Source organism: Panthera tigris, chromosome C1 (genome assembly GCF_018350195.1).
Source record: "Panthera tigris isolate Pti1 chromosome C1, P.tigris_Pti1_mat1.1, whole genome shotgun sequence".
Taxonomy (NCBI): domain Eukaryota; kingdom Metazoa; phylum Chordata; class Mammalia; order Carnivora; family Felidae; genus Panthera; species Panthera tigris.
The window spans coordinates 188,051,775-188,123,863 of record NC_056667.1 but is presented as its reverse complement, the minus strand read 5'-3'; the positions used below and the strand labels follow the sequence as shown (position 1 = coordinate 188,123,863).

The 72,089-nt window shown below is 39.0% G+C and overlaps 1 protein-coding gene across 2 annotated transcripts; it reads right to left on the bottom strand.

Moving 5' to 3' along the window:
• Positions 1-30,576: 30,576 nt before the first annotated feature.
• Positions 30,577-52,301, bottom strand: ICOS (inducible T cell costimulator). 2 transcript variants are annotated; one of them, XM_007089962.3, is made up of 5 exons: positions 52,178-52,301; positions 35,781-36,119; positions 34,604-34,710; positions 33,554-33,638; positions 30,577-31,336 (listed from the first exon to the last, which is right to left on the bottom strand). In XM_007089962.3, exons 1-5 carry the CDS (start codon positions 52,233-52,235, stop codon positions 31,296-31,298), a joined length of 630 nt encoding a protein of 209 aa, XP_007090024.1. In that variant the 5' UTR covers positions 52,236-52,301; the 3' UTR covers positions 30,577-31,295. The 2 variants fall into 2 exon arrangements, with proteins under 2 accessions (XP_007090024.1, XP_042851080.1); XM_042995146.1 differs by lacking the exon at positions 30,577-31,336 and adding an exon at positions 31,365-32,757.
• Positions 52,302-72,089: the final 19,788 nt, after the last annotated feature.

Sequence of the window (72,089 nt, the reverse complement as noted above, 5' to 3'; positions counted from 1 at the left end):
CAAAGGGAGAACAAAACATGTCATAACTAAGGTTACACAAACATAGCCTTTGTTCTACTCTGGTCTTTGCTATCCTTTTTGCGAGTCGCATACCTTCCCAGTCATTTCCACTATGGAAGACTGAGAGGAGGATCAACTTCTGTGTCTTGCTTTACTAATCTTCCAATCCCTCTCTAGCCCCCTGGAATCCCATCCTCCAAAATGGCTATTGTCAAGGTCATTAATAACAGAGCTCAAGACTCTGTGACTTGACCATTCTTTGGTAGCATTTGGAATGGTCAATGCCTCCTTTCTTGAAACTCTTTCTTCCTTTAGTTTCTATTATAGTTGCTCCCTCCTGATTCACCCCTACCATTCTGAACCTTCCTTCCTAGTACCTCATGTTGGAGTTTATCACCTTCTCTTCTTGTTCTATAGTTCTTCATGGGAAATCCTACCACTTTCTTGATTATCTCTGGGTTATTTACACTCAGATTTACGTCCCTGGCCCAGATATTTGACCCAAGCTCCTAATTTCCTACTGGAAACCTTCTGAATTTCCACAAGTTATCCAAATTCATCATATCCAAAACAGAGCTATTATTCCTCCCAAATGTGTTCCATATTTTGGTTTTCCTCTCTGTGCATAACAGTATTATTCATATAAGTGCCTAAGCCAGAAATATGGAAGTTACTAGATCAGTCCATCAATGTTTCCTGTTCCTAAGATAAAATTCAAACTTCTTAGTGTAACATGTAGGATGGCCAGTGAGATCTGGTCACTACTTGCTGCAACACCTTCATCTTTTATAAATCCCCATCAGTCCCCACATCTGCTCTAGATAGACTGCCCTTCTCATCACCCTCTGACAAATACTTACTCATAGTCCAAGACTCAGTTCAAGCATTATCTCCTCTATAAAGCTTTTTCTCACCAATTTCTCCATCTCTGGAACACTCAATCATTCCCTGTGCACCCCTCTATGGCACTTAGCTATGTGTAGTCCTAAAATAAGTTTCTGGCCAAGGCTGTCATTGGGAATGCAAAGAAAGTTCCAAGTCACAGAGAAGAAGCAGTAGTGTTGAGGAGATTAAAATTGTCTCAAATAGGATACACTAAGTAACCAGTTTTAACGTTTATTTATTTTTGAGACAGAGAGAGACAGAGCATGAATGGGGGAGGGTCAGAGAGAGGGAGACACAGAATCTGAAACAGGCTCCAGGCTCTGAGCTGTCAGCACAGAGCCCGACGCGGGGCTTGAACTCACGGACTGCGATATCATGACCTGAGCCGAAGTCGGCCGCTTTTACCAACTGAGCCACCCAGGCGCCCCAAGTAACCAGTTTTAAAACTAGGAGATGTTTCAGAATTTTTCCTTCCCTGATAATTTTTTTTAAGAGAGAGAGAGTGTGGTGGGGGGTGGGAAGAGGAGCAGCGGGAGAGAGAGAGAGAGAGAGAGAGAGAGAGAGAGAGAGAGAGGGAGAGAATCTTAAACAGGCTCTACATTTAACACAGCCCAATGGGCTCGATCCCATGACCGTGGGATCATGACCTAAGCCAAAATCGAGAGTCAAACTCTCATCAGACTGCGCCACCCAGGCATAACCTCCTTCCTTGATACTTCTTTGTGCAAGATGCTTTCCTGAAAGTGAAATGGCTCTATGGCTCTGTTTACATAATTTTGTGGGTTGTGTTTTTCCTTTGGCTGCTGAATTCTGGAGACCTTTATCGTTGAGTGCTGGTAATCACTACTCTGTTAGTAGGGAAGCGAAAGGGGAAGAACGTAGATAGGTAAACCCGCCCTGAAAGTTAATTTTTCCTCTGTCTGATGTCTTTAATCTTTTAAAGCTAGACACAGAAGAAAAACCAAGCTGGATGACAGGAGAGCCAAGAAATCACAGGTAAAAAAAAATCTGGGGGATTTCACAGAATCCAGAGCCTAGTGAAAGATGAAGGCTGGTGTGGTAAGATGGGGGAAAACATTTGTCTCTGTTCATTTTAGAGATAGGATAGAGCTGTTTGCGACTCTTGTGACCATGCTGTCCAGCCAAATATCCATGAATCAATAAAATCTCCAAAGATTCTGCAAGTTACACCAGTCTTTGCTCGGTCTCTTTCAAATTCCCTCCAAGAGTTTTGGCAACAATAACAAATAAGTGTTCACATGTCAGTCCCCATACCCTACCATGTATATATATTTATTTTATATTCTATAATTGAGTGTTTAAATGTCATATGTTTTTATCTAACTTGTCTGAACTCGCATGTAAAAATTTATGAAAGCAGGTCTCTTGCACTTAAAGGTATTTAATTCATGGTTTCTGAGTTAGAAATGTAAATGTAAAATAATTCTGAAATCTAAACTTGAGAAGCAAAAGTCTTAACTACCATGTTTCCCAGATGAGGTCTTTTGTAGCTTTCTTCCACTAAGTGGCAGAATGAGTAATCTATAATACAATCAACAAAAATTGGTGGCTTTTTTGGGATTTTACTGAGGAAAAAGGAGAAGCCCTGAACATGATTATCTCTGTCTGATTGAGTTGAGAGTTTCTGAATGATTAAGAAACTAGAACTTGACTAAGTCAGAAACCATGTGGTCTATAACAGAACACCTTCTAAAGAAAAACAACATAAATTTCCAGATGAAGCAAACAGATGATTTCTGTAACTTCATAACCAGGACAAGCACTCCATTTGTCTTCTGTTCTGGGTAAAGTCCCCGAATTGCAGCCACACCAGGAAAAGGGGGCAAGTGATTTCTTGGAATCAGAAAAATTCTCTACTGAAACTGAGCCCTCTGATATATTTTAATAATGTCTCCATTTCAGATAGGTGAATGGAGGTGAGGGGAGTGAGTTTTGAATTGCCTGCTTTGCTAGTATAAATGGTTTCCACTTACTATATTTTTCTAAGGAAAAGAACACAATTCTCGCTAGTGGAAAGAGTGCTAGACACTCAATTTTATTGAGTGTGTCATGGGCTAGACACAGAGAGGTTCTTTTATATACCTTCTCACTTTTAGAAATAGTAACGATAATGATAGAATTCTATTGGCATAGCCACCACTGACTGAGAACTTCCCTGTGTCCATGAATGCTAAGTATTTTACACAGCTCACCTCATTTTCAAGGTTTTCAAGTTCACCCATGTTGTAGCTTATGTTAGTACGCTATCCCTTTTTGTATTATCTTAAGATAAAACTACTCAAACTTGTGAAAGGTAACTTTTGCGTCCATTGAACATCCTCTCCTATTGTAGTCTTATTAGCTCCTCTGTAGATAATGATTTCCACACAATCTCAGCAGCCCCCAAGTGAAGGCAACCAATATTGTATTTTTGAAGAGACACATAGAATTGTGCATCCCCCGTTGACTTTTTTTTTTTTTTTTTGAGTTCTCAGGCCAGTTGACTTAGGAATATACCACCCATTTATAAATCAAAGACAAAAGGACCCAAAGATCCCAGGCTTATCCCAGCTCATATGGGAATATAGAGCAGATGAGGACAAATTAGATTCTTTAAAGTCTGCTAGCCCTTGTATGTTTATTACCAAGCTAATTATCTGTTTCACTGCTCCAGGATTTGGGCTCTCCATGAATTCCCTCTTCTGATTCTTTTGTGCCTATTATCTGATCTTAATAGTACAAAGATATAGGTTCAGTGACCAGAACGGGATTGGACACACCATTTCTACCTAGCATTTGAATTTTCCCATTCCTCCGTTAGATAATATAATGAGAGAATCACAGTACTGGAAACAACCTTGGTCATCATCTTCTGTATAAGAGGCTTACCAAAGTCATACGGCCCATTGTTGGCAGAGCTGAGGTTAGAGCTCAAGGAGAACAAAATATAACATGGAGGTACTTCAAAAGATCTAGCTGTGAATCTCCACTCTGCCCCCTCTTAGCTGAAGGACCTTACAGAAGTTACTTATCCTCCCCAAGCCATTTCCTCACAGATGTGTAAACACTAAATGAGATAACATGTCAAGTACCAAACTTTGTATGTAGTCTGTTATTAATAAATGTCAATTGCCATCCTTTCCAGGTCAGGGCTCTTTGGTTTTAGGCTTTGAGAGGTCCTTCCCAGGTAGGTAAGCAAAGTTCATAGTTTTCAATGGTCTCTTTCACTTTCAGGGCAAGGAGACTGTTTGGTCATCTGGCTACCTAGGGCAGTGCCCTTTGGTGAGTGTCAGTGAACACAATGCCAGAGCAGAGTAGGGAACTACACCTTTGACAGGTAGAGGGCTTCCTTCAAGTCCAGAAGATGCTTTATTCAAGTCCTGCAGCCATTCATCATCCCCCTCTCTGTTTTGGCTCTCCTACCCTAAGAAGATCTGGTAGATTGCTAGGAAGTATTCTGGATAGAAAGAAAAATTTAATGTTCCAACTTTATAGTTTTCAAGGGTGAGCATGAACCCAGAATGTAGTCTGAACTCCCTGTTAGGCCCTAAAAACATTATACCATCCAATATAAACCATTAGTTATAACTGACTTTTGTTACTTAGTCGTAGTTTTCCCACTACAAAATAGTGTCTTAGTTTTAAGGAGAATCCTCACTCCTCCTCAAAATCTAACTGAAAACTTTCCATGCTACCCAAATGTTCTAACTAAACAAACATATAAGTTCTGTCTTGCAGTAATGCTTGTCCTAAACTTCCTCCTTTATCATGGATTATTGACCCAGTGTATTTTTACATTTTGCTACTTTCCCAGATATGGATCTAACTGATTCTGAAACATATTTTTCTCATCTTGTAACTTTCTACTTCTCACTGGCAGGCCTATTCTAACTCCCCCTAAATCTCTTCAAGCCTTTTCTGGAGCCCACCCCAAAACAATGCACCTTCTCAACACTTGGGAAAAAAACAGGACATATTCCCTGACAATTACTCAACTTTGGGAGAGCCTACTATGTGTAAAAACGAAACATAATTCTGTCACTTTATAAGTGACCTAATGCAAACCACTCAACAATCAAAGCTTTGGTTTCCCCATCTGAAGAAGGGAGACAGTAATAGAATTCATCACACAGGGTGATTTTGGTAATAAGCGATAACGAATATAAAGGGCTTAGTGTAGTGTCGGGCGTATACAAGTAACCAACTAATGTTAGCTAGTGTTGTTATCATTAGACAATAGGGAACATAAAGATACGTAAGACCTATTCCCCACCCTCAAGGAGTTTACAAGCAACTTGGGATAACAAGACGTAACGGTGTGACCACAGCATTAGAGATATCCTAATAAAGTATGCAATGCTACTATTTGTTAGATGAGTGAAGGGCAGAGTAGTGTGGCCTAGAATAAAACCTGGAAAGACTTCAGGTTGATGGAGGAATAATGATCTGGACCTTGATGGATGAAGTGCATTTAGGTGGGTAGTGAGGGCGGAATAGCATTCTAAGTAGGAGAAGCCCTACTAAGCAATATTCAAAATTAGGAACGTGCAGATGGTTAGAAGACCATGAATGACAACTTAAGTGGAGAATCATGCCAGTGTAGGTTGGAGCCAGATTAAGTTAAGCACTGAGTATAACTGTACACTATGGGCATTTGAGGTTTAAGGCACAAAGCTGTGGAAGCTTAATACGGTGGTGGTATATAGGGTGAGTTTGGGAAGGACATACAGCAACAGAAAGTGTACACGTTGCTAAAATCACCTAAGTTTGAAGTGCAGAGATGTGGGTGACTGGAGGTGGGAAGGGAAGCTAGATCTGAAAGACGCTTAGAGGAAAGAGCTGTTTTCTGACTTAATGCGCAAGGGAAGAGTAGAGTGGGGGGTGGGACACATGGAGCACTCTAAGGTTTTAATCGCAGGAGGCAGTAAGACTGGGGCATAGTATCATTAATAAAAGATGAAGGTCATTGACTCAGTCATGTGTTCAAAACTACGTATCCCTCACAGTCTACAGCAGACCCTGGGCCAGGTCATGGGGATCCAAAGATGAACACAGCAGTCCCTGCCTTCCAGGAAGTCACAGTCTTGTCAGAAACGGAACCTAGCCTGGGGAAGAAAGACGAATATTTACTCGCAAGCTGGTAGATCTGAAAAAACTTAAATGTCATCTAGAGTACTCCTCACCTGAAACAAACTATAAAGAAAACTGAAGTCCAAAGAGAGTAAAACTCACACCTCTAGTTACTGTCAGACCTAGCCCAGAATGTGAGGCCAGAATTCTTTTGGTGGTTTTTTTTGTTTTTTGTTTTTTTTTTTTTGAAGGGGAGGTAATTGGTGAAAGGAAGTGGGAAGGTGGAGGAATAATCTAGCAGGTGACCTTCATGCACATGTGATTCTGAAGGACAGCTGGGCTTCAGCTTGGACTTGAGATGGACCTGTGGAAGTGTCAAACTTTGAATGGAATATTTGGGGGTAAAAGGGGTGGTACATGGGATCCTTTTCGCCAGCTCCACTCTCCCAGAAACTTCCTCATAATAAGTCAGGCTCTGGAGAAAGGTGTTTGCAGACTTGTTGTGAGGCTTCCCCAGTGACTTCCTCTAACTTTCTCACCCTGAGCAGCTGTGAGAGCGAGGGGAGGGTTACAGACCATCTGAGGAATAAAGAGCCAGTTTAGATGCACCAGTAAGTAGTTGCAGAGTTTATCTGGAAAAGAGTAATGCAAATAGATGGCTGAGCCCAGAGGAATGAGAGATCTTAGCAGATTTGCCCCTATCACTCAGATGAGCCAGGACTAGGAATCTTTAACCCTCAGCCCAGAGTTAGAAACCTCCCCGCCGGTAAGAGCACAGGGCTCTGCAGGCAGCTTTGAGGCTGCTAAAAGTATGCTTCAAATGTGAAGCCAGGAAATGTAGAGTTTGGCCTTGGCTCTCCCACTCACCAGCAGAATGTGTGGGGACCACTGACTTTATCAGCTGGGCTTCAGCTTACCTTGTATAAAATGGCAACTCCAATGTTGGCCCCTTCCAGTAATTTTTTGAAAGACTTGGGAACCAGAGGGAGGTCTACAAGTCATTTGATTTGATCCTTATAGTTAGTGTGCTGGCATTCAGGCCTACAGAAGCAGGAAGGAATGGTAGGATTTCTTTCCTTTTTCTAGATGAATAATATGCTAGTGTATGTATTTATGTGTATGTGTCATTTATCAGTGGACATTTAAGACGTTTCCACATCTTGGCTATTGAAAATAATGCTGCAACAAACATAGGGGTGCAGAAATTTTTTCAAAATAAAGATATTGTTTCCTCCAGGTAAATACCCAGAAGTGGAATTGCTGGATCATCAGGTAGTTCTAATTTTAATTTTTTGTGGAACCTCCATGCTGTTTTTCATAGTAGCTGCCCCAATTTATATTCCTACCAGTAGTACACAAGGGTTCCCTTTTCTCTACATCCTCTCCAACACTTATTATTTCTTATCTTTTGATAATCACCATTTTAACAAATGTGAGGTGATTTCATTACGGTTTTGATTCTCCTGTTATTTCCCTAATATTGAGTAGCTTGTCATGCACCTGTTGGCCATCTGTATGTCTTCTTGGAAAAAAATATCTGTTCAGACTCTCTGCCCCTCTGAATCAGATTTTCTTCTTTCTTTCTTTCTTTCTTTCTTTCTTTCTTTCTTTCTTTCTTTCTTTCTTTCTTTCTCTCTCTCTCTCTCTCTCTCTCTCTTTCTTTCTTTCTTTCTTTCTTTCTGCTACTGAGTTGTAGGAGTTCTTATTTTGGATATTAACCTCTTACCAGATACATGATTTGCAAATATTTTCTCCCATCCCATAGGCTGCCATTTCATTTTATTGATGGTTTTCTTTGTTGTACAGAATGTTTACAGTTTGAAGTGGTCCCACTTGTTTACTTTTGCTTTTTTGTTGGCTTTGTTTTTGGTGTCAAATACTAAAACTCATTGTCAAGACCAATGTCAAGGAGCTTATCCTCTATGCTTCCTTCAAGGAATTTTATGATTTCCAGTCTTACATTGGAGTCTTTCACCCATTTTGAGATGATTTTTGTGTATGGTGTAAGATAGTGGTCCATCCTTTTGTATATGGCTGTCCAATGTTTCCAATACCCTATACTGAAAAGATCTTTCCCCATTCTATGTTCTTGGCTACTTTGTCATAAATGAATTGACCATATACTGTGAGTTTATTTCTGGGCTAGCTATTCTGTTACACTCATCTATGTGGCGGTTTTTATGTCAATACCATACTGTATTATTATTATTATTATTATTATTATTATCATTAAACTTTTTGTAATAGAGTTTGAAATCAGAAAGAGTGGTCCTCTTTCATTGTTCTTCTTTCTCAAGGTAGCTTTGGTTATCCAAGGTCTTTAGCAGTTCCATATAAATTTTAGGAGTCTTCTATTTTTGTTTTGTTTTGTTTTTTGTTTTTACTTAAATTCCAGTTAGTTAACATACAGTGTAGTATTAATTTCAGGTGCACAATTTAGTGATTCAACATTTACATACAACACCTGGTGCTCATCACAAGTGGCCTCCTTAATCGCCAACACCTATTTAACCCATTCCCCCACTCACCTACCCTTTCATAACCATCATCTTGTTCTTTAAAGCTAAGAGTCTGTTTCTTGATTTTTCTTTCTCTCTCTCTCTCTCTTTCTCACCTATGAATATTTTTTCCTTAAATTCCACACATGAGTGCAATCATGGTATTTGTCTTTGACTGACTGTCCTATTTCTATGAAAAAATGTCTTTGAAAGTTTTACAGGCATTAAATTGTAGATTGCTCTGGGTAGGATGGACATTTTAACAATATTAATTCTTCCAGTCCATGAGCATGGAACATCTTTCCATTTATTTGTGTCTTCTTCAGTTTCTTTCATCAGTGTCTTACAGTTTTCAGTGCACAAGTCTTTCATCTCCTTGGTTAAATACATTCCTTAGCATTTTATTCTTTTTGATGCAATTATAAATGGGATTTTTAATGGGATTATTTCTTAATTTCTCTTTGATTATTAGTGTATAGAAATGCATCCCACTTCTATATATTGATGCTGTATCCTCCAACTTTACTGAATTAACTTATTCTACCAGATTTTTGGTGGAGTCTTTAGGGTTTTCTATATATAATATCATGTCATCTGCAAATAAAGACATTTTCTTTTCTTCCTTTCTGATGTGTATGCCTTTTATTTCTTGCTTAATTACTGGCTAGGACTTCTAGTACTGTGTCGAATAAAAGTGGTGAAAGTAGGCATTCTTATCATGTTCCTGATTTATAGGAAATTTTTCAGCTTTTAACCATTGATGTTTGCTATGAGCAAATGTGTCACATATGGCCTTGTTATGTTGAGGTATATTCCCCCTGTACTCACAAAAAGAGTTTTTATCATGAATGGATGTTGAATCTTGTCAAATTCTTTTTCTACATCTATTGAGATCATGTGATTTTTATTTTTCATTTTGTTAATGCAGTATATCACATTGATTTACTGGTGGATGTTGAACCATCCTTGCATCCCTGGATTAAATCCCACTTGATCATGATGTATGATCTTTTTCATGTGTTGTTGAATTTGGTTTACTAATATTTTGTTGAGGACTTTTGCTTCTGTGCTCATCAGGGACATTGGCCTATAATTTTCTTGTAGTGTCCTTGTCTGGTTTTGGTATCAGACTAATGCTTGCCTCATAAAATGAGTTCAGTAGTGTTCTCTCCTCTTTTTCTGGAAGAGTTGAGAAAGACTATTATTTATTCTTCTTTATATGTTGAGTAGAATTACCAGTGAAACCATTTGGTCCTGGGCTGTTTTATGTTCTGAAGTTTTCCATTACTAATTTAATCTTACTAGTAATCAGTCTGTTCAGATTTTCTATTTTTTCATGGCTCACTCTTGGAAGATTATGTTTCTACAAATTCATCCATTTTTCTAGGTTGTCCAATTTTTTTTCTTTGGTGTACATTTGTTTATAGTAGTCTCATGATCCTCTATTTCTATAGAAATATCGGTTGTAACATCATTTCTGATTTTCTTTGAGTCCTTTTTTTTTCTTGGTGAGTCTAGCTAAAGTTTTGTCTATTTTGTTTTTCAAAGTTCAGCTCTTAGCTTCCTTGATCTTTCCTATTGTCTTTTTAGTTTCTATTTCATTTATTTCACTCTGATCTTTGTTATTTCCTTCCTTTCATTAACTTTGAGCTTAGGTTTTTTTCTAGTTTTTTTGAGGTGTATAGTTAGGTTATTTGTTTGAGATCTTTCTTGTTTCCTTCTGTCAGCATCTATCATTATGAAGTTTCCTCTTGAACTACTTTTGCTATATCCTGTAAGTTTGGGTATGTTATTTCCACTTTCATTTGTCTCGATGTATTTATTTCTTTTGATTTCTTCTTTGACCCATTGGTTGTTCAGTGGCATATTGTTCAAACACGTATTTGTGAATTTTCCCAGTTTTTTTTTTTTTTTGTAGTTGATTGTTTTAGTTTCATACCATTGGTGATCAGAAAAGATGTTTGATATTATTTCAATCTTCTTAAGGTGGTTAAAACTTGTTTTGTGGCATAACACATGATCTCTACTGGAGAATGTTTCATATGCATTTGAGAAGAATGTGCATTCTGCTTTTGGGTGGAATGTTCTGCAAATGTCTAAGTCCATCTGGTCTAACACGTCCTTTTAAGTCTAGGGTTTCCTTACTGATTTTCTGTCTGGATGATCTATACGATGATAAAAGTGAAGTATTGAAGTCCCTTACCTACTATTATCGTATTACTATCTATTTCTACATTTAGGTCTGTTAATATTTGCTTTACGTATTTCAGTGCTTGCATGTTGGGTGAATAAATATTTGTAAATATTTGTCCTCATATTGGATAGCTCCGATTTCTTTGTCCTATCATGCCACCATTTCCCCACACATCTCCCTCACTGTTGAAACCATATTTTTGACACTCAATCATGCATTGCCTTGAGACCTTGTTCACAGGTTGTCAAACAAGGGAATGGAAGACTATCACAAACTGCAAACTGTGAGAAAAGGCAAACTACTGCTAACTCACTTCTCATGTGTGGATGCCTTCTTGTCCCCAAAAGATTCTAAGTTACTTCAAAGGACCATGTAATCATTGTCTGTGAGAATAAGGACATTATCTGCCATCCATGAAAACCTGCCTCTCCTCTCCCTCACTGGCTATACCCAAACATCCCTGAAGTCTTATCACTCTGTTCCTTCAATATTGCTCAAATTGGTCATTTCATTCATACCGTCCCTGCTATTGCTTTAGTCCAGGCCTTCACGTCAGTTATCTCTTAAGTTTTTGCCTCCCTCATTCCAACCCACCTTTTTTACTCTGCCACCACAGAGCCAAGCATGTCCCTCTTCTCCTTTGAAACCATTTGTTTCTTCATTGTCTGTAAGATAAGAGCCAATCTCCTCAGTGTAACCAGTTCTTTTTCTTCCAGAAATTCCTTGCCATTTCTTTCCAGGTATTCTATGATCCCACAAAAACAACCACCCACCATTATCTGAACACCTCTTCTGAACACCTCAAGATTTTCATCTCCCCATGCTTTGGCATATACTGTATATTATGCCTCTTCTCCTTCCTGCCACCTGAACTCCATCTTTCAATGCCCACCTCAAAAATCACCTTCCTTGAATACAGACCTCTATGAATTTTATGTCATGGTGTATGCTATAAATAAATAAAATAAGATATAATGTCACATACAAAGAAACACACTATATAGCAAGTTGAAATAGATTCTAAAACTTAGCAAATGATAGAAAAGTAAGATAAAGATGGGAGTGATATTAGGCCATGAAGTGCTTCTCAAACAATTCTACACATTTTCTAGAGCTTCATAGTATTCATGTAAGTCTCTGAGGCTCCCTAAGTGTTTACATGTCTTACTCCTCCTCTAGACGGAGTTGTTAATAACAAGAAACTCATCTTAATCATTTCTCTGCCACTAGTGTCTCAAATAATGTCTAGCATTTGCTAAAGACTTAATAAACAGTTACTGGATAAATGAGTAAATGAATGTTTCAAGGGATATCATCGTCCTCTTTATACCCCTCTCCCAGTACTGAATAACTTACATGTAATGTATGAAGTGATGGACAGAAATTCAGAGAGAAATATCCAAATACTTGGAAATGTATTCATATTCTTTGGGGAAAACAGATTAATCTTTAGGACTACATTAAATATCAAGAAAGAAAACTTGGAAATAAAACAAATGGACAAAGGAGCCAGTGAAAGAGAATAAAGAGAGTGTTGGATGGAAAGGAATAGTGAGGAGGAGGTAGGGAAAACAGGGAGAGTAGTGAGTCAATGTTATGAACATTCAAGAGACAAAGTTCTTCTTGATATGATCTGTTTTCTATTCCCTATGCCCTTCATATAATAAGTGCTAAATAAAAATATTCATGTCAGAAGTTGGGCAGAAAAACTTTAAAGCTCCAAGTCAGGAGCACAGCAGGGTAAAGAACTTTCTTGTCTTCAGATTTAGTTTGGCCTCCAGGCAAACACCTCTTCATACTATTTGATATATTTATGTTTCTGTCGGCTTTAATTCATTTCTGGCCACCTGTTCCTCCAGACTCAAGAGCTCTCAGAAACAACTTTTTTAAAATCTACTTTTACCCACCCTGATTGTTCACTCTTTGGAGAATACGCATTCCTTCCAGATCCCATTTGATTTCTGCATCTGCCTAGGCCTTCCTGACTTACTCATATCCCAGGATATCACCTGTGAGTCTGTCTATACAGTCCTAGGTAGCCTCACCTTGCTCTTCTAATGTGCTCTTCTAATTCCCTGGACAGTTAGATGGTTCAGAAATTCTCCCCTCTTTCCCTATTTCCAGCCCTGATCTCTTTGGCTCTGACAGAGTCAGAGATTAAAATGCACTTTGTTTCTTAAACTAAGTTTTAGAATTTTCTCAAAAGGAAGCCTATGTTGCTTTGGTTTTTCTTTTTTCTTTTTTTTTCCCAGTGAGGCTTAACTTAAAATCACTAAAAATTCTCAAAAGACTGACAGCTGGTGACAAAAGACAGTGATTACATTGAAATACTCTTTATAAAATCTCTACTATGTTTTGTGAGAAATTTCATCCAAATGTTTCTGATTTTGAAACTGCTCACTTGTAATTGCTATTTAAGTCCAGGAAGCATTTTAACTATCATCTGTAACATTTTAAAAGATTCTTTTTCCATTGAAATCACTTTTTCAAAGCTGGTATCACATATATTCTTACTCTATAAACCTAAGAATTAGGAGGTTGCTAATTCAAACATATTTCCCATGTAGGTTGGCCACAAATAATATTGCTTATTTAATTTGCAAAGTCCTTCCCTTCTATGTATTCTCTTTGGGATAACCCCCTTCTAGCCATCTAACTTTCAAGGTGGGGAGGGTGGGGGGGGAGGGACCCATAAAAGTCACAATATAAAAGTACTAAAAATGGGAAAATGGGAACTTCTGGAATGAAGTAAAATCTGAACAGACTTCCTTTTTCCTAAGCAAGTCAACAAAGGGTAGAAGATGGAAGTAGAAAATATCTTATGATATGGGTGATTTCCTCAGTGACTTTTTGAGAGCCTTAGGACTTTCCAGAAATTAAAGAAGTAAATTGTAAAAAGCCTGACTGTGCAACTTCAAGAAGTATAAAACCTTATAAAGAATATTTTTTAATTGGAATTCATCTTGGATGAATTTGTGGAATTTGTGGTTCTTTTGCATACAAAGAGCTCCTTGGGAGGACAATTTTGTGGCCCTGAACTGAAACAACACAGACTGATACCCCCCAAAATGGTCACCAGGAAAGATTTTAAGAAATCCTGAAATTCAGGGTGCCTTGGTGGCTCACTTCATTAAGCATCCAACTCTTGATTTCAGCTCAAGTCATGATCTCACGGTTCATGACATTGAGTCCCATGTCAGACTCTGCGCTAACAGTGTAGAGCCTGCTTGGGATTCCCTCTCTCTCTGTCTCTCTCTCTCTCTCTCTCTCTCTCTCTCTCTCTCTCTCAAATAAACAAATAAATAAAGACATAAACATTGAAATTCAAGTCCTGGGGATGGAGTTGAAGATTTTTAAATGCTAGAATAGTAAAATTGTAGAGATAGAAGAGATTTGAGAAACTATTTGGTAAATGAGGAAAATGAGCCCTCAACTGTATCTGATTTGCTGAGTGTGCACGAGCAAAAGGCAACATGCTTCAAATAATAGGAAAATGATGTGCAAAGGTTAGCACTAAAGGGGATTGTGTGTAATCCTATTTCTATGGGAGGCAATGGTCTCATCCACAAACACCTCAAGCTTCAGTCCAGGCTTCCCTATGGTACACTCCTGGCTTCCTCTCCCTAAGTACAGAGAAGAAGATGACAGTGAAGGTGGTAATACGAAGACACTTGAAAATTCACACCTAGTGACAACTTGGGGGAAGTGAAGAGATGTAAGGTACAAAAGCCAAAAAGCTCATGATAATTATGAGAATAGAAAATTGACTAATTTTAGAAAAATTATTAGTGAAAATTGTATAACCACTTTATAAACTTTCTTTCAAGTATGTAATTTAAAATGTGTCTTAATCTATTTTTGTCATTTTTAATTCAAGTTTGTCATTTTTAAAGATTCATTTGTTACTTTGATCTACAGCAACACTAAGGAACACTTCTTTAGAAAAGCACATTATACAATGGAAAAGAATACGTAGCAAAAACTTCTGTTTTATTCCTTGTGGGGCGGCAGAGTTTCTAGATTATAGGCACCAGAACCCAGTCTCCTTATCTCTTTGAGTACTCTGTCCTACCTTTGCTATACCTCTATGTCAAAATGGCTACCAAGTGGCCCCATACCCAATTGTGATTCAAGGTGCTTTTCATGAGCACAGCAGGTTTGAGTTTGAGCTAAGCAGAGTGCTTGCACTGGTAATACTTAGTGCCTCTAGGTACCAGAGTTTGCTGTTGATAAAGAAGATAATAAAAGGAGGGGAAAACCCAAATGACTTCAAATAAGCCTAAACTTCAAAAGTTTCAAAACTCAGAGGCTGGTAATTTGAGTTAAGGATCTTTTGTGGGCTGAACTTGACTTAATGCCCCACCCCTGTCTTTATCAGTAATGTATTCAAAAAAAGAGAAATAGAAATGATCTTTTGGATATCAAGTAAAAGAAAAAACTAGGTCCATTTGGCCTAAAGAAGGGAACTGGAGAAGAGTTTTACACACCATCTTCAAGGATATATCATGGTATCACATAACAAGGATATAACAGGTATCCATGGTATCACGAGGGGGGTGGTAGACTTGACCTAGCAGGAATTCCATAATAGTGTGCATTATCTTCATTAGTGGCAGGAAGAAATTGGCTTAAATTTCAAAAAATAAGCACAGTCTCGTGATAGTTACTGAAAAACACCTATATAGGAAGATCCTTCTCTGAATACTTTTAGAGTGGAGGGCAAGAGAATAACGTTTTTCTATGTCATGTCCTATTTGAACACATCAAAGTTAATCTCACATAAAATCACTTTTGTGATATCTCTGGGATTATTTGAAAGAAAAATTACTGTATTTGCCTCTTTCCCAAATTCCTAATCTATTGGATAGAAGGAAGAGAGAGAAACTTGTTCTGGCTATAAGCCTCTTTTGCTGAGCCCGCAAGCAGCATAGGATGGTGGAGGTGGGATGAGAAGCCCTTGAGAGATGAAAATGCTCAGAATCAGGGCCATCCCAAACACAAGGGAAAACATGCCTACCGAGTCAAAGCAGATATCATGGACTCCACTTCCACTAGAGCCCAAATTGATCCATCAGAGGGATAAGAACTTCTAGGAACACCAATTCTAAAAGAAAGATGGTAACTATTGACTCTAACTGTCCTATTCCATGATATCTGAGCCTAAGTTTATAGAACTCCCACCATCTCTCCACACCAAGAAGATCATTCTTCCTTGCAAAATCCCAAGTCAAGACAGAAAATGTGGGACTTTTTGATTGATTCTTTATTATATTAGGCAAAACATATTTTCCAAACTTTTTCTCTTTCCCTGAAGCAACCAGGCTTTCTAAAACTTGGGAATAATAATGACATCTGATGAAAATTTTCAGCTATCAGTTCTCCAGAAGACCTGGAAAAACCTGTTAATCAAACAAAGCTAAGCTTGTTAAACTTACTGAAATAAGGGAAGATATTACCTTGACTATCTCAAAATAGAAAACTGAAAGAAGTTATCTATGGAGTTTTAGGGCTCAGGCTGGATGACTTTAAGGTAAGGGTCCCAAGGCAGGAAACGGGTTGAGGCTGGGCAGAATTTATGACAAAATAACTTGATTTGATGGGTACAGTAGGGCATAGAAGTTAAAGCAAGTCCTGAAGTAAGCTGTTTGCTGGCATTATGGGTTGGGTTTTCTGTGAAGCAGACTTTGGGGCATAGTTTAATATTCAGGATGGTTACTAGGGAGTATCCTTAAAATCAACACCTGTGCAGTAAAGGGAGAAGAAGCCAGATTGGCTAGGGGGAGAAGTCAAGTTTGTGATCTCTAGTCTCCATCAATCCCCATAGGAAGCTCTATGTGTTTAAAATGATGCATCAGAAATGTCCCCCATTGGGCCACATCACTGGTCATGGGCTACCTCTGGAAGAAAGTAATGGGCAAGGCAGCTTTCTGCAGCTGAGGCAAACTCTGAAGGGAATGACAGATAAAGGCTTTCTGCCAACAGCATTCCTCGGCAGCCAGAGCAGAGGGATCTGGACAGGGTGGTCCACAGTCTCCTCATCCATGAACACGTATTCCCTAAACAAGCAGCCTCGGTTATTGCTTGGTCTGGGCACTGTTTAGCATAGGAATAGGAAAATGTGTCTGGTCCCATTATTTAACACAGGAACAAGGAATTAGGACACTGTCCATTTTCAGAAACAAGTTCAGCTTCTTTCCTCCTGATAGGAAATGTATCTTAATGTCCGAGAAGGAGATTACTTATGTTTGGGCCAGATATATTTCCTATCAGTTAGGTTCTCTATGCCACCTATCCTCTCCCACTTTTCTCCATATATGTATCCCACGTATTTATTATTCCCTTATCCTATGCATATTCCACTACCTCTCAACACCAATAACGTCTCTACATAAAAACTTCAAGTTTTCCTAGTTTAATTACTCGATTGATTAGTCAATTAATTTTGATTTATTTAGGCTTGTAGATCTCTATATAATAGCCCATCTTCCTTTCATCATCAAATGTCTTCACTTAAAGTTCTTTTTATTCTAACTTTGCTGTTCTATTGAAACTACCCTTGGAAAGTCTCCAGTAATCTCCCTTGATATTTATATGATTTACCTCTATTTGCAACCTTTCTCTTAAAACTCACTCTTCGTGTCTTGTATTCCAGAGGTTTCTCTTCTGCCTCCAGAGCAATTATTTATTTGTCATGTCCATTGTCTTTCCTTCCTCTCCATTTCTCTCAAAAATGAAGAGGTTTCCCATTTCTATCTTTTCCACTCTACCTATACTTTCCTAGTTGTCGATGTCACTCATAGAAACAGCACCTTCATATGAATAATACATCCGTGTCTTTTTTCAATATCCAATTACCAGCTAGAAACTTAGAAGTGATTTACTTGTCAATACTTCAAGCTCATTGTTTCTATAAGTAGGCTCAACATATACCCCTTCAAGGCTACATCTCTCCTATTTCCTATGTCCCTATGTATATTCCTATGTTATACAGAATGTATTTCTGTATTGATCAGCATGCCATCAGAGTTATATAACCATACCAGTTATTCCAATAGAAAGGATTTAATGCAAGAAATAAGTTAAACAGGCATTGGGAAATTGCAAAGAGAAGGCAAAAGGCAATTCTCAGGTAACACAAAAATAGTAACTGTAGGAAGCATCTACCACTCATAGTGCTGGTGGGACAGAGGGAAGATGTTAGGGTTGTTAGGACCTAGAATCTTGGATCTGGGGAGAGAGCTCTGCAAGGCCGGTACTGATGCCTTAGGAGCTCAGAAGAGGCGCCTCATAATGCCAGACTCAAACTCCTGTGGAGGGGCTGCTGGGAGGCTGGTGCGGAGGCAGCTCTATTATAGTCTGGTTCTAGGAGTATGGGAACAAACTGGAAATTAGAACCAACTGCAGCTGCCAAGGTGAAGAACCATTGTGGCGATGACCTGACAGGAAACAGCAAGCCAAACAGGAAGAGTGTATCCCTTCTCCCTGCTGCAGACTTCATAGGGAGCAGCTGGAAAAATAGAAATGTGCTCCGCAGAGTCCCCAGCCCCAGCATCCCAGGGCAGGGAACAGAGGGTGAGTTTAGAGCTCAAAGGTGATAGTTTGACAACCAGCACTGATGTTATATCCTTGTAAATCAGGGATCAGTAAACCAGGGCTTGTGGGCTGGAGGTTTTAGTAATAAAGTTTTATTGGAACATGGCCTTTCTCATTCATTTATGTATCGGCTGTGCTTTCATGCAGCAGTGGCAGAGTTGAATGGTTGCCATGGAGACTGTGTGGTTCACAAAGCCTACAACATGTTTCTAGCCCTTTAAAGAAAAAGTTTGCCAACCCCTGCTCTGAACTTCCAAAGCTGAACAACTCCACTATTTTGACAACTGCACTCCCTTCACCCTCAACAGAGAGTTACCTGCCAAGTTACACCTCTATAAAACTACCATTCCTTCTTGTCTGTTTCCTCAGCCATAACCTCTCCTCTTGGTCATCTCCTTTCACCTGTCTTCAGTCTACTTACAAACTGCTACCAAATTAATCTTTGGAAAATACATTGCTGGAATATTTCTGCTCTGCTGGAATACCTTCAATGCTTCCCACATTTGCTTAAAAAAAAAAAAAAGAAAAAGAAAAAATTAAACCCATTACCCACGTTTGGGCAGATATATTTCCTAACTATTTCCCACTACTGTCATGCAAACTCAGATCACTGACTTGTCTCTAGCAAACCCTACTCTTTACCATCTTTGCGATTTTGCACTGATGCTTCTAGTTTGAGAGAACCCAAAAAAATAACACCTCTACTCCCCACCTGCCTTGAAAACCAGTTGAGAAATAGACTCTCAGTTGCAGTCAGAAAAACTGGAGATCAAAATGTTAAACATTATTATGAAAGCTGGAGTGGAGTGTGTGGTTAATTTACGTAATAGAAAATTTGTACTGATACTCTCTACTACACTACCTCCAAATCATACCCCAGTTAGGCCTTAAGAAAGCTCACCCAAGGGAAAAACTTGGATCTGCTAAAGAAAACACTGTCTAGGATCTCTGCCTCATACTGAGCCAGGTTGGGGAGAAAATAATATAACTTAGCAACCAGTTTTTGGAATTTTGTAATAAATCAGTTCTGTCAAATGGAGCAACATGGACTAAAAGATGTCTCTTACCATCAGAAGGGGTGGAATAAGAAATAAGATGGGTAAAAGACATGGATGTTAGTTAAAGACCCTCATATAAAAAAAAAAAAAGATTGAGGAAGGAGGAGTTCCCCGCATCATTTTCTTTATTTTTTTTTCTCTTAGTCTTTGAGATTCACCATGAATGATAACAACCAAGGGAGTGACAATCCTCTGAAAGAGAGGAGATCATCCATTCATCAAGGCAATCTTGTTTCCACCTTCATGGAAAAGGTGCTTCCTTAATACCACCTACTGTTCCTATGTTATCCTCCTGTGACTATTAGTGAGAAGCATAAAAATGCTCCCAACAGACAGTGCATTCATTAGATTAACTCCAAATCTACACTGAATCCAAGGCTGAGAATTTGCTCCCTCTTCTATTTCCCATCCCAAATTATACCCAACTACACTGCCCAATATAGCTCACCAGAGGTTAGACAATATGATTAAAATGGCAACACTAACATATTCCACTAATAAATTTACAGCAACCTAAAGGTGCCTGAAATTTGCATATAAACTCTCTCCCATTGTGAAATTCCCAGAAGAAATTGAAGTCCAAAGATTAAATTCTCTTGAAAATTAGAGTCCAAATAATTTAACTTGTGAAAAGATTAACATCCTTAATTCTTTCTCCTCAAGTCCTTATTTTACTTAGGCTCAGCAAAAGGACTTAGGCTCATATCTGGTAGAGTCTGGGTTATTTGAACCACTGCTGCCTCAGTTTTTAATCACTAAAATTAGCATACTTCTTGTGTTCCCTAACATTTAAAGAGCCAAAGACACACATAGATTATCACAGCAGCAGCACTACACTCATGAAATTTAAAATAAGACAAAACCCGGCCCCTAGAAAGCTCATCTCAGGTGAAACTGTCTTCTGAATACAACTTTAGTCTAGATCCACATTAATGTGTCCAAAGATCATGGCAGCAAATCAGTGGTACTGGAGAAATTCTCAGTTTTAGATTTTCCACGATGCCAGTCAGCTGACGTCAGTTATCTAAAATTCGTAACTATAAATTTAAACCCAATTGGGAGATATTTCTCATAAGAGGTTAATTTCTCCCAAGAGGTTAATCTCCTATCTGAGGGGAAAATCTAAGAGCATCCAAGAGCTTTTCTCGGAGAGAGGTGTTGAAGACATCGTAGCCTTCTTAGAAAGTGTAGAAATTTACAGTGGTTACTGTACCTGTCACAAGATCTTACTTCCTTTTCCCCTTCAAGTCTTTTGTTTCTGGGGCTGTGGTGCCATACCTAGCATGGTATCTATTTAGACCATCATTTCCACACCCATTTCCGAGCAAGAATGTTCAGTCCTATGATATAATGGCTGCTACCCCTATCTCTTGAAGTAGAATTGCTTGAGCCTATGAAACCCATTTCCTAGAAAAGATATTACCCTACTCTCCACATTTTGTTTTGACTACCAGAGTCTTAGCCTCAGTAGACCTCTAAACTGAAGCTCCTATGAATGTTTCAGAATATTTTCTTCCTATGAATCTAATGAAAGCTTATTTCTCTGCTTTATGTCCTCAAAGACTACTGTCTTCGTTCAGCTTTTGGATGTTCCAGGCTTTGAGTAGAATTTCATTCTCCATTTTTTTTTTAAATTCAATCCTGGGGTGTGTCTAGAGGAGTTCATTTTTCTTTTCTGTAAATCCTTTCTGCAAGTCTCAGTTGAGATCCTAACAATTAAATCTAATGCCTAAATGGATCATTTCCTTATTTATCACAAGTGTAAAGGTACCATGATTTTTGGACCGGAATACCACCAGTTAATAGATATTTTGGTTGTTTTCAACTTTCACCTATTATGAATAAATGCTGCTATGAACACTTTCATACCGTTTTTTGTGAAGGCATGTATTTTCATTTCTTTGGGGAAGATTCCTACTACTGGAAGGTGGATCATACAGTAAGGGTATGCTTAACTTTATACAAAATTGACAAACTTTTTTAAAGTGGTTTTACCAGTTTGCACTCCCACTAGCCATGAATAAGAGTTCCAGTTGTTCCATATCTATCTCCATACTTTAATTTTAGCCATATCAAGCTGTGGGTAGTATTATCATATTTTTAATTTGCATTAGCCTGGTAAATGTGGTGCTGAACATCTTTTCAATCATTCTTATTATATGTATTCCATATATCCAAACCAGTGGCCGGCCCAGAGCCTGAAGGTTAGTAGTTAGGTAAGTGGATTACACAGGTGGGAGTTGGGGTACCAGAGTAAACTATAGATTCTGGTAAGGTTAGGGCTCTGAAAGTTTAATGACTGACAGGAACCACTTCCCTTACTCAGAATGCTCAGAGACCAAGGTTAGTGCTGGCAAGTTACTTCTTGCTGAAGTGAAGATGAAGTAATTGCATAACTCTCAAGTTTTAGCAAAGATGGTGAGCAGCAGAGATGCCAATAAACTGAAAGGATTTACCGGGGGATGAAAGGGATAGGGTCTGAGTCCCAGAAATTGGGGATCTAGCCCTCATCTTCACTGATCCTTTCATTCAAAACCAATTTTTGGCCAGAGCTTCTCATGTGTGGTTAGAACTTGGATGAGGAAGGAGGTTACACCAGTGTCTCTTGTGTCAGGGACACAGTGGGGCGTTGGGAGAACACTGGCCCCACAGGGCAGACAGGGGGCTTGGAGATGGCGACTAGTCTTGAAGAGGAAGAGGACTGAAAAGGAAACTGGAATTGACCCATCTTTCTTCACAGAGGCTTTCCTCCGTTTGCTGCCCACCCATCTTCCTTCTTTAACCTCTTCAGTCTTGTCTTGGTGGGTGACCGCAAACAGGAGCTAAGAGGGGAGAATGAATGTTTAGGGAAAGGAAAATGGGTATGGAAAGTTGAGTTAGGTGAGATAAAGCAAGTGGAAAATGAGATAAGCAATGTGTCAGAAATAAAATGTACAGTTTCTAGTCTGCTTCTGATACCCACTGAGAATGTGACCATGAGAAATCATTTTACTTCTTTGGACCATCTATGAAGTTGGACTGTGGATCCTTGGAAATTCTATCAGTAGACTGCCTATGGAGATTCTGTGGTTGTTCCGCTGAGCTTTATAAATGCTTTTCCTTTGTGATCAGATTTGAAATCTGAGACCTTGCTTTCACTCATATAAAACTGGTTTTTCTAGACATTTGGAAATGTAGGCAGTTGGATTTCTGTAACATTTGCATGAAATCCAGAATTTAACATCCAGTAATTGTTTCTTTAAGGTAAGAGAGTGGGATTAGGCAGGGAAGAGAGGGATAGAGAAGCACTTTGATTATTTTAAGTCACTCCTTGGGCCCTCACATACCGATAGGATTTATTCTCAAAGCACTGTTTGAGAAATGTTAGACTGGATCCAAGCTTCAACTGGAAGTCTGACAATGGTTCCCAAATTTCTCATGTTTACTCACTTGGGCTTCTTTATATTACAAGAGGAGTGTTTCCCAGAAATAGCCATCTTTCTTGACTGTTGCTAGGAAATATATTCAAACCCCACAGCATTTAGTAGATACTATGGAATGGAGGCAAATAGAGGATCCCAATCCTGGTTTCCATTAGAGGGGAAACTCTGACCCAAAATAATTTCATTAAGTCTAGCCCATTTCCCACAATAATAAAGTGGACAGCCATTAAAAGCTAATTTCAATTTCTTTTAGGACTCTGGAAGGCCCTGCCCAATAAAGCAAAAAAAAAATTTTTATTTTACAGTGATTTGGACCCAGTGACATAAAGGATAAGGTGGGCTCTTGCTCACGTGGGACAATTGAGTCCTTTCTTAACATGGATTCAGACTGTAGTTTGTTCTTCAGGGATGTGCTTACTATAATGGACCAACTAGCAAAAAAAAAAAACCAAAACAAACAAACAAACAAAAAAAACAATGGTTCTCAGCTCCTTTTGGTGGGTGTAATGGAAAGGAAACTAGAATTGACAAAGTTGAGCTTACCATTGGCTAAAGGACTAAAGTCCATACTGGCCAGTCCCCTCTCCATCCCAGCACTTACTCTCTTAAGAGTAGTGAGCATCAGCCATCCATTGGGTTGAAGTCTAAAACTAGTTACAACCACAGGACTCAGAGTTGGAACATGGCCCGCTGTATAAAGAGAGTCTAAAGGAAGTGATCTCTGGTGCTTTGACAAGGAAGGGTATGGAATTTCCAAAAGAGAATGTAGAGGAAGAATGGGGAGTCCTAAGTATAGAGACCCGCGTTGGGAGTGGAAAGAAAGGTTCATGGGGGATTCCCACCCCAAAAAACCCTGGTGGTTAGGGGACTTGAGTCAGCTAAATAAGTCTATGAAAGATATCCTAGTCCTAATCCCTGGAACCAGTGAATTACCTGATATGGCAAAAAGGACTTTGTAGATGGGATTAGTTAAGGATCTTGAGATGGAGAATTACCCATATTATCTACGTGGGACCTAAATGCAATCACAAGTGTTCTTATAAGAGAGAGGCAGAGGGAGATACACAACAGAAATGGCAAGGTCGGTGTGACTACAGAAGCAGAGATTGGAGTGATGACAAGCCAAAAAATGCTGGCAGCCATGAGAAGCTTTGGAAAAGAAAAGGAAAAAAAAAATTATCCCCTTGAGTCTCCAAAAGAACTAGTCCTGCCAACAGGTTGACTTTAGGCTGGTGAAACTGATTTTAGACGTCTGGCCTTCAGAACCGTAAGAGAATAAATTTGTGTTGTTTTAAGCCGCTGAGTTTGTGGTACTTGGTTACAGCAGCCCTAGGAAACCTATACAAGGACAACGTGAATTAGAGCTATTTTATCAGGTGCTTTGAAAGGGACCATGTGGGGAGGGGATGGAAGAGTTGTATTGGTGGCTGGTGGAAGACTTCATTCAGGAGAAGAAAAGAAGGGAGGAGCTGCTTTAGGAGCTGCCTGCAGGCATGTAAGGGGCACTGAGAATGGGGAAAAGCGTTTTTGTTAATGAAGTTTTGCTGTGCTTTGAGAAGGACACTCTCAAATTTGAGAGAATTTTGGTATATTCTCAAAAGACTGGGAAGAGCTATATTTTCAGTTAAAATTTATTTGTGGTGAAGTGTCCTTTCTTTCAGAGTAACCCTGAGTGGGCCCAGAGGTATCTTGCTTTTATACCAGGGGTTTCAGGGGAGCTTGCCTGATGTTTTAGATACAAGAAAAGGAGTATTTGGTGGCATTTTGAATTCAAGTTGAATTCAGCTTGAATTCAAGGAGAACATTTCATCATGACTTCCAAATTATTGGAATACTGATGGAAGAGTGCCACGTCCACGAGACAAGCTGCAGGCATTTTGAACTATCACCAGTAAGCCAGAAGAAAAGAGTAGAGAGAGACCATACCAAGGAGAAGTCACATGTAGAATTCAGTATTTTTGTCAAAGAACCATACTGAGATGCCATTATACTGTTCATTAACATGAAGACTAAAAACTCTGTGAAACCAGAGATTCATTTTTAATCCCACCTCAATGGACGCCCTTTCTTTTTTTTCCTCTTTTTTTAATTTTTTTATTTTGTAATTTACATCCAAGTTAGCACTAATGAAATAATGATTTCAGGAGTAGATTCCAGTGATTCATCCCCTATGTACAAAACCCTATGTACAAAAATCCTATGTACTCAGGGGTGCCTGGGTGGCTCAGTTGGTTAAGCGTCCAACTTTGTTCACGTCATGATCTCACAGTTCGTGTGTTCAAGCCACACGTCCGGCTCTGTGCTGACAGCTCAGAGCCTGGAGCCTGCTTCAGATTCTGTGTGCGCGCGCGCGTGCGTGCGTGTCTGCCCCTCCCCAGCTTGCTCTCTCAAAAAATAAATTAAAAACAAATTTAAAAAAAAACCCAGTACACACCCCAACAAGTGTCTTCCTTAATGCCTCTTATCCATTCAGCCTGTCCCCCCCCACAACCCCTCCAGCAACCCTCAGTTTGTTCTCTATATTTAAGAGGCTCTTAGGTTTTGATCCCCTCCCTGTTTTTATATTACTTTTGCTTCCCTTCCCTTATGTTCATTTGTTTTATATCTTAAATTCCATACATGAGTGAAGTCACATGATACTTGTCTTTCTCTGACTGACTTATTTTGCTTAGCGTTATACCTTCTAGTTCCAGTCATGTTGTTGCAAATGGCAAGATTTCATTCTTTTTGATTGCTGAGCAATACTCCATTGTATATATTCAGTGGATGCCTTTTCTTAAGGAGAGGGGTCAGTGGTGGATGCCCATAGTTTAGTTGGAGGCTTTTGTCTGACTCTACCTGCAGAGATCAGATTCCTGGTGAACCTGCCTAACCATCTCTATTAGCTTCTTGAAAATGGAAAAATTCATAAGCACTATGCTATGAAAACTAAGGGAGAAGTTATGATTTTTTTAGTGATGGTCAGAGCATGTCACTGAAATGACACAAGAATGGGTAGACTTGGAAGACCAAGAAAATAAGAATTTACAAGGGTTGGTAGTAGGGATTAATTCTATATTTGAAGACAGGCTGTCTCGCTGCCTTAGATGGGTTATATGGCAAGGTGGAGAATAGCCAAGATTCATCTTTTGAATTCATAAACACTAATCAACAAGATAGAAAATAAAGTGGTATAGAGTGAAAGACATCCAAGGGGTAGCTTGCCTTCATGTAGGAGGGAGTTGGTGAATTCACCATCTTCATTTTACTGGAACACAGACCCTGGAGGAGGTTAAATGTTGAGACTGATGCATTCACTCTCCTGGACACTTTCAAATTCCCCAGCTCCTCACTGCCATAAAACCAAGTCGACTAACAACTAGCCTGAGCACAACCTATCCCCCATGGCACCATAGGAAATCTTGCTCACCCAGTACAGAAGAAAAGCAAAATGGAATGTGTTGAAAGTAGGAAGAGGACTTGGATCACACCCGGAAAAAGTGGTCCCCTCTTGTGAATTTAATGAAGAAAAACATGTGACAAGGTGGAGAATTTTGTTCCTCAGAATTCAAACTGATATTCCTAAACAAGGAGGCCAGGTCCTAGGAAAACTGTGTGTCCTTGGGCACTGGCCACAGACAGGGGATACAGCAGGAGGTGCAAGCCCTATTTGGGTGTGGTTCAGTCAGTCTCCACAGAACAGGTGATAACTTAAAGGTTAAAGGAAGAGAGCAATGAGTGGATTGTTTCCAAAAGGTTAGATGGAATCAATGAACAAATAAGGAAGGATGAAGCACCTGGGACTAGTGTCAGTGGAAAACCACTGTTTCCCCTAGGCGTGGAGGGGCAAAGAAGTGTCTGAGTTAGAATTCTCCCAGAGGCAGAGGCTGAGATAAGAATTCCAGAGGAAGCAGTTTATGTGAGAAGTAAAGGAAACACAAATAGGGATGTAAGGATGTAAGACAGGGAAGGAATTGATGCCGATAAAGATCAACCAGCAATCACTGCGGGTAATTGGAACTTAACATGATGGGTAAATTCTGCCAGCCAGGGTAAAACACAGGCCATTAGGGGAGTCACCCCAGTGCAAGGGAGCCACCATGGCCCCAGGCTGAGGTTGGAGGAATGACCCACTTTGGAATGGTAGAACCCAAAAAGGTAAGAAGGGCATCCATGAAGTGGGAAAACCCAGTTCAAGGAGTCAGAACCCAAACTGGCTGATTCTAGGCTTGTGCAACCTGGAATGAGGAGTCAGAGTCCAGGCAGAGGGAGGAAGCTACTATGTTGGGCAGGGGGCACAGCCGAAATGGGAGATTAGTTTCATGCTGTGAGACTGAACAAATAAGTAAAATACTAAAAGATGATGAGAGTCAGGTTTCTCAGTGTACTAAGAGGGCCAAAAAATAGAAAAGAATAAATCTGGAATAAATGCTATACTGTTATATTGGAATTAAAGGCACGGGTATGAACCCATGTGTTTCAACATATATAGATTGTTAAAGAAATAAACATAGATATAAATGAGTATATGTATGTACAGATGTATATATACATACACTTTCTATATATTATATGTATTGTATGTACAGTTACATCTATGTTTAAAATATATATTATAAAATACAGAGAACAACTGATGGTCGCCAGAGGGGAGTGGGGGGAGGGGGGAGGCAAAATGGGTGAAGGAGAATAGGAAATATAGGCTTCCAGTTATGGAATGAATAAGTCATGGGAATAAAAGGTACAGCATAAGGAGTACAGTCAATGATCTTGTAACTGCGATGTTTGGATACAGATTGTAGCTACACTTGTAGTGAGCATAGCATAATGTATAAACTTGTTGAATCACTATGTTGTACACCTGAGACTAACGTAACATTGTGTGTCAACTATACTCAAATAATAAATGTAAATATATACGCATACACATTTACATTTATATTTGCGTCTGTATCATGGTTCTGTCCACTGAAGGGCCTGGGAGCAGTGAAATCCCAATAGTCGTGAGCATTTACTAATGCCTAGATCTTGGCTTCGAATAACCATTGCCTACTCAAAGAAACAAGGGCTCTTTGGAGAAACAGCTGATGCTAGCCCTGGGATGGGAAAACACTAGCTGGGCCTGGAGTATCTTGTCCTGCCCCAAAGCACAAAAGTGCTAAGAATGATGAGGATGTGGTATAAAGACACAAGAGGCGTTTAAATAGGCTTTTTCTGGCCAAGAATGGGACGGTTTAAGCATCGAAATAAAATGATGGTAACAAAAGTTTACCCATTGAATACAACAAGAAACCATACAGATAAAAAAAAATGAATAAATAGAAAATTTGACAAGAAAAGGAAGATTTATAAGCTTTCAAAGCACCTCCCCATGAACTACTTATTAACTTATAAAGAGGAAAAGAGTATCTTACAGTCGAGACGCTTGACAGGCATCACCTTAATTAAGGGATCAAAATGAACATTATCAGTAATGTAACAAATCAAGATTGTAAGCCACCTGACCGGATGCAGTTAAACACAGTAACTCTTTCGGGTTATTTTTTGCCAAAGGTCGATAATCCGATTTTAATTATCAAGAAACATCGGGGGCACCTGGGTGGCTCAGTCGGTTGGGGATCTAACTTTGGCTCAGGTCATGATCTCACAACTCGTGGGTTTGAGCCCCGCATAGGACTCTATGCTGACAGCACAGAGCCCGGAGCCTGCTTTGGATTCTGTGTCTCCCTTTTTCTCTCTGCCCCTCCCCCGTCATGCGCCCGCCCTCCCTCTCTCTCCCTCCCTCTCTATCTCTCAAAAATAAATAAACATTAAAAAATTTTTTTAATTAAAAAAAAAAAGAAAGAAACATCAGACTGACCCAAAGCAAGGGGCATTCTATAAAATAACTGCTTGTAATATTCAAAAGAGCCAGGGCCATGAAAGTCTAGACTGAGAAACTGCCTAGACTGAAAGACACTGCAAAGACATGACAACCAAATACAAAAAGAGATTGTGAACGTAATCTTTTGCTATAAAATACATTAGGAGGACCCCTGGACAAACCCGAATACAGCTTGAGGGTGAGATGGCCGCCATGTATCAGTGTTAATTTTCCGATGTTGATGGTTGCATTGTGGTTATGGATAAAAGAGTGTTCTTGTTTGTAGAAAATACTTATGTCCAGAGGTGATAGGGCATCAGGCTAGAAACTTAATGAGGAAAAGAAGAGTTCTTCTGCTGTACTTCCAACTTTTTTATGTAAGTTTGTGGTTGTTCCAATATTTAAAAAAAAAAAAAAAATGATGAGCGACTGTTCCAAGCCGTGTAACCACCTTCAAGGATAAGGTCAAATTTGCAAGTGCTAGCTACACCTAAGGGAACCGTTTCCTTCCCCCAAGAAAACACTCTGAGTATTTTCAGTTGCTGAATATCAAATGTTTATTCCTTAATTTCCTACTACTGCTAAAATCTATTTCATGAGTAGCTCCTCTTAAAACAAGTCTTTATTTCATAGAAATTGTATCATTTAATAATCCACTTCGAAATGTCCAGTGCTGAGGATGAGGATGCTTTAGAGCACAGTATGGAAACCAGGCCAGGTGGACCCCAATGAAGGCTGTACTCCCCACGCCAACCCCCCACCCCCAAAGCTGCAAACAACTCAGGAAACAGCTCTGCAGAGCCAACCATGTTGTCCAAGTCAGCTGGAAAAACACCACCAAACTTGATTCAAATTACAAATGCAGTACTGTACTGTACGTATCCATCATTACGCACACTTACAAGAATATAAGTATGCGTAATGACATATCTGGTCTCACTTTTAAAGTAAACTAGACACAGGCACCTACAAATTTTAAAACTACTGAATAGCCCAACTTTACCTAAGGTTAAAAATGTTGTTGCACATACATTGGCTGCTTCAGAAGCATTGGGCATGCAAACAGGAAGCAGAGAAAATATTCCAGCTAAGACCAATCACGTATTATATGTATTTAAGAATCTTTCCAGCCAAATTGCATTCAAAGGAAGACTATCTTGAAGGGCCAGGGCCAGTTTCTAGGAGAAGGAATCCTGCTGATGTTCCCTGGCACATCTGTGCCTCCTCCAAGACCCTGGAGGTACAAATGCAGGCAGATTCACCATGGTCCCCAGGGTGACGTCAGCTTCTGGGGGCAAGAGCAGCTGGTTGTCCTTGGCTCACAGGAGTCTCTCAAGCCTTGCAATTTCACCCAGGTCTGGATGGCTGCTCCAGGCTGATGGGGCCATTTCAGCCTGTCAAGCCAGGAGGTCATCTGGGTTATAGTCTGTCAGTGACCTCCAGGAACTACAGCTTTCCACTAAATGGATCATTGGCTCTACCCTCCGGGACAATGTTGGACAGTGAAAGACGGTTTTGTGGGTTTGTTTGTTTGCTTGCAATTTTAAGATGACCTATAGAAACAGCCTCGCTTGGAATTAATAGCACCATGAAAACATAGATAATGATAGAAAACAGACTCATACAATAAAGTCACTTCTGATTCTAGGCAATGTTTTCTACCACTAATGTGGTAGAAACAAGTCAACAAAGTAAATCATTTTAACTGAATTTGGGAAAATAAGAGGTCTTTCTGGAAGAAAAATATTCTTGTAGGGAAAATATAGGCAAATTATATTCATTGGGCTACAATTAAATATATATACTATGTGTTTTATTGAGCAGCAGAGGGGGAAAATGTAGATAAAGCTCCCTACTCAAGAATATCTGTCGGAGCACCTGGGTGGCTCAGTCAGTTAAGCGCCGACTTCGGCTCAGGTCATGATCTCACGGTCTGTGTGTTTCAGCCCTGTGTAGGGCTCTGTGCTGACAGCACAGAGCTTAGAGCCTGCTTCAGATTCTGTGTCTCCCTCTCTCTCTGCCCCTCCACGCTCATGCTCTTTCTCTCTCAAGAGTGAATAAACATTAAAAATAATTGTTTTTTAACAGAATGCCTGTCAAGTAGTCATGTAGAGTATTTTAAAAAGGCAAACTGAAGGCAGAAGAAGGCATCTAAACTCTTGGGAATACAGGACTGGGGTTCAGATGTTGGAAAAGAGTACTGTGTACTAACCTATTATAATAGTACAATTACATGTTGATACCTCAGAAATAAAATAGCTATAATTTTGAAGCACCTTCCCCTACTGTGTGGCTAAAAAGGAACGCTCAGCCCTAGAGGAAGAAGAGGTAGTCTATAGGTGAAGTGCAGAGAGATAGTGGCTGTTGGCAGCCCATTTGCTTTGCAGATTCGGTACCCATGGCATCTTTTAAAAATATCTGGAGATGTGTTTGTTCTCCTGGCTGGTGCATTGCTAGAAGCAGATATGAAGATAGGAATTCCATCCCAGTGAGGTCTATTTGTTGAGCACACACGAGCTGGGCTTTCTGTAAAACTAGTTGCAAGAGGGTGTTTTTGATAACCCAACAGTACCGAAGCAGCCTTTTAAAACCCCTGTTGACCGATAGTCACTAGTCCAGATTGAACAGAACACCAGCAGAAGATGCATGTACTCAAATCAAGTCTGACTCTCTGTGGTCCAGGGGACGTGGGAATCTTGCGCTTCAAGTCAGAGGGGACCTGGCCCACGTGGTTCATGCCTGGGTGCCACAAAGTTCCAAATTATGAGTCACACCTATAACAAAATGTAGCACAACATTTTTAAAGGCACTCTGTTCCAATTCCCTTCAACAAGTTTGTCCCTTTCATCTGACTCTTGTACACACACACACACACACACACACACACACACACACACACACACCATCCAAACTCGATGCTTCAAGACTCAGCACCAGCTCCATATTTGCCGTCAAGTTTTACCCAGCCTCCTCTTAACTCCTGTAATAAACATGACCTGAACTCTCGACTTCACAATTGAGGACTTTTGACACTATCGTATGAGTCTACCCTCTATGTAAACACATCAGCTCTCCCAATGACATTACAGACTGAAGACCAGGACTTGCTTGAGTCTCCCCTCTCTCTACCCAACACAGATCACGTGGCCTGGTACTACTTACATAATCATGCGATAAATACTTGACAGAGGTGCTGAGACATGCTCTGCTTGAACTTGTGTATGCATATTGCTTTCAGAATACAGAGGAGAGACCCACCTACCTTCAAGAAGCTTACACTATGGCCGTTTTCAGTGATTACAGTTCGTAGGTGGGATGTGAAATAGCCCGACTCTGATCCCAGCCACAGCTGGGGTAGACACTTCTGTACATGCTGTCCATTCTAGCACAAGAGTCCCACCATGCATTACTCTGCTCTCTGTCTCAGGGATTTCTCTGTAGACTTGGGAGCCAAGCATAGAGCATGGCTCCAGGATGGATGAGGGAAAGTTCGTGGACCCTACAGGCAACTCCAACCCAGTGGGGATGGGATCCACTGGATCAATACCCCACTTGCCATCCTTCAGAAGAACAATTCTTGGAGACACCTGTACACTTCTCAGAGGTTCTGTGGCCTCCAGCTGAGACCTCAGTAATGCAATCTCCATTTGCTTTTCCTTCTTGCCTGTCTTACTCTCCCTGCTCCCTCACCCGTTTTCCCTGGGGTCACCTTCTAAATAAACTACTTCTACCCAAGTCTCTGTCTCGGGGTCTGCTTTTTCAGGGATCCAAACTAAAACAGACACATTATAACAAGCACAGGGATTAAAAGAAAAGATTTTTTTAATAGGCAAGTAATGAAATGCATGCTCTTTGTTAGTGACAAAGCTATGGTGGGAAATCTCTAGGGAACCAAAAGAGTCACTGAACATCCTGGGCATCAACTTCTCTCATCCAAAAAATGAGGAGATAGACTGAAGGAGCATTTAGATCCCTTCCCATGCTTTAATTCCATGATTACAGGTGCTGTTTGCATCCTTTTTATACAAGTCCTTTACCACTGAATGGTGGCAGAACTTCGGGGCCTTCTGTCTCATCACATATGTCCTCTCGTCGCAACCTCAAAGGCGTAAGACTTACAAATTTTCCACAAGGGATGCTTCAAACTTTCTAGATGCTCCTCAGCTTGATGAACCTCAAACTGACAGTGTTCGCTCTGAATGGGAAAAGTCAAAGGTCGCACCTAACTGGCCTTGTGCAGCCATCCGGGCCCTCTCGCCCTCCACCTTCTTTTCACCAGAATAGCAAGAGCCTCACCGGATCCTCCTCCTTCCCCCGGTAGCACCAGCCCAGATCTCTCTTCCAAATCTCTGTCCAAAACCCTTCATATACCTCTGCATCTCCCACAGCTCCTTACTCAGCCATTTGTACCTCACTGATCTCCAATAACTGCTTATCAGGTGAATTAGAGAACTTTTTACCAAGGAAGACTTAGAATCATGCTAGCTTTTGAAATACCAATTAGAAAACTGCGGTGATACAATAGTGGTTTTATGGATCCTTTGCTCGTTTATTTTTTAATAGTGGTTTACAAATACATTGTTTGCAGTGTACTGCAGAAAAGGATAAACCTGAAGTGAAAAATTCAAATTTTCACAGAAAAGACTAAAATGAGGCCAGAGAGACATTTGGCCTTCCTTTAAAATAAGAAATTAAGGGCACATGGATGGCTCAGTCAGTTGAGCATCTGACTCTTGGATTTCAGCTCAGGTCATGATCTCATAGGTCTATGGGATGGAGCCCCGCGTCAGGCTCTGAGCCGACAGTGCAGAGCCTGCTTGGGATTCTCTCTGCCCCTCCCCTATTTGTGCTCATACACATGCTCACTTGCTCTCTCTCTCTGTCTCTGTCAAAATAAATAAACTTTAAAAATAAATAAAATAAAAAATTAAAATTCCAAGCATAATGTGAAGAACACTCTGCTCTACCCAAACCCCCAGATGGAACCATACCTGTGAGTCCAGGTTTCTTGGCTGTGTTCACTGCTGCCATAAACATGTATTCACTGTTAGGGTCATGCCCACTGGATCGATACTTCTGAAAGAGAAGTCAGAAACATGGTTTGTCAGCTGCTCTTCCTCATCTCCATCCCTGGTCTTTTTTCACTGTTTTCTATTCTTGGTTGAAGTGATATGCGACAAAAGCGTTAGCATGTGGTGTAGGCTCCTGACTTCCAGCTAAGTAGGAGACCAATATGAAAAGGGCTTTAAATAAAAAGACCCTTCTGCTGAATTTCCTCCCTCATTTTTGTTTTTTTTGTTCCCTTCTTTTGTAGATTTAGATAGCGAGCCCTATCTCACTCTATTCTTTATCTCTCTTTTTGAATTCCATTCTGGCACAGATACACCCATGGTCTGTGAACTGATACCTGTGTAAAATGCAGAATGCTGTAAGTTCTCTCATTGAGAACCTATATTATGAAAGACTGGAAATAATACCCCCCAGCACAGAGAGATTGTTTTGTCATTGTTGAATTCTCTTCCCAGTTTTTCTATGGTCTTCTTCAAAAACAGTCCTAACAACTTAGCCATGGAAAGAAGTTGGCCATTTACTTCTCAGCTAAGACTGACACCTTGTAAGACTTTCTCACTGATTGTTTAACTGACAAGTTGAGTGAAACGAAACTGTTTCATCTTTGTCCTGACTCTGGAAACTTAGAATCAAATTTGCAGCCCATATTTAATGATTCTCAGAAGTCAGAAGCATCTATTTTTATGTTTCAATCTTCGTCCTGACTTTTTATGTTTTCTTGGCCCCAATTCCCTTATCTTTTTTGAATAATAATAATAACAGCTCTTTCCATAAGCCCTCAAACCCTTTTTTAGAATGAAGCAGCTATAGAATAAGCTTCTGTTCCAAGTTAGTAGTTAGTAGACCTATCTTATGGAAAAGAAAATGTCTGTTAATCAAATCACTCTGGCAAGAGCAGCAGGTGCTTTGAGTAAATAACTACTGATATTCTTCAGGAAAGCAGAGGCGAGAAAAACAGAGACATTGCTCACCTTTTTTGTAAGCCAACAAAGAAATACGCATCCAAAAATGTAGACTACAACAAAAGCTGAACACCCTATGGGTAACCAGAACTTCAGCTGGCAGCAAATCTGTGATTCTGGATTGGAAAGGAGACATGTTAAGGAAAAACTGTGAGAAACAAATCTCCTTTTTGGGTGCCGAATCACAAGTTCTTTTACCAAATTCAATAAAGTGATTTAATCAAATGCAGTTTGCCTTCATTACAATCATGGAATCCAATGCACAGTATATAACGCCATCTCAGTATTATAGCAAGCGTTCAAAAACTAAAACCTGAAAGATTCTATGCACATAAATGATTACAAATGTGGTTACTAGGAAGGACTTTTTCTGTCTATATTTTTGTAGAAGAGTAAGTAGGAAAAGTAAGGGTATAAAACTATGGCTTTCAATCCCCTCACTTGATTCCACAAAACCGACACTAACCAAAACCTTCAGTTTTACATGACTAGAGCCAATGGCCATTAGGCCACAGATTTGGGTAATTGTCTTAAATTTTTTCCTGATTTTTAATGGCCTATGCGTTTTAAAGACAACATGACCTATTTTTTTTCTTTTCTTTTTTGTTTTTTTGGAGAGGGAGAAAGAGAGTGGGAGGAGGAGGGGCAGAAGAGGGAGAGAGAGAATCTCTAGAAGGTGGACTATGAGATCATGACCTGAGCTGAAATCAAGAGTCAAACACTTAACCAACTGAGCCATCCAGGCGCCCCAACGTAACCTATTTCTAACTCAATAGTCTACGTGATCAAATTGCATATTACTGATTAATACTAATTATTAATAATAATAAATTATCCCTTGCATATTTTTATGATAAATTATTGCCATCAATTGCACCAAAATGAACTCCACAAATGATACTTATTTGCTTAGGGGCACCTGAGTGGCTCAGTGGGTTAAACATCCAACTCTTGGTTTTGGCTCACTCAGGTCATGATCTCACAGTTCGTGAGTTCGAGCCCCATGTCAGGCTCTGCACTGACAGTGTGGAGCCTCCTTAGGATTCTCTCTCTCTCTCTCTCTCTCAAAATAAAATAAACAAATAAACTTTAAAAAATAGTCATTTGCTTAGTTGTTTTCATTAGTGAGAAAAGCTGTTAAATGGGAACGTACTCTTAAGTCTGAAAGATGAAAACAGTGTCTTACCATAAATATTCAAATATTCTCTGCTAATATTCTTCTTCTGAAAAGGAGGAGGATCAAAAATTGACAGTTCGCAGGTGTAATAGCTGGCATGAGAATTGTCCAAATTATACAGGAAAAAGGAGACACTGTCATTGAATAACTGAGTTTGACAGAATTTCAGATTCTTAATGGACACCGTGTTACCACTTTCTTTTGTCTTAGTGAGATCACAGAGTACTTCCGTCCCTTTTAGCAACTTCATTTTAAATTGCAAGGCTATCTCACTGAATTTGCATGAAATTTGTATGCCTCCATCGTGAAAGGTAAACATCTCGGACTTGGCAGAATCATTGATTTCTCCTGGATAAAAAGGAAGAAAACAAAGCAAAAGTGACATTTTATGAAGATACTACTCTATTAGTTGTATTTGAGCACAAAATTTATCTCTTCTCTTCATAAAGTCACCTCTATTGCACCAAAATGAAAGAATTTCACAACCAAAAGAACAGGACAACAAATAAAACTCTGCCCTCGAAAATAACCTGACCAGAAATTTGCTTGTTACATATGAATATATAATATGTAATATATTAAATAATATATTTACACAGGGCAGGCACCATATTATCTGATTATGCTTTTATATTGGAGACAGATGATAAACAAATATGTAGTAAAACATCTGATTAATGCTAGGAATGGAGTACTGTTCAAATAAAGGTGGGGGGTTGGGTTCTAATTTTGTTTATAGAATCAAATAATGCCCTTTTGATTTTTAAAATTGAGATTGAAGGAGGATTAGCACTTTGTCAAACAAAGGAAGATTTGGGATGAAATTTGGGGAAAGATGTAACTTACAAAAAAAATTTAAAAAGTGAAAAATAGCTTAAACTAAAAAATGAACAATTATATATAAATATATATTTACACTATACCCTCCAGTCAGAGAGTAAAACAACAGATGAATCATTTTCAAATGATAGAAATGTGTCTTCTCTGAACCTGATCCATTGAGAATTGAATCAAGGTCTGATGACAATGGTAAGGCACCAGATTTTTGTCAATTTCTTTTTTTTTTTTTTTTCCCAATACATTTTAAGCTTTCTAGGAAGCCAAGGGTATTTTTGAAAGCTACACAGAGGTCACACAAGGAAGGAGCCTTTTAGTCTGGTTGCAGATTCAGAGTTACTGGGTTATAAGTAACTGTTCTCTTCTGTTCCTTTTTCCTTTTTTTTTTTTTTATAAGAAAGTTTCTCACTGAAATTGGGAAAATTATTAGCACGGAAGTTTTTTTGCTTAAGTTTTGAAACCTGTCTTTATTCTTAAAGAGAATATAGCAAGTAAAAAAAGAATGTTGAAGGAAAAAAAGTTGTCCAGCCCTATTGTGAAATAGACATACTATCTGTGTATATTTCCCCTCTATCTTCCAGATATACACTTGTTTTGTAGACATATTTCTTTGTGTTCTGCTATTGTCACTTAATGATATATCATAAAAGTTCCATTTCTTACATAGTTGTCACAGTCGTCCTTTTTAATGACTGTATGTATATTAGGACATAATGTTAATATATAATTTGTTAAAGCATTCCAATGTTGAATATTAGGGTGATTTTTAGCACTTTGCTTTTATGACCTAGTCAAACTGTTTAAACATGTTATGGCACTACGTATTGCCATGTTGCTTTCTGAAAGAACTTTAATTTATGATATGACTAAACATGATGAGGGTAGATTCACCTGCCACAACTCTGCTTGCACTAATTGCCCTAATTTTATTTAAGATTTAGCACAGTTACTTATTTTTCTTAATATCTACAGGCTTTAATTTAGATCTCTTTAATTTAGATTCCATATTACAAGGGGATAGATTTTCAACTTGGAGATTTGACTGTGAAAATATGCATAAGTGTTGTAGTTTTTTGGTTATGACCGCCCAGATTCCAACAAATTCCCACACCCAAACAACCAAAATTGCTGAACAAAAGGTCTAAAAAATATTATTAAAAGGCTTAACAAGGTTTAGCAAAGAGAAGAAATTGGTGGGTTAAATCTGAAGAACCAGAACTCAGAGAGATGAGCAGAGTTTAGAAGTTGCTTTTACTCTGAGAGTGTTTGCTGTTCTCCCAGGTTCAAATTTTTGTTTTCATGCCTCAACTCCCAGAGTCTTCAGAGTAAGAAACCTAGAAGGCCATCCTCTCTCAGTAAGTTGGGATCTCAAACGGTTCCCTTCTTGGACTACGGTTAAAGCAGAAGGAAACCAGCTCACATCACTTCAATGGTCCAGAAAACCTAAATCCTTGAATTTTGTTCAGGGTCACTTTGGATCATTATTACCCTTAGGCTATTGAGAGTAAAAATGCAACTATTCTAGGAAGAAAGATTTACATCGTAGGCCTCAAAGCCTATCCACAAATAATATTTAAAAACAATGACAAGCACACCAAAAAAGTTAATCAGACATGCAAGGAAACAAAACAAACAATGGACTACAGAAACAAAGCCCCCTTAAAGTCCTATATTTGAATTGTCAGATCCCAAAACAAACAACGGGGCTTACTGCATTTAAGGCAGTAAAAGACAAACTTCTAATAACCTCTGCAAAGCAAAGGAAACTAAAAGAAACAAAAAACCTAATTTGAAAAAGAATCAAATAAAACTGGCAAAATCCATACTATGATTAAAAATTCCATGGATATTTTCAAAGCATATTAGAGCTAAAGAGAGAATTGATGAACTAGAAACTTAGGTTAGAAAAATTATTTGAAGTGCAGTCATCATCCAGATTCAAGAATCCCAACAAATCACTAGCAGATTTTTTTTTAAATGTGCACGTCTAGATACATCGTAATGGAAATCCTAAAAGCAGCCATAGAAAAGAGACGCTTTACCTTCAGAGAAGGAACTATTAGAATGGCAGGTGATGTCTCAACATCAACAATAAAAAACAAAGTGAAATAGTAAAGGTATGTATAATGAGAAACTTTGGTAAGTGAAGTATGCATGTTGTGATTTCTTGCCTAATGACTAAGAAAATAGAAACGGGGGGGCCAGGGTGGCTCAGTCAGTTAAGTGTCCAACTTCTGTTCAGGTCATAATCTCCTGGTTCGTGAGTTTGAGCCCCGTGTAGGGCTCTGTGCTGACAACTCAGAGCCTGGAGCCTGCTTCAGATTCTGTGTCTCCCTCTCTCTCTGCCCCTCCCCTGCTCATGCTCTCTTTCCGTCTCTGTCTCTCTCTCTCAAAAATAAATAAACACTAAGAAAATTTTAAATACAAAATATAACCTAAATGGATGTCACAAAGTTCAGTCTAATGGTTTTACATAAAGGGAAGGAAATGGTGGATCAGGAAGCAAAACCCAGGGGGTAGAAAGGCTTCTGTGTGCTGACAGTGTTTTATTTCTTGAGATGTGGTGATTATGCAGGCAAGGTAGTATGCTTTATAATTATTTATTGTGCACTGATGTTCAGTCTTCTGTATATATGTCTTGTTCTAGAACAAAAATTTGTAACTATACAGAAGGAAAATAATGCTTGTCTTCATTTTAAAAATAGAGGAAACAATGTAAGCAAAAGGCAAAAGGAAATAACTGATAGCATGGATATATATGCAGTCTACATTAGATTAAAATGAAAGATATTTTCTTGGGGACTTATTTATGTGAAAATAAATTATGCTGTATGACTATTGTTCTGATGTTTAGGACTCTATTCTCCTGCAGAGAATAAAATCAGTGGGCTGGTTCTCAGTTTCTTTAGAAATGTCCAGGGCACCAGCGGGGGAAGGGGGAGGGGGTGGCTCAGTTATTTAAGCATCCAACTTTGGCTCAGATCATGATCTCATGGTTTGCAAGTTTGAGCCCCATGTCAGGCTCTGTGCTGACAGCTCGGAGCCTGGGACCTACTTTGGATTCTGTGTCTCCCTCTCTCTGTCCCTCGCCTGCTCATTCATTCTCTCTCTCTCTCTCTCTCTCTCTCTCTCTCTCTCCCTCCCTCCCTCCCTCCCTCCCTCCCACCCCTCTCCCTTCTCCCCTCTCCCCTCTCCCCTCTCCCTCTCTCTCTCAAAACTAAATATTTAAAAAATTTTTTAAAAATGTCCAGAGCAAATTTTCCCAGGACTTTAGAATGGCAGCAAGTAAACTACAGAGATCTTGGGGCCAAAGTGTCTGTGGCCACCATGTAAACACATAGACATAGATGCCCTATCTTGTATTTCTGAAGATGTTTTGTCAGCAGTTTCTCTTCTCTGCCCCATGCCCACACTATGACCCACAACCCAACACAAGATGAAAGGTAATGATCAGCAGTGCAGAGTAGTGGAAGATGCAATGCAGTGATTCCCAAGGAAATGAGAGGAAAATTCTGGCCTTCCCATAGCAAGTCTGTGACTCTGGTACCCCTCTGACTTTGGTCTCTTCATCTGTGAAATAAGGAAGTACCAAAACATCTTCAAGTTCTTTCCAACACTTACTCACTAGGGATCCAGGATCAAAACCTATCCAAAGAAGACTGCAAGATAAGCTATTACTTTGTTGTTGTTCCAATAGTCTTCTCTGTTCCAGAATCTTACTGGGATATTCCAGGGGGGTCAGGAGAAATAAATTGAATGAGACTATCTTCCTTGCCTGTGAAAGTGTTTAGGTAGGGCTAAGAAGACTACCTAAGTTTTTCTTGAGTGATAATGCCAAGGATGTGTGCCATTGACATCAGAGGAGTAGCTGGGGATTCCAAAGTGTCATTTCTGCTGGGCACTCTGACTTGTTCACTTTATCATATTTAATCTAGGTGGGCTTTTTATTATTAAAGATAGTGATAAGAAGCCTGACTTCTGTTTCTACGTAACCAATGCTTAAGCTTTTCATCTGGAAAACCATTTGACAACTCTAAGTCTGCAATTTGAATGTTTTCAATTAAAAGAAGCAAGTATGACATTTAATCAAGTGCTTCATAATTACTTTGGCACTTGTAGAACAGATATGCTCCAGTACCTGATTAAAAATGCTCCTTAGCCTTTGGAGACATGTGAAAAAACACTATCAAAAGGAGATCATTCCTATAACCATGGCTAAAGCATTTAGCGGGTCGGCAGATAATTTAAGGAAAATCAGAATGTATCAGTTTCTTATAACTGTAGAAACAACTAGAATCTTTTCTTCACCCTTCCTGGATATTCTCATCTCCAGATCTAATATTCAACTGGGAGTGCTGGTGTCATAACACCAATTTTTATAGCCAGTGTTCGTTTTGGTTGAGTGTCAGATCTGTTTGATCAGTTCCTCTGCTGTACCAGAAGTTAAAAATTGTGAGAGTTCCCCTCACCAATCTTTCTTCTGTTCTTTCTTCCTTTATCTCAGCTTACTTTTTTTTTTTTACATACCACTTCTTATAAAATCATCTTCCAAAATCTCCCTTCCCACAGTCTTTGATAAGTTCCTCACCTTCCTCCCTAACATATCTCCATCTAAGTTCTCATAGACACTGTCTCTCTGTGTTTCAGACTCCCCAAAACACCTTCTCCTTCACATTTGTGTTTCTTGTAACATGGTTCAACCCCCACTCAGCATCATAAACAATTAGACCTGGTAAACTTAGAAATTATACAAGTCCAATTCTTTCTGAAGACCCGGACAGGTTAGATTATTTGTCCACAGGGAATACAACTTCTTGGGTGCAGAAAAGATTCTGGGTTTAATCTATGGTTGAAGTGCCACTAGCAACAACCAAGGGACAGGTAATGGAAGCAGGCAACCACATGAAGCGAGACAGTGATCACTACAGACTGAGCTTACAGGATCATGTTAAAGTCTGTCTACGGGAAGAAGGCCTAACTTCCTGTACTTCTGTTTTATGTCTGGTTGAGTCTATCCACTGCTCCTGTATCTAAACTTCAATTGGGCCAAACCATATCATCTCTCTTTAGGACTGCAAGAGTCTCCTAACTTGCTGCTCTCACTTCTGCCCTTTTACCATCTATTCTCTTCAGGAAAGCCAGAATGATCTTCTAACATCCACAGATTGTGTCATTGCCCTGCTTATGAAACATAAATCTCACTTAGAATTAAATTCAACTCCTCAGCCTAGTTTCCATGACCTGCATGACCTACGTAGCTCTCCAACACCATTTTATACCAGTCACTCACTACGCTGCAGTCATACTGCTCTTCTTTCTATTCCTCAAATATAAGAAGCTGGTCCCCTGGGCTTCAAATTTGTTGCTTTTTCACCTAGAATGTTCTCTCCAGTCTTCACATAACTACTACTTCTTTAGCGACCACTGACCACTCAATCCAAAGTACACCCCCAAGTCATTTTCTGTCCTATTACCTGAGAGAAAATATTTATCATTGCCTGAAATAATCTGGTTTATTTATTTACTTATTTATTGTCTGGCTACCCCACTGTTACATCAGGTTTACCCCACTATTTAAAACCAGGTACCTTGTTGATCTCCTTCACCAATCCATCCCAACTATCTACAATAGCATCTGTAGTATGTAGTAAGTCATAATAAATATTTATTAGACACAGAGATGAACTAATGAATATGTAGATTTCGGTGATGTTATAAATCTGGGGCGATGAATAAAATATACAATGTAAGAACCAAAAGGGCTCTCAGAAATGATCCAGTTAAGCCTTTCATTTTATATTTACATTTATCAAGCTAGACTTGGGGCAGAAAAGTGAGTATCTTGCCCAGGATTCCATAGCTCGTTGCTGGAACATGATCTCATGATTAGCTATGCCATGTTGTCTTTCTTCTAGAAGCAAGCACATGCAAATGTATAATCAAGCATGAAGAGTATCTCCTGAAATGGAATGTCAGATTCTAAAGAAAATTCTCTCTGAGCTCTAAAGAAACAGATTCTTTCTCTTTAAATATCTACTAGGTTCATAAAGACTTGTTTAGATGATTGATGATTCTCTTTCTCTACAGAGGACAAGTTTAAACCTGGTTGATTATTTAGATCCTCCAGAGTGCACAGTCTTTAAAATTGCCCAATGTACGGCCAAGACGGGCCCCTGGACCAATGATTCTTCTAATACACTCAGATGTTTCATAACTACAGCACGTTAGTGACTTAGGATAAAACATCATGCTATATCTTTCAGCACTTAATACATTATTTAAAACACAATAGAAATATGTCCTCTTGACTCCGAGTAATGGGTCTTAAAATCTAAATATTAAGTATTAGTTTTTGTTTTGCTACCATATCTGTTTACCTGTTAGTACTCCTGGATTATAAGTACTCTGGAGAACAGGTATTGTGTCTTCTTAATCACATAGACTACCATGTCTAAAGGGTACAACCTTCCCAATAGAGGTTCAAACCTGTTAACTGCTGCTAACTATGATTGTTATAACTTTACTCTTGACATCAGTGGACTAATGTTTCCAAGAGTAAAATCACGGTCCTTATATTAGGTGATTTCTTTAGGTTTTCAAATTATTTAAGGGATAAGAACATTGGTATCCCCTGGGCGTGGGAACTGTGGAAGTTGTTTAAAAAAAAAAAAAAACAAGTCAGAAGAAAAGATCATTCTCCTGAGAATTGTACTGTGGCTCAGAAGAGTTTATTTGTACGTTGTTTTTTTTTTTTTTTTTAAATATCTAAACCATTCCATTTCTATAGTATAAGATGGCCTTACTGGAACCCATCCTGCCAGGACTCCTTGTAAGCAGTTGTATTATCCCCTGTTGAAATCTTTTGGCAAAAACACTTTAGAAAACCCACACAACTGCAGGGGGTGTCAGACAAAACAGTAATTTTATTTCATTCTCCTTAACTCAGACTTCTAACCACAAACCTCCACAAAGGTCTCAGAGCGATAGAAAGATAAGATCTCCTGAGTATGCAATTATTGATAGTGCTTATTAAACATGTTTTCTGTAATCAAACAATAAACTTTAGCTTAGCAGGCACATGAGTGTGACATAAGAGGTGAAGTCCTAAAAACTGCAACATTTATTTAGGGTTTGTTACATTTTATCTTTTACTAAGAAATGTTGGCATTTAAAAAAATGTGCATTTACCACTTTTTTTCACCTTTAATTAAAGTATTGTCATTTTTTATGAGTCTACTGGCTAAAACTTTTAGAATCCTGATTACATATTTTTACACACGCATCATTTCTATACTTACATTACTATTCAAAGGCATCCATACTCCAAAGAAGTGATTGAAGTGAGTAGGGAGGATAAACAAAATAAACCCAATCTGATCTAACTTCCTAACAAAGACAAAAGATGTGAAGAAGTGAGGAGAAAATCAAAAAGCCAAAAAAGCGTGTGTGTGCGTGTGCGCGCGCACACACACACACACACACACACACACACACACACAAATATGTGTATTGTTTTTACTCTCCAAGGAAATTTGTTGGGGGGGGGGGGGTAAAACAACCCTCGGTCCTCTAAAGTGTGTATCCTATTACAGAATAAGAAAAATATGGAAAAATGATTTTCTTCTAGTAAAAACTTTCTTCATAAAAACAGAAGAATATCAAATATGCTATAAAGCTTTGTAGCAATATTCATGAAGTAACAGTTAAGTTGCAAACAAGTTACTTTCCTAGTTAATTCATTGTCAGTGATTTAAAATTGCCCCACCAGGGAAATTACATGAGATTAAATGAGCCCAAGTCTCTTACACAGAAGGGGAGGGAGAAAGAATTTTATTGGCACCCAAGAATATCCACATTACTTCCCATCCCTCCTTTGGGCGCATAGACAAGGCATTGGCTGGGTGAGCTTGTTACACTGAAGGCCCCAGCTCTCCTCTCTACTCTAGTAACACTCACCTTTATCTCAGCCACCCCTTCCCTTGGCTCCAGTCCTTTATCACCAGTTTCCTTTCAACATCTCTATCTGGTTTCCTCTGATAGATCAAGAATAACATTTCCAACCTGAACTCAATATTCACTCCCAAACCCAAACCTTGTCATTTAAGGGAGTCACTAGTCTGACCCCCTTCCTCATACCTCCCTCTCTCTGGTTCTCCTGATCCAATTGGCCACTAAGTCCCGTTGACTTTAGCTCAAGGATATCTCTTGAATTCAGTTGCTTTTCTCTATTTCTGTTGCCAATCCAAGGCATTTTTGTGTCTTCCCTCCTCTGTGGAAGCTTCTTGACTGGCCTCAGCAGCAGTCTCTCCGTTTCCAAATCCATCCTCCATGCTGCTTCCAAAATTGTGTTCCTAAAAAGCATTTAACTCCCCAGCCTAAAGTCTCTATTATATTGTTACTTATGAGGTAAAAAATCAATTTTCTTAGCATGACACCAGCTCTTTTCACAATCTGTGGACCATATATGGTCCACCTATACTAAATTTTTGGCCATTCTTCTCACATCCTTAAACTATTCCCATAAACTAGAATATCCTGGTACTTCTTTGTCTTCTTAGAAACCCCCATGCATTCTTTTTTTTTTTTTTTTTTTTTTTTTTTTTTTTTTCAACGTTTTTTATTTATTTTTGGGACAGAGAGAGACAGAGCATGAACGGGGGAGGGGCAGAGAGAGAGGGAGACACAGAATCGGAAACAGGCTCCAGGCTCTGAGCCATCAGCCCAGAGCCTGACGCGGGGCTCGAACTCACGGACCGAGAGATCGTGACCTGAGCTGAAGTCGGACGCTCAACCGACTGCGCCACCCAGGCGCCCCCCCCATGCATTCTTTAAGAACCATTTTAAATTGGTCCCTGAGACCCCAGACAAAGACACCTATCTCTATGCTCTCAATAATACTTTGTTTACACCAACATATTTATAATGCATATCATCTTTGATCATAATTATTTTGTCTGTCTTCCTCATTTAACCATGAGCTTCACAAGGATGAGAACTGTAGTATGGTCACCTAAACCATCCAAGGAGTTAGAACATTTTATAAGCTCAATAAAATAAATGAATGCATAGAAAAACACGGAGGCTGAGCATGTTTGGCAAATGTCCTGCAATGGACTGAGGAGAAGAACGAGAAAAGCAGAGCAAGAGATTCTGTTTACTGGAGAATACTTGTTTCCCAGTCCAAAGACAAAGACTCAAACTGAATGCTACCTGGCCAATTCTCTGAAGCCTAATAGGTCTGGAAGTTAAATAAATATTTCAGCTTTCAAAAGTTTCCAAATAATAATACAACAGCAATTTATGAGCATTGAGAGTTTCTCCTATGTTGAATACTGTTAAATGCATTACATGCAATACATAATTTGATGTTCATAACAGTCTTTTATGTTGGATTTTCTATTTTAAGGAAACTTTCATATTTTGAGGAAACAGAGGCTTGAATCACTGGCCCAAAGTTGTTAAGCCAGTATGTGGTGGAACCATAATATGAACCTAGACAATCTGAGACCAGAGCCTGCATTCTTAAGGAGCCTCTTAGTCCAGTAATCTAGTCCAACCCCCTAATGCTACAGAACCTGAAGCCCAGAAGCTAAAGAGACTTGCTGAAAAAAAAAAGAAAAAGAAACAAAAAAAGAAGGTTTAACATTAAACTTGATTGGGAAGTTATGTTTGGATATTTCTTTTCCTTCCAGATGTATTGGGTATATTATCATCCCAAGTACTTTAAGTACTATTTACATTGATGCCACATATGTATTCTGTGATTTAAAAAGTTATCATATACCAAAAATACATAAAATAATTTCTTAGATATAAAATTACTTTGTGCTGAACACATTTCTTTAGATATGCTCATTCAACAACCATGTGTTAAGCTATGAGCTACCCTGTGTATTTGAATCTGCAACAAAGTCTAGCTCTTTGCTCTGACAAAATTCTTTTATTCTGTAACTTCTCTGCCTGTAGACATGTAAAAACATGGATTCACATATACAAACTTTCGTTATCATTCAACAGGTACAAACAGGAAATAATGGGAGATTTTTGTTTTAGACATAGTACAACATAAACACAACTTTTCTTGTGAACTAGAGGATTTGTTTGTTTGTTGTTGTTTTCCATGAATGGACATTTTGGTGATGAGTCCTAGGAAAATATAAACGTTGGCTGTAAAAAGTCTGATTTCTCAAATTCAAAACAGCTATATTAAAATGATCTCTAATTGCTTGTTGAAAGTGCCATGCCTATGTCAACACAGCTCCGACAAACAAAAGCTACTATCAGAACTAGTGGTTGACAGAACCAAAATTCGTGAGTCTGTCACTGTCCCTAGAGTCAACTCGATTTTTCTTAGCGTTGCCTCACGCAAAGTAGAAACAGGCATCAATACGTTATACGTGACCCAGAGGAGGACCATATCCCCAACATCTGACGCTCTTTAAACTTGGAAATCTTGGTCTGTTTTGATCAACCTTACAGGCTAAAGCAATGAAAAAAATCATGTTTTGACTAACAGTTTTCATTTGTGTTGTATACTTTCTAAATACTTAAGTTCTACTTTCCAAAATATAGTTTTGATTTTTTTTTAATTTTTTAATGTTCAGATTTTGAGAGAGAGAACAGGGGAGGGGCAAAGAGAGAGGGAGACAAAGAAGCAGGCGCCAGGCTCAGAGGGCTCTGAACTGGCAACACAGAACCCAATGTGGGGCTTGAACTCACGAACTGCAAGATCATGACCTGAGCCAAAGTCAGATGCTTAACCGCCTGAGCCACCCAGGTGCCCCTAGTTTTGAATTTTCATAAGAAGTCTTCAAATACCAAAGGTCATATTTTACTTAGGATGACCAAAAAGTGCCATTTGAAGGACTCAATTTATTAGAATAGCAATAGTACAGACGAGCCTTTAATGAGTAAATGTGGCCCTTTCCTTGGGTATTAAAAGGCTAGAGATGATTTTTATTTACAAAGTTTAATAAATCCTTTTGCATAGAAATTTCCTATCCTTAAGCTAGGAAGGTAGCATAAGTTGTGGGTTTTGCTCAGTTTACAACTGCAAATATTGAGGCCATTTTTTTTAAGTCAAACAAGTCTATACACCTTACAGTGAGCAAAACAAAAATGAGAATCAGGCCCTGTCTACACACCTACATTCTGTTTCTACCAAGAAATGGGAATATGCTGTTAGCCATTTAAAAACTATGCTATTGCACTTCATCTGAGTGGATTGCCAATAACAATGAGAAATTAGGAAAGCCACTGAGTTCACTATGGATGAAAAAACACAGCACTCACGATCATACATGAGAATAATAGATATTCCTAGAAAGAAGAGAAAAAGACAAAGAAAAAGATATGATTAAACTATGGGGAGAAAAATAGCCCTGAAGATTAAAAAAAAAAAAAAAAAAACCAAAACAAAACCCTCAAGTCTACAGATTGAAAAGGCTCACTCAGTCCCAAGCAATATTAATGAAAATACTCAGAGCTTAGGCATGCCCTGGCAAAATTCCTGAATTCCAATATTGAAATAAATAGCATACAAGATCCTAGAGATTTTTTTAAAGTTACTTACAAATGAGTGAGAATCAGAGTAGCATGGAACTGTTCACCTGTAACCCTAGAAGCCAGCGGACAGTGGATGGGAATCCACAGAGAATTCAGAGAAAAGACTTCAGTCCAGGAATCCTATTCCCAGAAAAGATATTGGTCACCCATCAGAGTTAAAGACTTCTTTACCCGTGCTGGAATTCACAGAGTTCGGGGTATCTGCAGAAAATGATAGAAGTCTTCTAATCACTGTATCAAAACAGAGATCACAAGACAGGAGCAGATGGCAAGAGGGGTGCTGGCACTGAAAATAGGTGAAGGAAGTGTGAAGGAGAGATCCTTAAAACAGACAAGAAATACTGTAAGAGGAAACCTGGCAATGATCTGCAATTATTATTTCAAAGCCCAAGATTGGGGCGGGGTTGTGCTAACTGGACAGCGTGAGAGTGGGACGGGAAGAACCTTCAGGAGTTCTCAGATCAATGGGGAGTGTGGAGTCAGCACATCAGGCAAGGCCATTGTCATTATTTTAATCCAATAATAGGCACTCAAGATGCTCTAAACATAATGACTACTCAGTTAAGAACTGTAGCGAACCTTCTAAATTACAGAAGCAAAGAAGGAAGTTAAAAGAAACTTAGTTAAAAGGATACAACAGCAAAGGAAAAGAAATAGAAATAAACACGACAATGAAGGGATAAAATCAAGTGTATCAGATTTTCAGGCTCATCACACTGACTGGGAATGGCCTGAATTCATCAATGGGGAAAAAAGTCAACAATCTGGGTTTTTAAAACTCCAACATGACTACTTGAGGGGGTTGTGGGAGGGGCTGAAGGTCAGCTCGGATCAGCAGGCTTCTCTCTAATCTCAGGGGGGAGCCCGTCTGCAGGCAGCAACGGGCTGTTTTTCCTGAGGTGATGGAATTCAGGGGTCACAGATTGGATGCCTTGGAATCAACAGCAAGGCTCAACTTGCACCTGAGGGTTATCCTCCCAGGCACTTCCCAGAACACATCGTGAGACGTGCACATTTATTAGGCACCGTCTCACGTCCATCATTCCCACTCAGGTACAGCATCCACGCTGCTTTCAGAGTGGTCTTTCTGAAATCAGAATTCATAAGGTCATCCACATGGTTCTCACTGCCCATAAGGTATAGAAAGAGGGTCTTCCAAACCCAGGTAGAGGTTCACGTTTTTTCCAGACCCTTTTACAATGAGGAGCTTCCTATTACTCCAGAGTCACAAGATGATGACTTTGTTAAATTTTACAGTGAGATCAATGGTTAAGACTAGAAATCACTGGGGCACCTGGGTGGTTCCGTCGGTGGAGCGTCCAACTTTGGCCCAGGTCATGATCTTGCGGTTCATGGGTTCGAGCCCCACGTCAGGCTCTGTGCTGACAGCTCGGAGCCTGGAGTCTGTTTGGAATTCTGTGTCTTCTCTTTCTGCCCCTCCCCGGCTCGTACTCTGTCTCTCTCTCTCTGTCTCTTTCTCTCTCTCTCAAAAATAAATATTAAAAAAATATTTTTTTAAAGACTAGAAATCACCAAGGTTTCCAACCTATTAACTCATCAACCAAATGCAAACCTGAGAATTTCTCTCCTTTTACAATTTGTTATAGCTCTTGCTACTTCAACACAATGAGGAAAGAATGTGAAATCTGGAGTCAGGTATATTTTGTGTTGTAATCTTGGTTCTGCCACTAATTACTATGTAACAAATCACTCAGCCTTTCCTGGTCTGAGATTCTTCAAACATCACCTGAAGATAAGAATACTCCCCTTTTTGTGGGATGAGAGAGCTTACTTAGTTGGGAGGATTAAAAATATGCCAAAAGAAAAGACCTGCAAGGGCTTGGCATACTTCTTCTAGGCTCTTAAGAACCGTTGGGTCCTAGATATATGCATCGTGATGGTATTTTGAACATGGAGACTGTTAGCAACTTAGAATCTCCATTTAGTCATTCATGCCTGTTTTGCCGCCTGTCAAACCAAGAAATGGCTTGTCACATGGCATAGTGTTCTGTGTGGTAAGAGTGAATTCTGGTATTATTCCACTAGAGCTTAAGATGAACATCGTTGTAGAAGCACAATTTCTTTACCAGCTTAGTCTAACAACTCGAAATAACTCTACCTAGGTTGGATTCATCCTTCCATAGAAATAACACGATTATTAATTCAAGTATCAGACTGATAATAAGCACATTATCAACAACTCTAAGTGCCCAAGTGGGTTTAACATACTGGGGTTCATTTTGGCAGTACAAACCTTTCAATGACTTGAGCCAATGTTCTTGGAAAAAATCCAAAGTTCTTTAAATGGCCCATAGAGTCTCAATGGTCTGCTCTATGCTCTCCTTTCCAGCATCGTCTTATACCTTCCCAAACCCCTCTCCTTCAGGCACATCTACCTTATTCCAGTTTCCTGACCTTAATTCATTTCCTCTTGCTACAGCTCCTTTGCACTTCTTCTTTTCCTGGTATGGAATCTTCTTCCTCACTCTCATACGATCCTCCCCATTTATTCTTACTTATCCTTCCAATCTTAATTCAAGTGCCACGTCCACAGAAAAGACTTGAATATCGCTTCCAAACCCCACCTCCATATCTACTCCGTCTAGAGAGGATTCTTTGTGACATCCTCTGAATTCTGGCTATAGTGATCACTAATTCATGGGATTACTGGATTAATGTCTCAGTCATTCAGTTAGCGTCATGAGAGCAGGGCTGATAAGGGTTTGCTCATCATTGTTCACACAGCAGCTTGCACAGTACCTCCTGCCTGGCAAGTGCTTGATGCTGCATGAATGAATAGATAAGTGAATGAATGAATGAATGGATAAATATCCATTCCAAAGCTATTCATTTGTTGTTCAATAAAAGATTTCACTGGGTTGTGGAAAAGGCCTTAAAAACAAGCAAGTAGTCCCAAGCTGGCTTTGGAACTTGTAAGTAGACTCTGTTCACTCCTCAGTCCTCGTTACTTAAGAGCATTTGGGCCACCTTGAACTACCACAGGATGAAACATTTGACCAATCCGCTTTTGCTTTAGTTTTTTGGAGAGAAAAGTAAAATCTATTTCTTTGTACAACTGCAAAATTTATGTCTAGCTAAATAAGATTATACCTACTAAATTTCTGCTTTCACTTTCAGTGTTAATAGAACTTTCCAACTTAATGTAATTTCACTTTGCTTTTGCCAACCTCAAGAACATGGATCAGAGTGAAGGATAAAAGTATTACAAAAATGTACCAAGTTAAAAGCAGCAGAAACCTGTTTATTAATTTAGTTGTAGGTAGCATTATTTAAATCGTTCAAACAGTCTGACATATGCCATCTAAGAGAGAGAATTGAGGACTTTAGAATGGTTGCTTGTTTTTCCTTAATGTCTCCAGAGGCTAGGGAGTCTTTTTACATCATCCACTACTCCTTGGCCTTTTTGAGGGACCCTGACACTTAGCGTCAAATAAAACCTCTGTGGCAGCCTGTGGCATATCTGACACAAGATCACCCAGATAAGATGAAAATCAAAATCCTTTTTTTTTTTTTTTCAAAGCCCTTCCATTTTATTTTCTCCTTCAAAAAGAATTCCCAGTCCAAATGCCAAGACTATTTTATTTTCATTCAGTTGACACAAGTCATTTTGCCTTTCATCTTTCTCTGAGAACAGTAAGCCACTCTTCGACTTGATCCACTCACAGGTAACTCCAAGCAGGTAATTTAAAATTTTAATGGTCGGATGAAACCTTTTTCTTCATCTTAAAACACAATATCAAAGGAAGCGGTACAAACTCCACGCTCTCAGCAGCTGCACCGCCACAGACACCCTGAGCCCAAGTGCTTGGGGCTCTTCTGTAATTGTTGCTGCTTTCAAAACAAAAACAACACAACACAACACAAAAACACAAAAAAACAAACAGAAACCCCTTCTATTTGGCGCCTGACTTTTCCTACCTTTGGTTTCTTTTCATGTTCATTTGAATTATAACTTAGTGAGAAATATTAAATGGGCCACTTACCTGTTAGGACTTCAACTTGAAAGCAGAAGAGAAGGAAATAGCAGAGGTCTAACTTCATGTTTGCCAGAAACAGATACAATCCTCCCCAGTGTTCAAAGCTGACAGTGAATTCATGTTCTCAACTGTTTTCTATTTGCTGGAAAGGAAGTGGGTTTTGTGAGGGTTTATGTAGTGTCACACTTACCATCAAGGCAAGGAGGTGTCTCTCTCGATTGATGTCAATGGCTATTTGAGAGGCATTACTGCTTATGGGGTTCAGCTTAATCCATGGATTGCTGATAATTTTGAGAACAGACTTTACCCTCATCCTGGCTCCAATAAAACCAGAGACAGAGCCCATGCTTATTCTCAGAACCACCCTACTCCACTGATCAATAGTTGTTAGGCGGGGCGCCTGGGTGGCTCGGTCGGTTACGCGTCCGACTTCGGCTCAGGTCATGATCTCGCGGTCCCTGAGTTCGAGCCCCGCGTCAGGCTCTGTGCTGACAGCTCAGAGCCTGGAGCCTGTTTCCGATTCTGTGTCTCCCTCTCTCTCTGTCCCTCCCCCGTTCATGCTCTGTCTCTCTCTGTCTCAAAAATAAATAAACGTTAAAAAATTTTTTAAAAATAAAAAAAAATAGTTATTAGGGATAACAGGATGTGAAAACAGCCACATGATAAATAGCCTATTTTTTGACGCCTTTCTGTCTTGTGTTATTTGCTCCAGACATAGAAAGCCTTTGAAACACGACAAACAATAAAGGAAATTATTACAGAAACTGAAATAGAAGATGCATCTGGAAGAGGAGCGACAGAAGGGTCTGACAAATACTTATATCACATTCACTGTAGATTGTAATTCCCCAAACGATGGATCACATGTTAATCCAACTTAAACCCTGCTCTGCATATTACAGCAGTCTGTAGAAACCAGAACTTCTGTATCGATAGCCCCAAATGAAAGCAAGAAAGTTGAAAAGCCCACCCGTAGTCTCTCCATCCCTGTGGGGGGATAGAACAGATAATAACAACAACAATAATTATTATTATATAAATAAGGAGATTTTTATGTATGTAAGTGTTTATATGGAATTTATATGGAATACTCCTCTTAACACAAAACATGTACAAAACTAAATGTAAAATGATACAGATGTAATATGTATAAAACATAGAATATAGCTAACATTACATTAATCTGGATTATTTATGTATGTGTGTTTATATTATGTGTTTTTAATGTTTATTTATTTTGAGAGAGAGAGAAAGCACAAGCAGGGGGAAGGGGCCGAGGGAGAAAGACAGTATCCCAACAGTGCAGAGCCTGATGCAGGGCTTGATTTCACGAACCATGAGATCAAGACCTGAGCTGAAATCAAGAGTTAGGTGCTTAACCTACTGAGCCACCCAGGCGCCCCTATATTATGTTTTATACGTGTATTAGTTCATTTAATCCTCCTAATCATTCTGTGAGATGGGGACTACTAATCTGCCATTTTACAGATGAGAAAAACTGAGGCACAGAGTTATAAAGTACTGGCACAAGTCAGATAGGAAGTGGCAGTGCTAGGATTCGGAGAGTCTGGCTCCAGACTCCTCACTCTTAACCAGTGCACGTAGAGCCATCCAGGCCACAGCCTGCTGAACCATCCAGAAGTCTGAACCAGCTTCCAAGATGCTGGATCCAGGCTGGGTTTCTGGGGAGTAATGGGGCAGGATCTACTCTCAGCCTGCAGAGCTGACAGCCAGGTGAGAGGCTGAAGTCAGTAGGTCAGGGCAACCAAGATTTCAGTCCAATGTCCAGGCTTTGAAGCAGAACCCAGATTTGGTGCTACAGAGGAGCAACTAGGGATATCCGGTCAGACCCAAGGGATTCCAAGGGTAAGGTACAAGGCTGATCCTGCAATGACACACCTAAGTCTCTGATTTCCCGGGAGACTTTTTTCTAGGGCTCCTCAGCTTCAGTAGTGGGTGTGAAAGAAGCTATTTGAGGTGTTGAGCCAGCCTGAGCAGGAAACACTGGGCAACTGGGAACCTGTTACCCTGATTTCCTTCCTTTCCCTTCCACGTGCTCCCTGACGCATCAAGTGGAAATGCCTCCAGACCCGCCGTCATTGTACTGGAGTCCTTTTCCAGCAAAGAGGAGGCAGTGGAGAATAATTGACTTTTTCTAACCTTGTTGTGGCCTAGCTCTGGAACTGAGTTTGGAAAGCTCTTGCTTCATCTGATGAAAGCTATCACAAATTCTAGCACTCAGCTGCAGTTACGCAGAGGGAAACAGGGCAGAAATCTAATAATGAACCTTAACTGAGTACCTATCCATGTGCCAGACATTGCACTTCACATGAATGATCTCATTCAGTGCTCACAGCCTCTTTGTGACGTAGATCTCATTATTATTCCCATTTCTCAGATGAGGAAACTGAGGGTTAGAGAGTAAGTAATTAGTGCAGGCTCACACAGCCAGTAAGTAATGGAGTCCAATCAAACCCAGCCAACGAAACTGAATCCCACACTCTTAATTACCACACCCTAATCACATGCCAGTCTTCATTTATCTGCCCATAAATCACTGATAACATGATTTGGGGGTCTCATATTTTGGCGGGAGTAGGGTGCTTAGGTCCTAGATGATGTTCGAAAATATTTGAATGCAAAAGAGATTTCCTAAAAAAAAAAAAAAATCAGGTGCAATGTTTCTATAGCTCAAGGGGAGAAAAGTTAACACACATCATGGTGTGGCTCAGCTCATTTCAACTGGATATGCACACTTTTATTCTAAATCTGCTTTTTCCCAACCAACACAATCTCTGTTTGTAAGACACTTGGAGGTAACTGACGTTAAAGGCGAGCAGGCCTTGCCTCGATGTAAATGTGCCTTATGTCAGAGACCGCTGTGAGAAATCCTGTCCGTGCTGCCTCTTCTCAAAAATCTCAGTTAAGAATACAATTACTTGTGGTTTTACATATACAGAACTACTTTTCATGTGCCTGGAAATAAACTGGGCAAAAATTTCCCTTCACCCCACAGGAAGCACTTTTTGTTTGCTTTTTTTTTTTTTTTCATTTTTTATTCCATGACTTAAGACGGTTTTGATTTGTGTGTGCAGATGCCAGCAGTGAGGGTGGGGAGTGGAAAGTCTGTTGCATTAAAAGTGGAATGTTTATTATTACTCGACTTGTGGGCACCAAGGTTGGTAATGCTGTCTGTGTGCTTACTTTTTTGAAGTTCCACAGGTGAATGTCTTTCTTATGCTTTGCTTGAAACTTACTGAAGGCGATATTTGCATGTGCACAGGAGCCCACACACCAGAACATTTGAGTTCAAACAACGGGGTTAAAAAGCACCTGCAAGGTTATCTGTGCTACACCTAAACTGGGCGTGCCAATCTAAAGTAGAAAAGCAGTGAAAGAGAAGTGTTGTCCCTAATCAAGATGGTTTCTCCTCCGAGTGGCACCACCATCCTGGCACTTAATTAGCCAGAAGCCTGTGTGTCAGCCCCCTCTGCTCCTCGTGAATTCACCAATGAGCCCCACGTTCTACTTCCTGGCTGTCTGCCGTGTTGTTTTTCTTCTTTTCTTGCCAGGGTCACTGCCTTAGGTCAGGCCTCCAGCATCTCTCTCTGCACCTTCCTGTCCCCACACTTGCCCCATATCAATCTGTCTCCACATTACAAGCGCTAAATAATCTTTGTAAAATGTAAATCTAATTCATCTTGCTCCCCTGGTTGGCACTCTCCACTGGCTTCCTGTTAGTCTGAGATCCGGCCCAAACTCCTTACAAGACCCATTGCAATAGGGCACCAGTTCAGCCTCCTCTCGTGCCATATTTGCTCTTTCTTCCTTCTGCATTGAACACTTCAGCCTTATTGAATAACATGGTGTTTCTCAAATTTCTCAAGCTACTCTTCCTTCAACTACCAGGAGCTCTTTTCACGTCTCTACTTCCCCTCCCCACCACCCCAACCTCCCTTCTCCTGAAGAAATCATCCTACCATTCTTCAGGCCTTTGCTTACACACTCATCAGTTCATCAAAGAAGCCTTTCCTGATCCATTCGCTACTAACCACTTCCATAACTAGATTCCAAAGAAGATGCCTTCTTTGCATCCATATCTGCAATGTTGAACAGATTGCCTGGGGCATAGTAGAAGCTCCATTACTATTTGTTGAATGAATGAGTGAATAGTTCTGGACTTTTGAAGGGATAATATGACCTCAGAAAGAATCACCAATTAACACTTTGCTCTTTGAGTCATAATTTGAGGGCAGAAAAATATCAAGATGTTTGTATTTCACACTGAAATTGATTCAATACATATAATAATTATCCTGATATATCTCTCATCCAATCATTTGTCCATCTCTAACTAGCAAACAAAAGAACATTCCATTTTAACAGCCAAATAATTTCTCATTTAAGAGTTACTAATTCATGAAGCCCAGCAAACTAATCGCACATTTCCAGGAAGGGTGAAAACAGTCAGTGTGAGATGTGACTAGAAAGTGTCATTATTGATATTTTTAACAAAAATACCCTAACTTAGTCACCTTGGCAAACAAGGCCTTCATTCTAATTGCTCAAAACATCATAAAGCACCTCCCTGCATCTCCTTCCTTTCAGTCTTTCCAGGGTTCCAGTCCCCAGTCCCATCCTTTGCCCCTGGACCACCTTCCTATGGCTCCTATGGTTTATAAACATGCTAGGATCTCTTCATTCATGAATACAAACACATTTCCTCAGACTCTGTAACCTCTGCCATCTGTTACTCTCTTGCTTAGGAAGGAGATGTCCACACTCAGTCTCTACCCTTCACTACTTCCCAGATCTTCTTGAATCTACTGTAGATTGATTTCTGTCTTTATCATTCCATTGAAACTGTTTTTCCCACCTTTGAGCTCCACAATGCCAACTCCGACCAACATGCTCTATCCTTCCCTTCTGTGACCTCTCTGAATCATTTGGTGCTACAGTATTTTATGTTGATACTATACATACGTTATCTTGAAACAGTACCACCCATTCCTGATTAAGTTATCGGAACCAAGGGCCATTATGTTCTTTTAGGCTACAACTTTGTATACCTTTACTCTGATCTATTTTGTCTTGAATAAAGTCTAACTCTCAGAAGGAAACATTTAGCCTCCTAATTCAAACATTTCATCAAGGCCCCTCTACGGTCCCCATATATGGTCAGAAACATTGCTATCTTCTTCTTAACACCCATCTCTCAGACCCCTTCCAGCTTGGGCTTCTTTGCCAGTTCTTCTCCTGTCTCTCTCCTCCTGAATGTTGATGTTGATACTCCCCAGAATTGAAGCTTCAGTCTCCTGCTTCCCTCATTCTATACACTCTACTACCCAAATGATAAAGCAGATAATGCCCAGTCAATTAAAATATTATGTGGGTTGAAATACCCACCCCAATTTCTCTTATGTGACTCTTAACCTGATTGTGAAAGCTATCAAAACAAATGTTCGAAGCATAATAGCACTGCTGTAATGAGTACATAATCTTTCCCAAAAGACTGAAACTCAAAAGACTCTCAAGCTCATATGCATACAGGGGCCCAGCAGATGGAACAAATGAATGAAGCGGACCTGGTATAAGGCAATAGGGAGTCGTGGAAACTGGGACAAACTGGAGAGCACACAGGAGAAGCAGCTGACTAGATCCAGCTGTACAGTGCTACAATGGAATAGGAGTCCAATTGAACAGTATCTTCTGAATTTCTCCAGATAGATTTAAAGCTCCATCTGGATGAAAAATATTCCAATTTTTAAATTTTTCAACTTATTTTAAAAACTTAAGTTGTTTCATCCTGTACTATAGGAGGCAGACAAAACACTTAAAGATCTAGTTTGGCCCAGGGGCTATCAATTTTTAACTTCTGCTTTAAAGGACAACTTTCACTTGGCAATAAATACATATAAATATCCATATAAAGTCAGAAGATTCTTGTTCTAGACCTCGCTTCATTGTTTACCAGCTGTGTGGCCCTAAGCAAGATGTCTACCTTCTCTGAACAGAAGTTTACTTATTTATAACCTCAGAGGATTTGTGTGAGGACCAAAATCTAATGGATACGAAAGCTCTTAAAAATTATTACATGTTGCCAAAAATTCTAGTAATTATAATGTTTAAATTTCACAACATTTTCCATAAATTTCTGATATTTTAAAAATAGTTCATTATATTTGACACATCTCAAATTTTACACACAGGATCAAGATTGGTGACCCTCTTTCAGAAAAACATGACAATATCATTGACCGTTTTTGGGCAGCTACACAGAGTAAGGTTTTAATCCCATCTCCCAGTAATTGATATATTTTTTAGGATGTAAAATAACTTCAAGCTTATGAAATTTATTCCATTTTAAAACTGTTCTTTCTTTCCTTCTTTCCTTTTCTGCTAGCACCCTAAGGGCAAAGGTAGTGTCTTCTCCAGTTTCTATTTAGAACCTAATGCCTTTCATGCAAAAGGCTCAGATAAACTAAAACACAACACTGGAATTTGCTAGAAATTATGGAGGTTAAGTCAGATTATATTAGGTTTCTTGGGTTGTGCTTTGTGTGAACGGATGACACCTACTGGCATAAAACAAAAATCTGCGTTTTGTTTTTAAGAAGAAAAATAAATGTTCATCTTTTAAGCCAAAAAAAAAAAAAAAAAAACACTTCTAGTAGAGCCTAGCACTATCAAAGTGCAATTTCTAGAGGTACAAGTCAAAGATTCTATGGAATCATGAGAAAATGTTTAGGATATAATTAGTGCAAAAAGCAAGTTATATGTATTACATGTATATGAGATTAATGTTTAAATATTTATATAAAAATGTATAAGGGGCACCTGGGTGACTCAGTCAGTTAAGCACCCGACTTCAGGTCAGGTCATGATATCATGGTTGGTGGTTTTGAGCCCCTCATCGGGCTCTGTGCTGACAGCTCAGAGCCTGGAGCCCACTTTGGATATTCTCTCTCTCTCTCTCTCTCTCTCTCTCTCTCTCTCTCTCTCAAAAATAAATAAACATAAAAAAATTTTTAATGTGTAAATAAAAAATATATAGAAACTTTGGGGCCACTGGGTGGCTCAGTCAGTTAAGCGCCCAACTCTTGATCTCCGCTCAGGTCATAATCTCACAGTTTGTGGGTTCAAGCCCTGCACTGGGCTCTGCGCTGACAAGTGTGGAGCCTGCTTGGGATTCTCTCTCCCCTATCTCTCTGTTCCTACCCCAATCACCCTCTCCCTCTCTTGAAATAAATAAATAAATAAATAAATAAATAAATAAATAAATAAATAATATATATTATATATATATACTATATATATATATATATAACTATATCTAAAAAATTAAAAGGATGCATTGTTTTTCCTTTGTCTTTTTCTGCACTTTTGAAGTCTCTTCCTATGACCATGTATCACTCTCCTCACTGGAATAACTAAATACTGTGTGTGTGTGTGTGTGTGTGTGTGTGTGTGTGTGTGTGTGCATGTAAAATACATTTTTTCTTTAGCAAAGGTTTTATGAAATTATCTTATGCATGACGAAGCAAAATACCTAAAGCACGAAGGACAAAAGTGATTAAATAGTTTAATAATAAACTTGAAATTTTGGCCAGGCAAGACTTCTGATTTGTTTTTCTTTTTAAAAAATATCCATTGGTACCTAATTGTTTTTCCAAATGAACCTGAGAATCATTGTCAAATTTTCACAAGTTCTTTCTATTCAACATCCCCATGCCTCAAATTCCACTGGGATTTGGAGTCAATACAGTATTGAGTGCCCAGACCTCTGTTACTACTTCTAATCCCAGGAGCATTTGACAGCCTAGTAATTCATAGCTTTCATTAACCATTTTATTTTAAAAGTCCAGTGAAAGTTTAAGACATATAAAATTAATCTCACATTTTTTAATCAATGTCCATTTTTATTTCTTAATCACTATGTTGTATCCTGAGGAGACTAATGGCTATAGAAAATTTACATATAACAAGAGTTTTCCCCAGTCTTGAGTGCTGAACCACTTAAGAAAAGAAGGGCAATGATCTTGCAAAGGTTAGTGGTGTTCACCAGGAAATTAAATGAGTGATGATGACTAAGGCAAATGAGTGACTGTTTTAGATTCATGATAGGTCAAGAAAAATCAGAGATGGCTGAAAAGTTAGATGAAGAAGACAGAGCAGAAGGTCTTGATAACTAAGGTAGGTAAAAGACAGAAAATGTGTTAATTCACATTTGTACGGCATGGTACAGGTTAGGTGATGCCTATACCTACATGGTAGGTTGAAAACCAATGATTTGTCCAGAAGAGTTATCATTCCCATATTTTAGGGATGGAAACCTAAGTAAGTCCCAGAGAAGTGGACTATTTTGTCCAAAGTAGCTATGCCAGAGTCAAAATCAGAACTCATATATGCTTCTAGATTAGTGCTCTTATAAGTGTCTAGAAAGAAACAAACGAACAAAGGCTTGTAGAAAATTATCTTGGAGCCTTTGTTTTATGTCATTCTCTGAGAGTTTACATTTTCCTATGCCTAAAGATTGCAATTACAAAGAATCTTAGACCCAGCCTCTCCTCACGTAATCTTTGATCATTTTCCGGATTATAGATGTGTTGAAGTGTCGAGACTTTTTTTTTTTTTTTTAAGGTTATTTATTTTGAGAGAGAGAGAGAACCAGCGGGAGAGGGGCAGAAAGAGAGGGGTGAACAGAGGATCCTAAGCAGGCTATTCGCTGACAGCACACAGCCCAATGTGAGGCTCGAACTCACAGAACTGCGAGATCATGACCTGAACTGAAGTTGGACACTTAACCAACTGAGCCACCCAGGTGCCCCCATAACTCTTTGATGTTAGCTTTTCATAAGTTATTTGATATAAAAATATAAACAAAGTTTTGTTGGGTGCAGTTATAAAGTAATGAAAATTAATGCCCCCCAAAAGAAAATTAAATTCCACTTTATTATCAAAATCTTCACCTTAAATCTTAGAATTATTTTGTAACCATTATAGTAGAGTTATCAAGAAACTGTGAGCCCAGCCCGGAACCTCAGACCAGAAGATGAGCAGTTTCTTCAAACGGCTTATTGAATCAATATCCCCAAGGAACAGGGCTGAGGACTATGAGGAAATTGTCAGTGATACAAAAGTTCATCCAGAAGAATAAATATTTTTTATACTAGGCCTGCCATATATTAAAACATATTATAAGGTTAAAATAATTAGATCATTTTATACCAGTCCAAAGATAAAAAATTCAGTGGAAAGGAATATGTATCTAGAATGAGGCCCTGGGATGTATAAAAATTTAATGTTTGATAAAATCAATATACTAGGTAGGGTTCAGCTGCAGATAACAGAAACCATTCTCTCTAGTTTGACCAGAAAATGATTTGTCACCAGATATTACAAAATCTTTAGAAGGGTTGGAGAAGCAGATTTTGACTTCTACAAACAATTCCCCGACCCTACCTTACACAGTTCCAATCATGATCATAAAAGCTTCCATGGACACTGTTGGAGGCTATCAGCTCAGGAATCTACTCACTTAAGACTATCCTGCCTCTGCCATAATTTGTGCTAGCAAAACAGATGTCTTTCTTTTGATGCAATTCCTCAAGTCCTGTGATGGCACATCTGAACTTTAGCTGCAAGAAAGCCCAGAAAGCCCAAGAAAGCCCAGATTTCCCACTTCTGCATTATAGGAAAGCACACTTGGAGGCTGGACTGGAATTTGAGCAAGCCAATCCTTAGTATTCACCAAAAACAGCGTTTCATATCAGCTCAAAGGAAACAGTTATTTAATAAATGATGCCACCAAAATATTTAGATACCTAGTTGGAAAAAATCTGTTTAGATCTATAGCTTAGCATACATCAAAATAAACTGCATATAAATTGCAAAGTTATAAAATTTAAATAAAAAACAAAAACTATGGAGAAGTATATTCTAAGTATAAAAGCAACAAAAGAAATCGCGTAAACACTAATAGATTGGATTCAAAAAGAGTTCTCCACATAGAAATTAAGTATTATAACTCAAACAGATTAGAAACAATATTTATAAGAAAGAGGCAAAGAATTAATATTTTTCATATGTAAAATGCTCATGCAAATTGGCAGGAAAACATTAAGCTGCCACAGATAGGTTAGGCAAAGCACTTGAATATAAAATTGACAAATGAGGGAAAATGTAAAAAGATGTGTCTAAGTATGATAAACAGTAACAAATAAAAAATGGAGTCAAAATATCATCAAAGAAAAACTCAGGACAAAGAAGTTGTTTTATATTTATTAAAAAGTAAAATCACAATAAAGCTTTAGTACTCTTATACAAATATAAAGACATCATTGAAATATAGAAATGAAACTGCCAGAAATATATGAAAATTAATAGAAACAGAATAGCTAAGAGATTATTCTTAGTCTTTGAGAGTTCAAATAAGCAAAAAGTTTAAAGATAAAAGTTGAGTAACAAATTATAAGGGTTGTTTTATTAGATATATATTAAACTTTTAGTCTATTAGAGAATATATCTGCTTTTCCAACACATCTGGAATATTTACAAAAAATTATTATTGATTCACTCAAAGAAACCCTCAATATAATTCAAAGGCAGAAGATGTACACTTTCTTTGATCACTATGAAATTAAAAATTAGTAAGAAAAGTTTAAGTGTTAAAACTATGCTTAAAAATTTCAAAAATCACTCTCTATAATAACTCTTTGGTCAAAGAGTAAATAGTAAAATGCAATTGTAGACAACCTAGGAAACATGACAAAACACAACTTACCAAAACATATTAGATATGACCAAAGCTATACCTGGCAAAAATATAATCATATAACTTTAGTATTTTATTAAGTAAGAATGAAATAATACTAATGAGTTAATCATTTAGATCAAGAGATACAAAAGAAAAACTAAGCCTTTAAAAAGTAGAGACATAGAATTAATATTTACAAACAAAAAATACTGAATTAGGAAACAAATTATACATAATAAAAGATATGTTTTTATTTTAAAAATCATTAACTGGAGCAAGACTATCTTTGAGGGAAAGATAATATATAAGCACAATGTTCGAAGAAAACACAGATCCTGATGAGATTTTTTTTAAGTTTCTTTATTTTGGGAGAGAGAGAATGTGACCACGCATGAGCACAGCAAGGGGCAGAGAGAGGGAGAGACAATATCCCAAGCAGGCCCCACGCTGCCAGCACAGAGCCTGACATGGGGTTCATACTGACAAACCATGAGATCATGACCTGAGCCAAGATCAAGAGTCAGACACTTAACAGACTGAGCCACCCAAACACCAAGATTTTTTTTTTTTTAATTTTAAAGAAAATAGAACATCCAGTACCATGTACCGTTTTCACAATATGGTTGAAATTGCTAATTTTCTGGGATCTAGAAAATTGAAACAAATAGGAAACTGAACAGACTAATAAGCTTGGAAGAAAATAAAAATGGAACCAAGAAACTAGCCCATACAAAAGGGCTAAACCCAAAATATTCTACAAGTGAGTGCTTCAATCTGGACCACTAGAAGTAAAGACTGAAAATATGTTAGCTTATTTTGCAAAACTGAGAATGCTAAAAAATAACAAAGTTAACCCAAAGAAGATCCACAGACCAGTCTCATTTATGAATATATTAATTAAACTAAAAAGTCTAATTTGGGGATGCCTGGGTGGCTTAGTAGGTTAAGCGTCTGACTTTGGCTCAGGTCATGATCTCCCTGCTCATGTGCTGACAGCTCATAGCCTGGAGCCTGTTTCAGATTCTGTATCTCTCTCTCCTTCTGCTCCTCCCCATTCTTTATCTCTCTCTCTCTCTCTCTCTCTCTCTCTCTCTCTCTCCCTCCCTCCCTCCCTCCCTCCCTCTCTCCCTCACTCCCTCTTCCTCACTCCCTCTCCTTCTCCCTCTCCCTCTTTCTCTCTCCCTTTCTCTCTCTCCCTCTCTCTCTCCCTCCCTCCTTCAAAAATAAATAAAACATTTTTTAGATCCAATTCAATGGCTTATTAAGGGAATAATGTACCAAATAGGGTTTACTCCCAAAAATGCAAGAATTGCATAATATTAAGAAATCTATATCTCACAAACTTAAAGGGGAAAAATATACAATCATCTCAATGGATGCTGAAAAGACCTTCAATAAATGCAGCATCCGTGCATGATTTTAAAAACTCTACTATTAGTAGAGTATCATAACTAGAAGGATACTTCTTAACCTGATAAAGTTTCTACCTCATATCACTAGACAGAATCATGCTTAATTACAAAGGGATCCTCTAAGGGTTGGAGGAAGGTACTACCCCCACTGTTTTTCATTATTCAGAAAGATATTTAAAAGAAGCAAGTGCTATACATTTTTTTTAAAAGAGGAGAAACAGTTATCAGATATTTGTTTTTATGTAGTTGATTACCAAGAAAATCCAAGAGAATGAACCGAAAAGGTCTTATGATTAATAAGTTTAGTCAGGTAGCTACGAACAAAATAAATCCAAGAAGAGCCAGTAACTTTCTCTATGTCAGGGAAAAAATGAGTAGTTAGAAAACTATAAGGGGAAAATAACAAGTGTACATGTCTATATCAAAGCTATGAAACTTACCAAGGGACATAACAAAAGGTGTGAACACATGGAGAGGCACACAATGTTTCTGATTGGGAAGACTCCATCTGATTAAAGTATCCGTTTCTCTAAATAAATTTATAATGTTTTTCCAACAAAAAACCCACTGGATTTTTCAAGTTTCAAATTTTTTACCAAATGATTTTAGAATTCTTTTGGGGGGGTGGGGGGGGAGTTGAAAATAACCAAAACAATTAACGGACTATAATGTGAAGTGTCAAAGTGGTTGAGCCCCAAGAACGGGTATAAGAATTAGCTAAACTGAATATAAAATCCAGAAGCAAATCCATACAACACAGGAATTTAAAAAATGATAGACACATAAATTTCAAGGCAGTGGAGGAAATATGTATTTTTGTTACATAGGAATAGTTAGCCAACTATTTTTAAAAATTAGAGTAGGGCTCTAACCTCATATAAAATGGCAAAATTCCTGAATCAAAATTAAATTTTAAAAAATCATAAAAAGAATTTGGAGAAAATTTGGATGAGAAAAGTATATTTTAACTGCTTAGATAGAAGGATAAATTCCTTCATGGTTATTTCTTGGATATTGTCCTCATGTCTATTATCTTTTATATCTTTTTTTTAAATCAACAACCGTGTTAGAAAAAACAAAGATATTTTTGGAAACATATATACATGACTATGTGCTTAATCTCAGGGTGAAGAAAGTATTTTAAGCCTAAAAACAAGGGGAAAATGACATAAAGGAAAAACTTTGATAAATACAATTTATAAAAACTCACAAATTTTCATGCATCAAAAGTCTAAAGATAAAGGTCAAATGGTGAAAGCAGAAAAGATATTTGTAACTCTGACAGCAAAAGACCAATATGATCAATATATAAAACTTCTTACATGTCGTTATAAGAACACTCTAAATTTAAAAAGTAGATAAAGGGCCTGAGTAGGCAATTCACAAAAGAAGAAAGTTCAAACCCACATTAAGAAAAAAAAAGTTGAAGGGGTGCCTGGGTGGCTCAATTGATTAAGTGTCCAACTTTGGCTCAGGTCATGACCTGACAGTTCGTGAGTTTCAGCCCTGCACTGGGCTCTGTGCTGACAGCTCAGAGTCTGGAGCCTGCTTCAGATTCTTTGTCTCCCTCTCTCTCTCTGCCCCTCTCCTGCTCATGCGCTCGCGCTCGCTCTCTCTCTCTCTCTCTCTCTCTCAAAAATAAACTTAAAAAAATTTTTTTAAAAAGAAAGAAAAAGTTCAAGCTCACTAGTAAGCAGACAGAAATGAAACGGAAAGCATGACATACATTTTTGTCCTACCAAATTGGCAAAGATATTTAAGTGATATTTAAAGGATATTAAATGGGGGCGCCTGGGTAGCTCAGTCGGTTAAGCGTCCGACTTCAGCTCAGGTCATGATCTCGTGGTCCGTGAGTTCGAGCCCCGCGTGGGGCTCTGTGCTGACCGCTCAGAGCCTGGAGCCTGTTTCGGATTCTGTGTCTCCCTCTCTCTCTGCCCCTCCCCCATTCATGCTCTGTCTCTCTCTGTCTCAAAAATAAATAAACGTTCAATAATTAAAAAAAAATAAATAAAAATAAAGGATATTAAATGATATCTACAAGATTTTAAACAAAACCTAATATTCAGCTTTAGTGCAGGACATAAGTAACGGGCACTGTTATCCACAGCTGGTAGGAGTGAATACTGATACAGCCTTCTAAGGGCAATTTGATAATAAATACCAGAACTCTTACAGCACATCACACAGTCTCCCAATCAAGTGGTATCTTCCCAGGAAGCCTGCTCCTGCTCCACTTTTATCAGATATTTCCAAACAGACCAGGGCCCCTGTTGAAGCTCCAGTAGACCCCAAACCCATACACAGAAGTGTATCCACCATTACAAGTGAAGCTATGTCTACACAAACTCCAACCATCTAGATGTTGTTTTATCTTCTTTATAGCCATTAGAATCATACAAAAGATTGGATTATATTATTTTAATTGTTTAGTGTTGAACAGATAAAGCCTAAACAGTAATGTGAGGAGTACGAACAGAGTACATACCTATTCCAGCTTTGAAAATTTGCCCCGGAGGGACGCCTGGGTGGCTCAGGTGGTTGAACATCCAACTCTTGATTTTGTCTCAGGTCATGATCCAGGGTCGTAGGATCAAGCCCTGCAGGCCGCTCCGTGCTGAGTGTGGAACCTGCTTGAGATTCTGTCTCTCTCTCCCTCTGCCCATCTACCCCACTTGCGCTCTCTCTCTAAAAAAAAGAAAGAAAGAACAGAAAAAGAAAACTTGCTCTGGAAATAGCTGAAACATATGTATGGTCAGAAAGAAAATAATATCAAACAAATAGAAAGCATAATAGGAACTATTCTGCTCCTTCCCAGACTGAGGGAAGGAGGCTTTGAAATAAGGTTAACGTAACTTGAAGATCAATAAGAAATAAGCAACTTCTAAATGTGCTATATGTTCATTGCTTCAGTAGGCTGGTTGCTATCATATTAAAAAAAAAAAAAACTAAAAATTGGGGTGCCTGAGTGGCTCAGTCGGTTAAGCATCTGACTTGAACTCAGGTCATGATCTCACAGTTCGTGAGTTCGAGCCCCATGTCGGGCTCTGTGCTGATACCTGAGAGCCTGGAGCCTACTTCAGATTCTGTCTCCCTCTCTCTCTGCCCCTCCTCTGCTCATGCGCGCTCGCTCTCTCTCTCTCTCTCTCCCAAAAATAAATAAAAACATTAAAAAAATTTTTTTAAAAACTAAAAATTAATGTTACATATTCCTGTGGATGGCCCATGTCTTCATTTTGCAGAATTTCATCAAACAAGTGATATTCTTCACAATGGGTAGGTGGCTCTATTCCCACAAAACATGCCAGCTGACAGCTTGCACAGCGTTTTACTTTTCTGCTGCTGGAAGTACTTTCAACAGTGCTTATCCACTATCCCTGTAATATAACAGTGAAGCACAGGACTAAACCTAGACCACTGGATGATAAACAATATGTATAGAAACCAATATAAAGCAATATTGATTTTTAAGATCACAGAGAAGGTATTAGTCAGGAATTTCTATTACAAGTGACAGAAACCCAAATTGGCCTAAGGAAAGAAAAGGAATAATGGTTCATGAAATTAAAAGTAAGTTTAAGAGAACTTCGGGTACAGCTAGATCCAAGGCTCTATCTTCATTTGTATCTCCTTTCTGCTCTTTTCTGTATTGGCTTCATCCTGACCTTAAAGAACTCTGGGCTTATCTCCTGCCAGCTTTACAAAAGTGACAGCTTGTAAAGAGTAGATAGCACTAACAGAAGTCATGAGTTTGATGCACTGACAGAGCACATGCCTTTTAAAAATAATAATAATCCCTGTGACAAAGGACATGCAGGGCTGTGATTGGCTGGGCCTGCTCGTGTGCTTAGCCCTGGAGTCCAGAAGCCAGGTCAGCCCTACGCCAACCACATTAACTAAGAGTCTGAGGAAAATGGCCCCTAAAGGAAAATCAAGGTGCTGTTACCAGAAAGGAGGAAAAGGAATATTGAACAGACAAAAACAGCAGAAGTCTGCAAAGAGAGGAAAATGCTTCCTTCATCTTATACTGCTGATAAACTAAGTGTTCAAGGCACAGTGTGAAAACTCATTGCAGAAGGATGTATAACAAGACTTTTAGACTAAATAAGTGACAGTGATAAATGGAAGCCTTTTTTAAATCATTTCATCATTAAAAACAGAGGAGGAGAAAACAGGAGCCCGAAGTTAGTTCTCACTGTTGGACCGTTCCCAAGAGGTGAATCACAAGGACTGTGCCCACCCTGCCCTGTGCTTTGGGAGGCTGCCCTTACAGACCACATCCACTTCCTGAACCTCTGGTTTCCATTTGCCTTCAGCTGGCGAAGCTCTGGCAAGAGATAGTAGGGCGGGAGGAAAGTGAGGTTCACTATTCCCTAAGCTACCTCCTTTTAAAACCGTAACTTCTGTCCTCCTTTTAAAACCATAACTTCTGTCCTGGAGCCTTCTCATAGCAACAGCTCAGCTAGTAGCTACTGCTATAGCTCTGTCTCCGTTCTGATAAACATTCCCTCACCTTGACCTTCAGATCTAGAGGTGGTAATGGCTTGTTGTTGCTTGCCCTGGGATATCTATCCATCCCTTACTGGCTTTCCTTAACTCTGCTCACACCTTTACAAATAGTCTCTTTATTCATCTTTTCTCAGTTACTCCTACCTGTGTTTACTGCCTATTTCCCTTTTTTTTTGGGGGGGGGGGGGGGACAGTGGATTGATCCCAAGGATCAATTTTGTAAAGAGATGAATTTCGTGTCTGGTTACATCTTGTTATTTCAAGGGCGGGGCAAGGAAAAGTCCTTCATCTCACTTGCCCCCTCACCTATTGATCTACAAACTATTGGGTGAATTTCCTTTAAATGGAGACAAAGCCTTTCATTACACTATTATGGGGAAGACATAGCCTGTAAATTGCCCTAAGTTAAAATTGCTCCTCTATATACATGACTGATATCAGATTCTCTCTTGAGAGAGCATTTATGATAGAGGAAGATAGAACAGTGAGGCACAGAGTCTGTAAAGGATAAAGAAGATGGTGACATCAGCATGAAGACAATATCCTGGCGGGGGGAAAGACTGTGTGTACCAAAGATAGACTTTTTCAACTTGTAATTTTGAAGTCTAGCTCTAGAGCTAAACCTCTCTATCAGCCTAAAACAAATGAGGTTACCCATAGTTAGGAGCTGAACTGTGTCTTCCCCAAAATGTATATGTTGAAGTCCTACGTCCAATGCCTCAGAAAGTGACTGTATTTGGAGATACAACTTTTAAAGAAGTAATTAAGGTAAAATGAGGTCAGGTGGGTGAGCCCTAATCCAAAATGACTGGTGTCCTTAAAAGAAGAGGAGATTAGGACAGATGGGAAGAAAGGAAAGACTGTGAAAACATAGAACAAAACAGCCATCTATCAGCCAAGGAGAGAAGCCTGGAACACATCCTTCCCTCATGACCTTTAAATGAAACCAATCCTGCCAACACGTAGATCTTGTACTTCTAGTCTCCAAAATTGTGAGAAATTTCTGTTGTTTAAGCCACACAGACCACAGAAATTTGTTATGACAGCCCTAGAAAACTAATATACCCAAGGTTCCTAAAGTAAAGACTTATCTTCTGGGGGGTATTAAAAAAAGCCCTATCCACAAGACCAAAAAAATAAACAAAAAACAAAAAACCCCCAAAAACAAAAAGTCAATCCACTGTTTTAGCATTATGAAGCTGCAACTTCTAGATATAAACCCTAGGGCAAGCCATTTTGTTACCCATCTATTCATCAATGTATGCCATCAGATCCATCAATTGGGGCAATAAAATTGTCAGTGTATTTATTTGCCAGCCATTTGAGGGAATTAACCCCATGGTTGGGCTCTTACCCATCCTACAAAATATTGGGACAAAGATCCATTTCTAAACAAGGACTTGGCATTTTAGGACTTTGTATGTTATCTCTTCTCACACAATGATGTGAGAATTCAATTGATGTGACCAGTAAGCAATAAAATAATAAAATAAGGTAAGATTCTTGGATTGTAGAGGTCAGTTGCCTACCCAACCCCTAGACGTTGCTACTCCAACAAAGATTACAAAGGCACATAGTGCCTTCTCTGAGACTGCTGGGTCTCCTTACGCCCATACCCTGACCTAACCCAACCCTCTTAATTTGCAGGATTTGCTTGCTAAGAATTAGTGGTCTATTCAGTTTGTGGGTGGTTAGTGCCCGAGATGAAGAAGGGAGGTCGAAATAGCAATTGAGAACAAAGCAAAGAAAGAGCCCCAGGCAATCACATTTATTTTTTTCTCTCTCTGTAGGCATAAATACTACCAGGATACCTCCTGCTTCTATTGCAATTATTAAAAAGTAATAAGTCATGGGGATGTAATGTACAGTATAGGAGATGTATTCGATAATATTGTAATAACTGTATACCAACAGATGGTAACTACACTTATCATGGGGATCATTTTGTAATGTATAAAAATATTGAATCACTATGATGTACACCTGAAACTAATAGGATATTGTATGCCAGCTATAATTGATTTAAAAAAAAAAAAAAAGCAATAGAATTCCCCTTTGAAATTTGTGCCTGGGAACACTGCCTTAGAAATAAATGTAAAAGCATCAAGTAGGTTTGGGGCTGATTAAAAAACAAACTCAAAGAAAATCAAAACTAAATTGCTAAGGCTTTAAAGATCTCAGCCTCAAAAATGGAATGTCATATGTGACAGAAGCCCTGTTGATGGAGTCATTTGTTTCATCCTGTCTCATTTTAGTTTCATGTTCCAGAGCTGTTCATTTTTATTTACTTCAGTGAGGCTTCATGAGAACAATAGTTTGTATGAGCAAGTTTTTCCTTCAAACATATAAAATTAGAAGTTTTGTCTCCTTCTTAAATGTGGTATATATTGCCCCCAGTGCCTAGTAATTTTTCCTGAGGAATACAACTGGATTCCCAAATGGGAAAACTGGATTCCCTTCACAGACTCTTGGCGACAAACTCCATGGAAGCCACAGTACCTCACTCAGAGAGGGCTGCTCCTGGTGCAGAGGTTGACAGCTGGGCTTCTGGAGCCATCTTCTGGCCTTAAGCCCAAAGGTCACCGACTTCCTAAGCTGCAGGCCCACAGGCAAGTGCCTAAACTTCTGAGTTCAGTTTTCTCGCCTGTAACATGAAGACCATGGCAATACCTGCCTCGTTAGCTTCTTGGGGGAATTGAGCAAGTTTTCACAAGTCAAGTACTCCCACTGGTATGGAACATGTTCTATTTGCTAGGTAAGTGTTAGCTGCCGCTGGTGTTCAAGCAGCAGAGAAACAACACGTGACTCTCCCCACGTATTCACACCTCTCCGCGGTGGCCCGCGTGGTTAACTGGTCAATACCGCAGGCTGTCTTTTAGGGACTCTGAGCTGGGCCTTTGGTGGTGGTGAGGTTTATGTGGCACCAGCTTCCTCAGTGGGCTTTTGTTTTGAAGAGGCAGGAGTTGTTTATCTTTTTTTTTTTTTTAATTACTTTAAACTTTCTCTACTCTGGCCTGTAAGATTTAACAAAAAGTTAAAGGTATTCTGTATTATGTGTGTTCAAAAGCTGAATGTAGGGAGAAGACAACTAATGTGACACATGAGAAAGGAGAAATGTCAAAGATGCTAAATGTAACACTCGACATTATTTTCAGGTCTGGGGGGGAAAGTTTTCTCATATTGTCTCATAGTAGGAAAAATTCCCTTGCCTCTTTCCTTCCTATCAAACTCCATCTATGATTAT

Coding starts and splice junctions, on each gene's coding strand:
- ICOS (XM_007089962.3), bottom strand. CDS start 52,235: ATGAAGTTAGACCTCTGCTATTTCCTTCTCTTCTGCTTTCAAGTTGAA. Junction 36,120..52,177: donor TCAAGTTGAAGTCCTAACAG/GTAAGTGGCCCA, acceptor CTTTTTATCCAG/GAGAAATCAATGATTCTGCC. Junction 33,639..34,603: donor TTTGTTGGCTTACAAAAAAG/GTGAGCAATGTC, acceptor CTTCTCTTTCAG/AAGTATCGATCCAGTGGGCA.